The sequence below is a fragment of the Simochromis diagramma genome, unplaced genomic scaffold (assembly GCF_900408965.1).
Source record: "Simochromis diagramma unplaced genomic scaffold, fSimDia1.1 OVJJ01000302.1, whole genome shotgun sequence".
NCBI classification, from domain to species: domain Eukaryota; kingdom Metazoa; phylum Chordata; class Actinopteri; order Cichliformes; family Cichlidae; genus Simochromis; species Simochromis diagramma.
The window spans coordinates 447,383-516,030 of NW_024386792.1; the positions used below are offsets into that span (position 1 = coordinate 447,383).

General features: G+C 41.0%; 8 protein-coding genes across 14 annotated transcripts in view; 5 read left to right on the plus strand and 3 right to left on the minus strand.

Annotated features, from left to right (window-relative positions):
* Window positions 1-4,843: 4,843 nt before the first annotated feature.
* On the minus strand, window positions 4,844-10,560 carry zgc:77849 (UPF0472 protein C16orf72 homolog). The gene is made up of 4 exons (XM_040023667.1): window positions 10,133-10,560; window positions 7,065-7,145; window positions 6,669-6,944; window positions 4,844-6,565 (listed from the first exon to the last, which is right to left on the minus strand). The coding sequence occupies exons 1-4, from the start codon at window positions 10,326-10,328 to the stop codon at window positions 6,327-6,329; spliced, it is 792 nt and encodes a 263-aa protein (XP_039879601.1). The 5' UTR covers window positions 10,329-10,560; the 3' UTR covers window positions 4,844-6,326.
* A 933-nt stretch (window positions 10,561-11,493) lies between these two features.
* abcg2b (ATP-binding cassette, sub-family G (WHITE), member 2b) lies at window positions 11,494-22,633 on the plus strand. 3 transcript variants are annotated; one of them, XM_040023661.1, is made up of 16 exons: window positions 11,494-11,632; window positions 12,199-12,365; window positions 14,338-14,397; window positions 14,497-14,614; window positions 14,696-14,851; window positions 15,167-15,324; window positions 15,554-15,705; window positions 16,052-16,144; window positions 16,717-16,868; window positions 17,144-17,295; window positions 19,085-19,174; window positions 20,915-21,039; window positions 21,474-21,628; window positions 21,709-21,798; window positions 21,918-21,970; window positions 22,058-22,205. In XM_040023661.1, the coding sequence occupies exons 2-16, from the start codon at window positions 12,217-12,219 to the stop codon at window positions 22,203-22,205; spliced, it is 1,851 nt and encodes a 616-aa protein (XP_039879595.1). In that variant the 5' UTR covers window positions 11,494-11,632; window positions 12,199-12,216. The 3 variants fall into 3 exon arrangements, with proteins under 3 accessions (XP_039879595.1, XP_039879596.1, XP_039879597.1); XM_040023662.1 differs by lacking the exon at window positions 11,494-11,632 and adding an exon at window positions 11,926-12,067; XM_040023663.1 differs by lacking the exon at window positions 11,494-11,632 and having other exon boundaries at window positions 12,217-12,365; window positions 22,058-22,633.
* A 787-nt stretch (window positions 22,634-23,420) lies between these two features.
* On the minus strand, window positions 23,421-25,881 carry LOC120728635 (proline-rich protein 18-like). Its single transcript, XM_040023666.1, has one exon. The coding sequence runs from the start codon at window positions 25,842-25,844 to the stop codon at window positions 24,897-24,899; it is 948 nt and encodes a 315-aa protein (XP_039879600.1). The 5' UTR covers window positions 25,845-25,881; the 3' UTR covers window positions 23,421-24,896.
* Window positions 25,882-25,966: 85 nt separating this feature from the next.
* Window positions 25,967-27,429, minus strand: LOC120728637 (lipopolysaccharide-induced tumor necrosis factor-alpha factor homolog). Its single transcript, XM_040023668.1, has 4 exons — window positions 27,199-27,429; window positions 26,974-27,108; window positions 26,612-26,786; window positions 25,967-26,500 (listed from the first exon to the last, which is right to left on the minus strand). Exons 1-4 carry the CDS (start codon window positions 27,251-27,253, stop codon window positions 26,383-26,385), a joined length of 483 nt encoding a protein of 160 aa, XP_039879602.1. The 5' UTR covers window positions 27,254-27,429; the 3' UTR covers window positions 25,967-26,382.
* Window positions 27,430-28,317: 888 nt separating this feature from the next.
* On the plus strand, window positions 28,318-35,626 carry arpc1a (actin related protein 2/3 complex, subunit 1A). 2 transcript variants are annotated; one of them, XM_040023664.1, is made up of 11 exons: window positions 28,318-28,696; window positions 29,363-29,453; window positions 29,732-29,836; window positions 30,058-30,280; window positions 31,190-31,297; window positions 31,431-31,534; window positions 31,659-31,767; window positions 32,506-32,581; window positions 32,675-32,868; window positions 34,614-34,704; window positions 34,799-35,626. In XM_040023664.1, exons 2-11 carry the CDS (start codon window positions 29,390-29,392, stop codon window positions 34,835-34,837), a joined length of 1,113 nt encoding a protein of 370 aa, XP_039879598.1. In that variant the 5' UTR covers window positions 28,318-28,696; window positions 29,363-29,389; the 3' UTR covers window positions 34,838-35,626. The 2 variants fall into 2 exon arrangements, with proteins under 2 accessions (XP_039879598.1, XP_039879599.1); XM_040023665.1 differs by having other exon boundaries at window positions 28,695-28,807.
* A 7,441-nt stretch (window positions 35,627-43,067) lies between these two features.
* On the plus strand, window positions 43,068-48,292 carry arpc1b (actin related protein 2/3 complex, subunit 1B). The gene is made up of 10 exons (XM_040023670.1): window positions 43,068-43,302; window positions 43,815-43,948; window positions 44,713-44,817; window positions 46,070-46,292; window positions 46,387-46,494; window positions 46,665-46,901; window positions 46,993-47,068; window positions 47,309-47,508; window positions 47,695-47,785; window positions 47,871-48,292. The coding sequence occupies exons 2-10, from the start codon at window positions 43,885-43,887 to the stop codon at window positions 47,907-47,909; spliced, it is 1,143 nt and encodes a 380-aa protein (XP_039879604.1). The 5' UTR covers window positions 43,068-43,302; window positions 43,815-43,884; the 3' UTR covers window positions 47,910-48,292.
* A 2,570-nt stretch (window positions 48,293-50,862) lies between these two features.
* LOC120728642 (monocyte to macrophage differentiation factor 2-like) lies at window positions 50,863-63,112 on the plus strand. Its single transcript, XM_040023679.1, has 7 exons — window positions 50,863-52,060; window positions 56,882-56,963; window positions 57,173-57,333; window positions 57,488-57,562; window positions 59,300-59,401; window positions 59,544-59,613; window positions 59,704-63,112. The coding sequence occupies exons 1-7, from the start codon at window positions 52,047-52,049 to the stop codon at window positions 59,908-59,910; spliced, it is 711 nt and encodes a 236-aa protein (XP_039879613.1). The 5' UTR covers window positions 50,863-52,046; the 3' UTR covers window positions 59,911-63,112.
* Window positions 63,113-64,822: 1,710 nt separating this feature from the next.
* The window catches only part of radil (Ras association and DIL domains), a 32,006-nt gene continuing 28,180 nt past the window's right edge, over window positions 64,823-68,648 (plus strand). For all 4 annotated transcript variants that reach the window (XM_040023671.1, XM_040023673.1, XM_040023672.1 and 1 more), the window contains exons 1-3: window positions 64,823-65,204; window positions 67,434-67,531; window positions 68,591-68,648. The exon at window positions 68,591-68,648 is cut by the window's right edge and continues 57 nt beyond it. In XM_040023671.1, the coding sequence (XP_039879605.1) occupies window positions 68,622-68,648 (27 nt within the window). In that variant the 5' untranslated portion in view covers window positions 64,823-65,204; window positions 67,434-67,531; window positions 68,591-68,621. The remainder of the gene's footprint in view (window positions 65,205-67,433; window positions 67,532-68,590) is intronic.

The following is a 68,648-nucleotide window of genomic DNA, read 5'->3' on the forward strand; positions in this document are numbered from 1 at the left end:
ATCTTCGAGGGGTTTTTCTGGAACATTCAGGCACTTGTTGCTTCTCGTCATGTCTTTTTCTTTCACTCTCTCGTTCCCTTTCCTTCTCTCTCTCACACACACAAACACGCGCACATAAAGAGGGCTTCTTTTGAAGCGTGAAACAGCTTGCGGTCAGCTCTGCTTCTCCTCCATGGTTCCATCAAATTGCAGCCTTTAGAGCTTTCAGATACACGATGAAACAAAAACAACCGTGTCGTGTCAGCGCAGGAAAGGAGGAACAGATATCCCAGCCGGATGCAGTGTAAGGCAGCGCCGGTGTCTATCGCGCATCTCTGTGGCGGTTGGAGTGGCAGAACGGATCAGACTTTGGTGTTTAATTGGCTGAGTCTAAAAAAGTGGGAGGTCAAGTGTTCGCTATTAATCTGGCAACTCTTTCTTTGGGACATCTGAGTCCTCCTGTTCATTCTTTGGCAGTGAATTAGTGGAGGGAGGTGGCAGGACTCAGTTTTGCAGAACAATTTTACATGTGTGCTCAGGTCAAATAAAACTGCTGTCAGATCAGCAGACACAAGGAATGGAATACACAAATACAAAAACTATTTGCCTGCAGCTTTCACACGCATATGAACTTGAGTGACATCCCATTCTTAATCCATAGTTTTTAATATGATGTAATAATTAATATGAACAGCTTTAAAAAGTCTTTCCACAAGGTATAAGAGGATGTTTATGGGAATTTTTCACCATTCTTTCAAAAGTGTATTTGTGAGGTCAGACACAATGTTGGATGAGAAGGTCTGGCTTGCAGTCTGATTCATCCCAAAGGTGTTCTGTTGGGGTGAGGTCAGGACTGTGCAGGCCAGTCAAGTTCTTCCATACCAAACTCACTCATCCACGTCTCCTTAGGCCTTGCTTTGTGCACTGGTGCACAGTCATGTTGGAACAGGAACCTGAATTCAAGGATTTGGGTGTATGAATGAATACTTTTGGCAATATAATGTATCTGAAGATTAATGCTATAAAATGGGGAATCACTTTTACCTTTGTTATTTTAGCAGAGTAGCTGGGTTTCTCTGTTATGGGGAAGAATTCTACCCTAAATGTGCATAAAATCCATGGTGCGCCTCAAAGTTATCGATGATCGAATCAGGAGAGAGTTTACTTATTTTAGGAAAACAATGTGGGGTTTTTGTTTAAAGCAGCAGACAGTTCACCCCCTGCCTCTGCCCAGTACTAAAAATCCCTTATAAATATAAAGTTACTTTCCATCAGTCTGCATCGGGATCAATGTTCCCTCTAATTTTTCATGTGTCTGAGTGAACACACAAACTCCCTGAGCGGTCGCTTGGACCACTGTGAGCAACAGCAGACACGCCAGCATCAAATCCATCCTAGTTACATGGTTTATCAAAATAATCAAATTACAGCATTTATGTTAGACTACTTTTAATTAACTGCTTTAGCCCACTTACAATGAAAATTAAAAAAAAATCTTGTTCATGACCTGTGTAGTATGTTAACACTATTGGAAGTAAAAAAAATAACTTGAGCTCCAATTTTGAAAACACAACTTTTTTTTTCTTTTTTTTAATATAAAGCTCTGACTTGTATTGTGAGTATGAGTCTGTGGTCTGTCATGTAACTCTCTGTCTGCAAAATACAGTATAATGACCAATGTTGGGCAATTAATTATATAGTTACTTCTTCAAAAAAGTTACTGAGTTATGCAAACAAGAAAGTTTTTTGCAGCTGTTTACCTAAAAATGCAGTTAAAGGGTTTTTTTTTAAATAATAATAATAATAAATAAACATTTCAAACTATTTACAGAACAATCAGCTGTTCTGCATCAAATTTGATGCCACACAAATCATTTGTGCCACTCCAAAAAATAATTTCTGTCCACTATGAGATAAAGGAGAACAACAGCCTGACACCTGCAGGCCTGACAGCAGGAGATGTATCACTGCTGTAACACCTGTAACATTCAGCAGTCGTCTCATTGTTCTGACACACACAACAAAACTATTGACTGCACTACACACTAACTACACAAGATTTGCGCTAAACGTGGCAAGTCTCTCACATCTCAAAACACCGCGTCACTCCTAAAACTTCCCCCTTCCTAAACATCTAAATAAATGCCATGTTGCCATCTCATTTGATTGGTCGACATGGTACATTTTTCGACCAATAGGAAAGAGTAGTGGTGGTGGTGAGAGGGAGGCCAGGGGTTGGTTTTGCTTACAGGGAGAGCGCTTTCGAGCGTTTTCCTTATAAAACGCCGTTTTTACCGTTTCTTCCCGCAGTAAATATAAACAACGACAGTATTCATGAAGAAAACCAAACATTGCAAATATTTTTATCATAACTCTGGTTTTACGTGGCCTATCAACACAATTTAAAAACTGGTATAAAGTCCACACTTTTCTGTCAATTGTTTCTGTCCTGCTCACATCTTCAGTAGTTGTACACATTGTCATTAACGTGGCTTCACTCCACATCAGCCTCGCCGCTTTGCTAGCTAAAACACCGCTGTCTGCACATAAGGATGCTGTCATAGCCTGTGAATCGCATTATTGGCTGGACTATGGGATAAGGTGGCATCGTTCTAATCCCATACGGGAGCAGGCAGTCACTCACTGACTCACCCTGCAAAACTGGATTGTTAAAGTTTTAATTTTAATTTCAATTCAGGTTAGATTTTTTTGTGTGTGTGCAACACAGATTTTCTGTGCGCACAGACCGTGCCAGCAGTTTAGAGGGAACATTGATCGGGATCCACGTACGCATATAAATAATAGTGTATTAACAGACAAGCTTATGTGGCTTGTTATGAGTCAGTGGCCCTCATAACTGGGGATTTCTTATCTGTACCTGTCTCACCTGTGCTTTGCAAAGGTGAAATGCTGTCAGATTTGGTATGAATGCTGCTTGTGGGTATAAAAGTACAAAAGAAAAATAGAAAAAGTTAAGTGAAAATGGCAAAAAAAACAAAAAAAACAACCAAAAGTATAAGCACTGAGTGTTTAATGGAGATGGAACGTAAACTGTACAGAGAGAAGAGTTTGTGTGTTGATTGAAATGATGGTGGAGGGAAGCGAGGGGAGAAGAATGTTTCATGGTTTCGGTGCTGTTTATCTTGGCTGCACGAAACACAAAAAAGGCTGAAAAAAGACACACAAAACTGTATCTCTGTAAAGCGGTCCCATCCTCCATTTCGTTGGATCCACAGACTAATGTGATCATCTAGATACGCAGTCATCCAGTCTGCAATGTCGGGTACCAGCTCACTCATATTGCTGTCAACTTTAAAAAGTGTCAGATATTCATGACAGTCTGTCCGTGACAATAAGAGGAGGGTATCGATAAGGTTTTATTGATATTAATGTCTTCATCAATACTGTTTAAAGGTCTGATTCTTTATCAGCTCACTTATTGATTCTTTATACAGTGTGTGTGTGTGTGTGTGCCAGTGTTTTACTATCTCCCAGTCTGTAAACACACAAAAAGCAAGACGCATGAGTGACTCAGGTTTCCGAAAGCTTTGCTGAGCCTGACATCATTAGTTTGCAGTGTGCAGCTGTCATGAAAACATGCCAGCACTGATAAAAGGAAATGATAAGCTTGGAAGTACTGGTGCCAGTGGATGGGACGATTTGGCACCGGTTCTTGATTCCCTTCCGTTGCCCTAATCTCATTTTTCCCTCGTGTTAAATGATGCCACTGTCTCAATGAACTAAGTGCATTACTACTTCTGCTCATCAGCTATGTGCAGCAGTCTGTCAGCTGCAGACTAACACAGTGAGTCACCACTAATGGCATCTTAACTGCTATAAGAGAAATAGGTTAGCCTTTGTGGTTTGTGTGTCTTTTGGTCGATTCAAAAGTGGATCAAACTTATGTCCTTTGCAACTCTTGCACCTTTGATGCCAAATGTGGTTAAGTAACCAGGAAACCTCCAGTTTGTTTTGTTGCGGGTAGACAAACAATTTTTTAGTTCACGTAACCGATGAAACACTAGAACTCTTGTGTAAATGTAAATTTGTCTGTTACTGTGTACTTCACACACATGGAGAAATGCCAAACTGCCTTTCGGTATTCTTGTAACAGTGACAATAAAAAGCTATTCTATTCTAGGGTGATGTGTTTTCTGATGTTAGAGTGAGACAAAAAGCATATTCTACATTCACTGTGTGAAATGAAAAAAAAAAAAAAAAATCTAATTACCAGGTTGAGAAATATTACAAGAATAAAGTTTTAAAAAAAAAAAAAATAATATCCTGCTGTTAGCCTTTTCCTTTTATTTTTCCTGGTTCCTCATCAAATGCAGCACTAGCATTGCTCACTTGCAGCTTGTTCTTCCCCTGGTATTCATATTTGTTGTTTATTTTTGTTTGCCCTTCAACACGCCTCCCTGTGTGTAAATGCTGCCAATTTACAAATTTGCATGTAAGAATTTCTTCTAGATTAACGAGATTTGTTTTAATAAAAACAAACTCCTGTCATGGAAGTGTCTGCTTAAAACTCTTAAAGCAGTAGCATGTAGTTTGTCACCCCCATGTGGTGGCAACAATGAAATGCACAATGTTAACAAACTGAGGTAACCTGCTTCTACAGACAGAGCGCAGCATTCAGATGATCCTTTATTCTTCTGCTCTTGGTATCAAATGAAAAAAGGCATGAGTTAACAGAGAAGCACTGCAACAGCTAACACCTGAAAGGCTCAGGTTTTCCCACTTCGTCCTACGCTTTAGTGTTCTTTTATGACCAACAACTGAGGCATTTTATTAAAATATCACAGAAACGAGAAAAACTCATCCTGCACTAAACACAATGAACATAACTGTGAGAAAACTCAAACAAGTTGAACACTTGTACTGTTCTTTAATGTCAGAATTGTTATTGTACATGGACATCCCAATGGATTTGCACTCCTTTTTACAATAATGTACCACATATAACAGCACCTACATGTTATGTACACACATTACACAAGATTGTATCACAAAGCAGTGTGAAATCAGCAAAAACAAGTGCCTTGTTGACTCAACACACCCAATAGTCCATGAGCGGGCTAAAGTAAAATATCACAGCCATCGGCCCTCCACTAGCTCACAGGCAGCTGCCCCCTGTAATTTTCTAGATTTAAAGCTGAAGTCACAGGTGTGAAAGGGTTGTAAAACAAGAGACGAGTAATTGGCAACAGTCTCCAAGTTACTGTTGGGTCATATGCAAACAAAGATGCAGCCTTTGAAACACTGTTACTGCTCATAATGCAAAAAATTTGAGAGCCTGTGTTGTATCGAGTTCTCCTGGACGCTGATATGGAAACTGTGCGTAGCGCATTTGTATTATTTGTAACGTTACAACAGGTAACAGCATGGTTAGAAAAAGAAAATGCAGAGATAAAAGACATAAGATGCATCTCACTTTCCCCACCCCATCACCCCACTTATCTGTGTGGATATGAATGACCTGCTTCGTGATAAAACCCTGGCTTGGACTGTAAAGAGCAACTGAAGAAAAATAAAATGGGATGAATTTCATAAAAGAGAAAATTGTGAAGTGGAAACTGGATTTGCCAGAACCCTGCGTCCACAAGCGTACACACACACGCATGCGTGCACACACACGCACACACACACACACTCTTTGTTGCACAAAAATCAGAGATACTGTAGCAGCTTTCTCAAAGGCGAAGACAAGTACGACACAGTAAGTGGCAGTTCTGCTGTCAGATACACAAACACAGAGCAGCAGAATGAGATGCACACGCTGAAAAGCGTTTTGAGTTGAGCCACGCGGCAGGGAGGCAGTTTGGCCTCCCAAGGAGCCCGAATTCAGTCTGGTTTGGCCAGCACTCAAAAGAGGAGGAAGTATGCCTGAGGAAAGAGGGGAAGATAACCGCAAACTGCAGGCAACAGTCTGGTCCATCTGATCACTGAATGTGAAGCACAAAGGAGCCCGGCCAGAACCCCCCCCCCCCAAAATAAACAACAACCACTATCTCAACTGAACATTCTGCACGTCGAGAACTTCAAGTGTAACGTGTGCTTGCCTCGGTATCAGATCGACAGAGGGCTAACAAACAGGAAAGTAAATCTGCTAAAAGGAACAGAACTCTACCACTGAGAGGACGTGTGAGACAACACCAAATTTCCTGCTGAGAAAATGAGTGGGTTAAAGGAGGGGCTAAATATGTACGCTGAGAACAGTTTTTTCTTTATTTGTAGCATTGCGACTAAGGAAGATTTCAGTGGTTGGCCAAGGCGCGAGTCCCCATCGGCTGTCCAGTTGGCCACTGAGGAGCAGACAGAGGAGGGATCAGTGGTGTGGGAAGAGTTCAGAGCATCCGGTTACGTTTATGCGTGGGTGAGTCTGTGATGACATCACTACAGGGGGCAGGGCCTCGTTTACGATTGGTGGTGGAATCTAAATGGAGTGCCATCTCCTCAGCTATGAAGGTGTTGAGGTCCACATCATGAAGCCCGTTCCTACGACGACTGAGAGACTGTGCAGGGTGAGTTGGGGAACCAGGAGGACCAGAACGCACAGAGATGCTGGCCATGGCACCACTAAGGCCTGGAAAAGAAGAGATGGGGGGAAAAAAGAAAAAAAGGAATAAGACAACTTATATGAATTCGAGCCTTGCAACTTCATAAAGCGTTCAGGTGCTTTGGCTAACCATGCAGTGCGATGGCCTCTCTAAAGGGTTGCAGGTCGGTCTCCACTGAGCTGCCAGTCTCCGAAGGTGACGGTCTGCTCGCAGATACCATGGAAACTCTGGGTGGGGCGCGAGCTGTACGAGGAGGTGGAACTTTGCCACACAGGAAGCTAATGAGTTCTTCTCGTCTGATAGTTCTTCTGCGTTTTTTCGCCCATGCAATCACCTCTTTATTCCTGCGCTGATAGCCTAAGTGGATGCCCAGGTCATAGCTCCGCTGGCGGGCCTCCATACTCTCTGATGACATACAAGGATGCCTAATTTCAGTATCTCTGGACACAACAATCGCAACTTGTACATATAAAATGCTATAAAAAGGCTGAACCACATAATGGTTAACAGTATCATTTTACTTGCCTTTATACAGATTAGTGACAGCTGTGGCTGCATTTTGGAAGGGCACCCAGAGGGAGAGTCCTTGCTGTTGACATACTCGATCTGTGAATTACAAAATTATTCTTTAGCAACAAGAACAAAAGGCAGACAAACAAAAAGAAATGAGAGCTAAAAGGCAGACAAACAAAAAGAAATGAGAGCTAAAAACCAAGTGAACAAACAGAAAATTAACTGAGCAATACATAAATATCTACTCTATAAACAGATGCATAACGTGTAGGAAAGGCCAAATTGCAGCACCGGGTTCGGTTTGTGGTCTGCTGGTATTTTGATTTTTATCTGAGACTTTATGTAGTCCCATGGAAAAGTGTTTGTCCCCTCTTTTTAAAATAAAATAAAATAAAAAAAATGTTAAAACACCTCTCTGACAAAATGAAGTAGGCTTCAAAAGATATCAAAAAGCAACAAATGATGCCATGACTAAGGAAACTCAATAGCAAAGATATCAATGACTATGTTTCTATCAGCCTAAAAATGGTTTCAAAAGCACTTCTAAAGGCGAATCACAGTGAGATCATTATACACAAATGGAGAAAACACAGTGGTGAACCTCGCCAGGAGTGGCCGGCCTACCAATATTACTCCAGGAACTCAGACTCACCCAGGAGGTCACAAAACTACCAAGATCATCATCTAAACAATTTGGCCTAATTTGGTTCAGTTCAGGCCAGAGTTCATAATATAAACAATAAGAAAGAGACTGGGCAAAATTGACACCCATGGGAGAGTTGAGGGGAAAACCACTACCTTGTGTCACATTTACCAAAAAACATCTTCATGATCCCCAAGACTTCTGAGAAAATGTTCTGTAGACTGATGAGACAATAGCTGAAACCAGCACAGAATGCCATAAAAAGAAGAGCACTGCAACAGTAAAACATGGTTGTGGTACTGTGATGTTCTGGGGCTGCTTTGATGCTTGAGGCCAATTTTGCTGTAATTGATGGAACGATGAATTTGGTTCTCTACCAGAAAATCCTGAAGGAGAATGGATGGCAATGAGTTAATGCACTGAAGTTCAAAAAAGGAGGAAAATCTGCACTCCCAGAAATCAATGGGAGATGCGACAGATGGCTGCTGTCCCATTGTCAAACAGCCAAAACAAGAAAAATATTACTTAATAATGCAGTTCTGACACCTGTGCACATTAAGGTTCATAACTGCTTTAACTGTGTAACTGGAACTTTTCTGCATCTGTGCTACAATGACTAAAGTATACTTTACTCCTTTTCTATAATGGGACGCTTTTATACCCTATTTACGGTGAAGATGCTAAACTTTTGTAACGGTTTTTACTGTCTTAACTAATGTTCCACTGACGACTGAAATTGAGGCTATGGTTCTCTTCCTACTTGTACAGATGGGGACTGAAACTAAAAATCTGCTACAAGATGGCCACCGAGTTGCTTCTAAAATGATTTTACTTTTAGTTCGGCAGGGCTGTGGTGCCATGGAGCTAAAGAATAGATACCATTTAATCTTCAAGAAACCATGGACTTTGTCACCTTTTAACATGTATGTGTCTTTGCAAACACTGACTGACGCACACAACAGGAAGTCATGATCCACATATCCATTAATAGCTTTCTGGCTACAATGGAAGACACCCTAAAGACTGAGTCAGCAGACTGGCTGATTGACCTCAGATTTGAGAAATACTGTTTGAGCATTTTCAAATTCAGTATCCACCACAATAAGTCTCAAGGCTAAAACTAAAACTCTCAAAACTATGCATATGCTTAGGATGCTTAAGTAAAATTATGTGAATATCAACAACTTGTGCGATGTTTACCTCCAGTTTTTTTTGTTTTGTTTTTTTTAAAGAAATGCAATGACAGCATTTTCATGACCCAAAAAATAAATGCAGTTTTCCTGACTAGAAACTCTTACATTTTTTCTGCACTGGCTGCTCATAAGTGTATTCATGTACAGGTGTGTTCCTGATTTTAGGACACATGGTGAGGAGGGTCTTGTAAACAGAAGTACCTGACCAAGCAGGATTTCTAGACAGTGGTGGACAAACATCGTAATTGTACTGGTGAAATAGAGCTCCATAAATATTGAGGATAGGACATCAAATAAATCCCATATACTGGTGATCAAGGCAATTCGAGGCAACTAAAGCATTTAACACACAAAAAACCCTGCAGGACAAATCTGAACTACTAAGGGATCACAATTTACAGCGAGTTTCTGGTCCTGATGAGAGGCTGTCAGAGCAAAAAAAAAAAAAAAAAAAAAAAAAACCATATCTGGGCAGGACAAATTTTCAACAAGAACAACATTTATGGTAATCCTTTCGCCATTTTGTTCTGGTAATGAAAATCATTGCACCCAGAAAGAGGAAACTGAACTGCGTCTTGGTATAAAACGTCTTTTGTGTCGTTAACTTCTGGACGTCCACAACACCGCTATAATAAAAAATTACGACTAAGCGTCAACAAATGTCTTGTTTTCAGTCTACCATCTCCTCCCTGTGTTTCGCCATTTTGACTAGCTGTATAACTGATAACCGGCAGACAAAACACTTTTTGTGTAAGCCATATCGTGTACATAACCGACGAACAACTGTAATAAACCTGTGACGCCCGCACCGGCAAGTTAACCCGGTATTTCGGGGACATTTTAGCGTGTCTTCTTTTCAATCCCTTAAACCAGTGAGACCTCTGACAGCTAAGGCCACCGTGAGCTACATTCAGCCTTGTTGTCCGACGCTCTGACACGGTGACCGGCTGTTAGCGGCTGCTAGCGTTAGCATGTGGTATAGTTAGCTAGCAAAAGGAACAGGGTCACGATAATCAAGACGAGAAGCGACGAAGACTCGATTTTAAACTCTGTTTAAAAGAATACACCTCCCAGTCCAACTGCAAACTACAACGGTGACAAACAACGCCGGTTGTACTTTAGAGAAAAAGCTGTGAATAGTGAGCAGAATGAGTTTGAATAGTGCCCTTTGTGTCTCTCCGCCCAGCGATAATGTTAGCTCAGGCGGCTAGCTTAGCTTGAATTCCGGCATCTTCTGTACATACCTTTGTAGAGCTGTGCTACCGCCGTGGCTGAGTTCTGAAAGAGGTGCCACAGCTTTTGCTGGCTTTGCTCGGACTCCTCTTCGTTTGGCGCATCCTGTTCCGCCTCAGCTAAGCACTGCCGTTCCCATTTCGAGAACCAGTGCTCGGGGCCGTGCTCTTGGATCTCCGCTTCTCCCTCCTCTTTCCTCTCCTCCATAGCTAACGTTAGGCGTTAGCTAATAGCTTATAAGCTAACCTTCGTGTAAAATACAGGATCTTTAATTTCCCGGCTGTGCTATACTTTTCTGTGCTATACCGGAACAATACGTCAAAGTACACAAAATAAAAACCAGAACTGCTGTTATAGCCACATTGTAGATATTTAACACCCCACCCGTACACCCAGTACTAAACACACAAAACTGAGGAACGCAATGACAACACCTCGGAATTTCTGGAGCTTGCCCCTCCCATTATCTCACTGTGCTGAAAATAGATTGGTAGAAACAATTTTCTAGGCGGTACTTGATGCTGAACACGAAGCCTGATTGGACGGTGACAAAAAGACAAATAGTCGGAGAAAAACAATGTTGATCCCACCCAGAAGATTTTCTATAGCCTGTTACAGTGGATTCCGTGCGTTAGGGGGCAGCCCGACCATGGAAATGTCGTACATGTAATCAGTGTGGTCAAAGGTCTAAGGACACCCTGTTTGTGCTCATACTTTTTCTTTGTTTTCGTTTTAAATTCAAGACCAGTATCAGTAGACTGAACAGTAGTCACTGAGACCAAGTAACAATCATGGTACACAAATACTCCTAAATACTCAAACTTTCTCAAACAGTAGCTCACAAAGTGTGAAGTCAGAAAACAGTAGTTTTCCTAATGCTGCATTATTTATTATTTATTCATTAGCCACAATAAACAACAAGTCATATCAGAGTATAGCACTAAATCCCTGAAGCAAATGGCTGCTTTTTAATGTGACTGTTTATTTGTAAGAGTAACAATAAGCTATTTCTTCTTTCAAAATCTGTGGATTAAGCACCTTCTTAATGTGCATTCAACTTTGTGGCTTCATTTTTATTGCAAAGGGCATTTACTGCTGGGGCAGCAGTCGTGTGGTGGAATGAATGAGGACCCAAGATGCAGATGGCAGAGGAGATGCAGGTGGAGATTTATTTACAGTGAAAAAACCCAAGGTGAGGGCAGAACTGAACATAAACCTAAACTGGGAAAACTAACACAAACAGAGGACACGAGGCAAGGAACAGAGAGACACAGCGATATCCCGAAATGCAGAAGGTTCACAGAGAAACACAGACAACGCGAGGAGGAGGACAGGCAGATACAGACTATAAATACACACACCAGGTAATCAGGAAATGGCACACAGGAGGGGACACAGCTGGAACTAATGGGCATAACGAGACACAGACCTACAAAGTAAAACAGGAAACACACAGACTGTTTTACAACACAAAACTCGGGGACCCGAACAGAGCACAGAGGGAGACACAGGTAGGGATAATAAACACGACAACCAAACCCAAAGAACTAATACAAAATCAGAATAAACTAGAAAAAAATAATAATAAACTCAAAGCGCTGGGTCACCGACCCAGGACCATGACAGAATTTGTGCTTGCTGGCATTAATACTGCTGTCGCCTTCATGAATATGAATAATCGTACTGTGTATAAATTACCTGTATAAATAAACATGTATTAATTTATAGGTATGGTAGAATGGCTGACATCTGCAATACTTTCATAGGGGTAATCAGCATTATACTACACGCATATCACCAGCTGCCATCAAATTACTTGCATAGATTGTAATGCTCATGGGTGGAATTACTGCTGTGCTTGTGATTTTGAATGGGAGAGTTCAGTGCCACATGATCACAGTAAGCCACAACTCTTTAAGGATTGAGAGAGTCCAAAGTTCCGATGGGTAATAAAAGATATCTTTTGGTTACATTTTCACTCACCTGTATCTCCTTCAGCCTGCACAGGTCTCTATGCCAGACTGCTTCTCTCTTTTGAACCCAGCTTCCAGACTCCGTTTTCCTCTCTTTCTGCTAGCAACTCCATTCTTTGAACATGACTAAGGGGGAGAATAGTATCCCTGTTGATGACTACTTTCAGGACCGGGGTCCAACTGTCACATTCAGCAACCTCCTCTACTGTGTTCAAGAAACAAAGTTCTGCCGCAAGATAGGGCCCGAAAAGATCATCCTCCATGATGTGAGGTAGGACATGCTGGTTACCCGGGAGAATGTGAATGTATCTACATATACTTTTATGTGATATAACAGCTTTATTACTGTATGGTGACTGATAACATGCTGGAACTATAGCATGTGACAGTCAACGTTTTTACACTGGTCTCATAGAAATACGCTATGCACTTTCCACGTTGTTATTTTTGAGCTTATACGTTGTTCTGTTGTTAATCAGGAAAAAGAGTCAAAGATGTTCTGGCAGGTTAAAAACCTGAGCTAGACTGGGTTCACTCTCATTACACCTAAACATATGAGTAACAAATTCAAAAAAACAAAAAACAAAACTATAGGTGGTTTCTTTTATGCTCCTTGACTTGGATCCACTTGAGTTCATATTTATTAAGCAGTGTCACTGAATGGCTTGATGATTATGAAAATATCAATAAAATATGGCAGTTGCAATCACCAGATCCCAACTACCTAAACGCCTATGGTAGACTTTGGGTCACATTGGTCAGTATCTTTGAAAAGAATGGGGTTTACCCCTCAAGTAGATTTCTAGAGACCTAATGTGCCATGACCAGTGTTGGTCAAGTTACTTGAAAAAAGTAATCAGTAACTAATTACTGATTACTTCCCCAAAAAAGTAATCCCGTTACTTTACTGATTACTTATTTTCAAAAGTAATTAATTACTTAGTTAGTTACTTTTTTAAAAACATTTTACAACATTTACTACATTTACAACCTGAAGAGGTGATAAAGCGATAGATCTTTCAGCCCAATTCTACTTTTTCTACATAATCCATCATACAAAATGTAATCAAATGGAAAAGTCTCTTTTTTTTTTCAACTTGTTTTATTAGTTTTAATCTTTTAACTTTATGCATCAAGCAAAAATTTAATTATATGCAACATTCCCTGACTTGAATAAATTAGTTTAACATTTAAACCTATTTTCTACACATTCCAGCACATAAAATAAAATATTTTTTGTGTTTACACTCACTCTTTCAAATAGATGCAAGTAAAACACAGCAGAAAATAAATAAAGTCAAAGACTCAGCGGTCCTGTTGCTCTATTTTCACCTGTAAAGCAGGACTGCGGTAGGCGGAGGTTTACCCTGGTGCAGGTGTGCCGCGGTCAGTGGAAGAATCCGCGAGTTTCTCTGTGAATTTCTAATTACGTCGTTGCGCACTTGGTGCTTGCTTGGAAGTTTAGGGGTTTTTTTCGCTGTAAAAAGAAGTTTTCTTCCCACCCACGATGGACGCTAATGTTTTTGTCACTTTTTATGGAATCAAACTCAAAGTAAGGTCAGTACTTCCACGCTTTAAACACTGCACGCTCATACGCTCTCCCACAATCGATATGTGATCCATTGTTGATCTGCACACAGCTGTTGTCACTAACTGCGCACTCGCTTAAGTCACTGTCCAGACATTCTTGCAAAAAATCATGGTTTTAGTAACGCAGTAACGCAGCGTTACTACGAGAAAGTAACGGTAATCTAATTACCGTTTTTGCAATAGTAATCCCTTACTTTACTCGTTACTTGAAAAAAGTAATCAGAATACAGTAACGCGTTACAAGTAACGCGTTACTGCCCATCTCTGGCCATGACTAAGGAATACTGAGGTGCAGTGAGTCTGTTCTAGTGACATGTTTTGGTCTATCACCTTGCTAAGTCACTTTGTGTTGATTTTTCCTTTAATTCTTTAATGTGTACAGGTCAATCAGGCAATAAAAGTGTAAATAACATTAGTTTTCAGTTGCAGCTCTACTTTTTCAATATGCTGTAACTTAGCATGCTAAAAGTACACATGTATGTGTTTGGCCGTGGCGTTTTATTTTCATAGCATTGTAATCTTATTTTATTTTCTGCATTTTGCAGAAAGCATTGAAAGAAATGAACAGTATAACCTCCAATGATTGAGTAGAAAGAATGTATCTTGTGGATTATGTATTAAGGATCACTAAAGCATTGCATGACTTGCTGCAGTGGGATCATAAGACCGGGGATGAATGCCATCATGGGTGCCACAGGAAGCGGTAAAACATCGTAAGACATTTCCCTGCAAATACACAGTCAGTAGTTTATAAGCATGAACAGGCCACCCAATGATGTGTTTTTTTTTGTTTTTTTTTATCCTGATCGCAGACTCCTGGATGTACTTGCAGGGAGGAAAAATCCAGCTGGACTGCGTCAGGGAAATGTATTGGTGAACGGCAAAGTTGTCACGTCTGACCTGAGGCTCAGCTCTGCCTACGTGGTTCAGGTACACAGATGCAAACAGATGCATATTTTTTAACATCACACACTGGTGAGTGGTTTATCTACATCGCCCTTTTGGTTCCAGGATGATATTCTGATGGGGACTCTGAGCGTGAGAGAGAACCTGCTTTTCAGTGCCAACTTGCGTCTGAACCCTAAGGATCACTCCACAGCAGATAAACACCAGCAAGTAAACACCATCATAGAAGACTTGGGCCTTACAGACTGTGCTGACACTAAGGTACAGAGCACCATGCACAAACTACTTTTTTTAAACTGTAGAGGAAATATCAAAAAATGTTACAGTATTTTATGCAAAATAACTTATCATTAGTGCTTTTTAAATCCTATTACTATAAGACCACAGTTCCAACTAAACTGTATATAATTGCTACCAAAATACATTGAAGTTTGGTGTTTTGGTGTAACTTACATACAAGAAAAGTTACTCTCCCATTTTATTTTGAAAAATCAAACTTTATAACAGAAGTATCACTCTAGTTTGTCCTTTTTGCACATTTTAGATGCAAAGTAAGTTTTGCGTGTGTGTATTCAGATAGGCACGGAGTTTCTGCGTGGTGTATCAGGAGGGGAGAGGAAGCGGTGCAGCATTGGGATGGAGCTCATCACGTCTCCCTCGCTGCTGTTTCTGGATGAGCCGACCACTGGCTTGGATTCTAACACTGCAAACTGCATCATCGGTCTACTACACAAGTACAGCGCAGCTACTTAACTATCACTCATTAGACACATACACAAAAGACACAAATAACACAAAACCGAAGCACGCTGTATAAAATTAGGTAGAGTCAAACAGCAGCGTGCTGTTCATTGCTATCTTTAGTTCACATTTACACTATGCTGGTGTTTCTGGTGTAAATGATCTCTTTATGTCACCATCTACTGCCGTCTGTGTAATAAAAATGTCCAAAAATGTATCAAGGTTGTCCAGAAGAGGCAAGACTGTGATCTTCTCCATCCACCAACCCCGATACTCCATCTTCAAACAGTTTGACCACCTCACACTGATGCATAAAGGGGAGGTGGTGTATGCAGGAGCAGCAGAACATGTCCTGATGTACTTCACAGACCTTGGTATGTAATGCATGAGTTTGTATATTTACTGTAAAAGTTGGAAGACTCTGACTGAGAATCCTATAAAAAATGATGAGCAGTTGAATACCAAAGGGAAATATACAGTATGTGAGCTGCTGAATGAGGTCAGAAGTCAGGGCACGACTTAAGTCCTGTTTTATATTTTACATGTTCATACTTAACTTTGTTCTACAGTGTGAAAATGATCTGAGATTATTTAGATAATCCAGCCCTGAACTTGGTTCTTGGATTCATGAATGGATGTAGCACTTCCTCAAATCCAGATTTTGTATGCTTTTAAAGTTGAATGAGGTTTTATCAGTATGTCTGTGTGTGCTTTGCACAGGCTATCAGATTGAGCCTTTCAACAATCCAGCTGACTTCTTCATGGACATCACAAATGGAGAAACAAAATCAACAGTACAATGGGACATGGCAGGTAAGTAATAATTCAGTTAAAAAAAAAAGTTCTCCAACCACCAAGCTTCGCTTCTCCAACCACCAACTACTTTTTGCTGAGAGACACACACAAAGACAACCTTCTAAAATAGACAAATCACTCTTTGTAACACCAGTTAAATATCCAAGCATGGTTTGGTGCTTCGTGAGTAAGAAAAAAAAAAATCAATGTTGGATAAAGTTATTGGTGAAGTTACAGTTTTAGACATGTCGGTCACAGATTGCTCCAACAGCATTTCAAAAACTATATTCTACAATGTTTTTGCTTCATAACACAACCTGCCGCATACTGGGCGGCTATAAAAGCCTCACTTATTACAAACCAAGCTCGTGTTTGTGCAGCATGTTTGAACTTTGAGTTGGGAGGCAGCTAGGTTTACTTAACGTGACGTAAAGGAAGGTTTGTGTTACGTAACTAAGCACTTCTGGGGTAATTGCTCAGTTTTATATCTCCAAACCAATCTCACTTAGATTTCTTGGGTGGCTGTTATAAATCAATGTTTTTATTATGCTGTCCTTAACTTGACACTGTGATTTCCTCTCTCACCCAAGAGAATTGCAAAAACCCCTTAACAATAAAGTATCAGCAGTCCCAGCTGTACCAGAATATGATGGAGGAGCTGGACCATGTGAACCAGAGCATTGTTGACGGGGTCACAGGTGAAGACAAGCCGGCCAACTACACCACCTCTTTCTTCTATCAGGTGAGCAAATCGTCAGTTGCAGAGAACATTTTTTAATTTTAAAATGATAGATTATTTTCTGGTTGTTGGAAATCTCAGGTCTCATTAGTTTAATGATTAACAGAAGCAGACGTGAGTTTATTAGGTTATGTCACAGAGTTTACGAGCCAGCTGTTATCTCAGTGTGCTTGGCTGTGTGCTGATCCGACTCAGTTTTACTGTCTACTCATAAAAAATGTTGATAATTATCCTCTTTGTGTCTGTGTGTGTGGTGCATCTGTGTGTGCGTGAGCTAGATGCGTGTGGTGTGTGGCAGGACAGTGTTGAACACTCTGAGGAACCCTCAGACCTCCTACGCCCAACTGGCTCTCAACATCTTCTTTGCCATTCTCGTGGGACTCATTTATTACCAAATGCCCCTGACACTGCCCGAGGCTTTACAGAACAGGTACACAACAGTCTGCTTTGTTTAATTCAGGGTATCTGCTCCATTTTCACCTCTGTATTCCACATAATATAATTTAAAATGTTTTTAACCGTATATTGTTGTAGGGAATTATTGCAGGGCCGCTACTGTGAAGGCCACTTGGTTCCAGATAGTCAAATAGTATTTGCCCACCTCCTGATTTTCATATTTATTTGCATATTTGTCACACTTATGTTTCCGATCGTCAAACAAATTTTAATGTTAGATGAAGATAACCCGAGTAAACACAAAATGCAGTTTTCAAATGATGATTTTATTTATTAAGGGAATAATCTATCCAAACCTACATGGCCCTGTGTGAAACAGTGATTCCCCCCTAAAACTAATAACTGGTTGTGCCACCCTTGGCAGCAAGACATGCAATCAAGCATTTGCAATAACTTCTAATGGGTTTTTTTTTTTACAGTGCTATGAAGAAATTTTGGCCCACTCTTCTGCACAGAATTGTTTTAATTCAGCCACGTTGGAGCATTTTACACCGTGAGTTGTTTGAGGTTTATGGTCATGCCAAAGCATATCAATCTGATTTAAGTCCAGACTTTGACTAGACCATGCCAAAACCTTTTTTTTTGGCCATTCAGAGGTGGACTTTGTGGTGTGTTCTTAGTCATTGTCCTTCTGTATAACTCAAGTGTGCTCGTGAGATTCGGGGCATGAACTGATGGTGACACATTCTCCTTCAGGATGTTTCTGGTAGAGAGCAGAATTCATGTTTCCATCAATTACAGCAAGCTGCCCTGAAACAGAAAAACAGCCCCAGACCGTCACACTACCACCACCATGTTTGACTGTCAGTATAATGTTCTTGTCATGAAATACTGGGTCACTTTTATGCAGATGCAACTGGACTCAAACCTTCCAAAGAGTTCAGCGTTTGTCTCATCAATCCACAGAGTATTTTTGTGGTTAGGGTTTTGTGGATAATCAAGATGTTTTTTGGTAAATGTGACACAAGCATTTGTGTTCTTTGTGGTCGCTGTTTTTTTCCACTTGACTCCCCCATGGATGCCATTTTTTTTCCCAGTCTCTTTCTTATTGAATCATGAAGACTGACCTTAACTGAGACGAGTGAGACCTGCAGTTTTTTGGATGTTCTGAGGGGCAAATCATTTTCACACAGTGTCAGGGAGGTTTAGATAGTTTATTTCCCTCTTAATAAATGAAATCCTGAATAAATGAACGAGATCGCGAATACAAGCGGCGGAAATGGGTTTCCTCCGAAGGGTGGCTGGCCTCTCTCTTAGAGGGTGAGAAGTTCGGCCATTCAGAAGGGGCTCAGAGTAGAGCCGCTGCTCCTCCACATCGAAAGGAGCCAGCTGAGGTGGTTCGGGCATCTGACAAGGATGCCTCCTGGGCGCCTCCTGGGTGAGGTGTTCCGGGCATGTACCCCCGGGAGGAGGCCCCAGGGCAGACCCAGGACACGCTGGAGAGATTATATCTCTCAGCTGGCCTGGGAACGCCTTGGTGTTCCCCCAGATATGCTGGAGGAGGTGGCTGGGGAGAGGGAGGTCTGGGCTTCTCTGCTTGGGCTGTTGCCCTGGCGACCTGGCCCCGGATAAGCGGAAGAAAATGTATGGATGGATGGATAAATGAAATCCTGCATTTTACATTTACTCTGGTTATATTTGTCTAATGTTAACATTTGTTTGATGACACATGTAGGTGTGACAAATACTTTTCACAGTAATGTATCATGGCTGACATGTTCTTAACTTTTTAAACCATTGTCTCTTTTGTCTTTTAATGGCAGGAGTGGAGCGTTCTTCTTCCTTATCATCAACATGGTGTTTGGGAATCTTTCTGCTGTTGAACTCTTTATAAATGAAAGGGCGATCTTCATGTGAGTGAGACATTAAGCTTATGTGTGCCCTTTAGAAGTGTGGCTTGTGCTATTCTGTATTTTTCTTCAGTCAAAGCCAAAGCTGCTATATTCTTAAATCCACCATAGTTACAGAGATGATAAATCATAAAAACAAGGCATGTAGTTTTGTTTTCATAGAGGTTACACGACATTCCAAAAACAACTGGACATTGCGATTTTTATTCATTATTACTCAAGTCAGAGAAAATAGTTCATTTGTTATACAGTGTTTTCAGCTGTGGTTCACTACACATGTCTAACTATTGCACAGGGACCCCTTAAAAGAAAGAGCCTTTTACAAGAACCCAATCAGATTCCTACAACCAATACAGCACTCTTGTGTCAGTCCAAAAGGGTCGCTGGCACCATATGTACTCTAAAACTTCTCAACATATAATTCAGACCAGTTGCATAGCAATAAACAGAAACATACTTTGGGAAAGTTGGGTGATCCCTGCAGTTGTCTGGAAAATGCAGGGATCACCAGGAAAATGCAACAGTACTCTGAAAAGACAGAAGGGACTAGAGCAAAGGGTCTTTAATTTTTCCAGCAGAGCCAGTCATGCTCTGTTGGCTATATTTCATTTACAGTAATGCATTCACAAAGGACTACAAATAAATCCGGAGCTCTAACCCTACCTAACTCTAACATTGACCCTGAAACTGAGTCTTAGCCCTCAGACAGGCTTTTAAAGAGGTGTGAAATAAAACAAGCTGGCCTCTCACTGATTGTAATGGAGAAAACTCTCACAAGAATAGCTGTACAAGTAAACAGAATAATTTTGTTTATGTGTTTTTCCATCTTAAAGGTGACAAATGATTTCTATCGATTGCTCATATTGTTGGGAAGAGCCACTGGTGAGAAAGGTGTTACCCACCATCTGCCTGCAACACACACATTTAATTAGTGTGTCTGTTTTGTAGTCCTAAGGCTTTATGACTGCCTGCATGAGACATATTTTTTTGGACATTTGTAAATTGTAACTATGACAAAGTAATCTGGGTTACGCTCTCTCTGCAAGGACTCTGGACTAGAGCCCCGTTAAGAGAGGCAACATAACCTCATTAATACTCATCAGCTAATTCATCTTGGCTGCTGTTCGCAAGAAAACCAAACTCACATGGCAGTCATCTCAGGGACTGGAAAAAAACCAGCCAAAATGCCAAAACTGCAGTTCCTCTAGCTGCCACTTGGGGCTCTTTTCAAAAGCAAGTCATTCCCTGTAGATGTTGCTGTTAAAATAGACTTCACAGCAGTAATTAACATGTTTATAGTCTTGTGAAAATTTAAAAAAAAATGTTTTCGAGTTTATAGATAATTGACCTCCTCATGATATCTGTACTGGGAGTAATTGTTTTGTATAACACACACATTTAAATTGCACTGAGGCTTTTCATTATTAAAAGCATAGCTGGGTGTCAGCAAGTGATAGGTGGCTGCCTGTTGTAGTCGATAGCTAACTGGACTTATAGCCAGGATGTCCTGACCAAGTGTGTGGTGTTGCTGCCTTTTAAAGCATTTTTTTTTAAATGCAATCATCAATGAATTAGCGTGAGCTTAATTTTAGAAGAGGTGCATGCTTATGAGTTGCATCACACGTTGATATAAAATATAGCTAAAAAAAGTCTGTTTTTCAAATTGTCAGTGAATCTAACCCTTTTCACCCTCTCACATTGTTTTTGAGTTTATGTTTTTTTCCCTGTTAATGTTTGTTGCAGTCATGAGAACTCTAGCGGCTATTACCGTACCTCCGTCTACTTCCTGTCCAAGATCTTTGCTGATCTCATCCCCAATCGCATGATTCCCATCATTGTGTTTTCAGCAATTGCCTACTACATGATGGGTAACATCATCCTTGCATGCAAGCAGACATACACATACAAAACACACATTGCGTCGTATCATGAAAGACGTTCTGATACACTCAGTTACCAAGTACAGAGAGGAGCTGCTGCTGTTTCATTCACATCCATGAAATTTCTTATTTAGGGTTAACTCCAAATCCACAGAGTGGTTTTGCAGTATGTGTGAGAGTTTTAAATTAGTGAATAAGGAAACAGCCCAGTTCCTTCTGCACAGGCTGAGCCTCATCTCAAGGGTGTTCCAGTTTTGATGAATAAAATCTGGATTCCCCATAATATACTTCCTAATTAATTGAGCCGCTGTTGATTACTTTTCATTTGGAAGCTTCCATTTGATCTCACTGCCACTGTGCCAGGAGCAGCCCGCTCAATAATTTCCTGTCTTCCTGTGTGCACGTGTCCACCATTCCTTCAGGGTTGAAGCCTGCCTTTGAGACGTTCGTCTGTTTCACTCTGACCATATCTCTGGTCAGTCTGGCAGGAGTTGGTCTGGCCTTCCTCGTCTCAGCGAGTGTTTCTACATTTGCGATGGCAAACATCCTCATTGCTTTGCCCTTCGTCTTCATGATGGTGAGATGCTAAGACTCATATATGACATGTACAAGAGAGGAATGGGCACTTAAGAGTTTCATTCCCTCTTTATGTTTCAGGTCTTTGGTGGTTTTCTCGTCAATCTCAACGCCATGCTGAGCTGGCTCTCTTGGGTGAAATGGATCAGTATCTTCAAATATGGATTGGATGTAAGACACAAAGCAAGGGAGGAGGATTTGTGTGTGAGAATGAGGCCACTGGGGCTGAATGTGCCTTTATGTGAAGTGAGGAGGTTGTTCAGCCTGATCTCTTTGTCTCTCTTTCTTAGGCTCTATACATTAACGAGCTGAAAGGACTGTTTTTGTACAGCAACAACACAGTGTGAGTGAAATAACGTAGCTACTGTTTAAAACTTATGCACACACATGCACACACAGATTAAATGTGTCTTTGTGTCTTGTGCTTCAGCATCTCAGGGGAAAATTTCCTGGAAGAGCAAGGTATCGACTACTCCGTGTGGGGCTTCTGGAGGAACGTGGTGGCCTTGCTGGGAATCATATTTGTCTGCATGTGCCTGGCCTACGTCCAGTTGCGACGAATCAATCGCTGGAAATGATGCCCATTCATGTGTCCATAAGCAGCAAAGTATATTTCTTAGTAATTTAACAACAACAAAAAAAGCAACACTGGAGAGTTGTTTTATATAGTTCCACCAGACTGAGCTTTCTTTTACTATTATTTAATTTATTATTTCAGATCAATTTATACTGTAAAACATTACATTTAAAATCCTTTTACTCACTTAAGCTCTAAAGTAGGGATGTCAGACTCATTTTACATCCCGGGTCACATGCTGCCCACATTGATGTTAAGTGGACCACACTAGTGAAATTCCTCTTTCTGTCATTGTAAAGACGTCTAACTGTCCATTTAAAGTCCCTTGGAATATCATAGAAGAAAAACAAGTGCAATTTCAATAGTATCTCAAAGTTTTTTGCATGATAAAGAAATGTTGTCAGAGTAGATGGAAGAAACCTGTCAGCACAAATAAAAAAAAAAAAATGTGTTAAATTAAAGAAAAATTTGGTTTAGCTCATTGCTCAGACTCTCCTGTAATTACAAAACTGAAAGTTTTTGTTAATTCTCAGAAAATATCCTATTTGTTTATTTTTTACATTATAAAAAACTGAAACATTCATTTTTTTTTCTGTCATTTAATTCCAGGATGTTCTGTTCATCTGGACTTTGAGTTTTCAGTGGGAGAAACATTTTGTCATTTCTTAAGAAGTCACTTGGATGAGTGAGGAAATATTTCTCCCACTGGAAACATAACCTCCAGATAAACAACTTTCTGGGATTTGCTTACCTTGATGATTGAGCTTGCATCAAGACTTTCATTTAATTGTTATATCTTATGTAATGACTTCAGTGTAAAAGTCCAAAACTACGCCCCCCTTTATGGGCTCAAATTGTGGTCATAAATATTTTGTACTTGTAAATCAGGATTTTTGTGTGTGTGTGTGTGTGTGTGTGTGAGAAAAAGATCTGTATGTGGACTTAGCCAAAAAAACTACGTGTCAAACTCTACAAGTTACAAGTACGAATTTTGACCCTATTTTTCTTCCTTTCATCTGATTGGCCAATGTCATGTCAATCACAAATGTAACTATCCAATCAGAGAACAGATGGGTTTGGCTGTCGGAGGGGTGCTTTTTTTTTTTTTTAACTGCAGGTCCTTGAAGGGTAATACAGTTTGAAGCTGGAGGATCTCTATATAAATTTCTGATAGCGGCTAGGTCCCCTAACTTTCAGTAGCTGTTGAAAGGATAAAGTTGTGGTCAGTGGTTAGAAATACCATTATTACTTTAGGGTTAGTTTAACACAAAGTCAGGGCTGACCCGGGAACATTGCTGTGAGTCACAGTGCTCAGCATAAAGGTACTTTCACATGAGACGCAGGATGTGCTGCTAATGCTAACTAAAAGCAAAGGATCCAGAATTTGTTGCGCTGGCTGCTGAGCTCTGTAGGTATGCTATGCCACGCCACATGTATGCTAATTCATAACGAAGAAAGCTTTGTAACTATCTCAGTGAAGACTGTAATTTCCAAAACACTGCAAACAATTTTTCTTTTTTTTTTTTTTTTTTTTTTTTTTTACACACACACACACACACACACACAAATTCTTTTTACACATAAATCCTGATTTACAAGTACAAAATATTTATGACCTGAATTTGAGCCCATACTCCTTCACATCTTCCTCAACCGTCCTGTGGACTGGAGTCGAGTCTTTGCCCAGCCAATGCTGGCCCTTGGCCTTATGATTAAGGGCCCTGCTCTATAGCATTAACCATCACACGTGTTGTAACATTTGACTCTCAGGTGGATAAGCTGATATACTGTGCGCACTTGGTGTGTGCACGAGGAACTGTCTGACAACTGCCAAGCCAAGATCTTAAATCCGTAGAAAGCTACTTAGCGCTTTCTTAGACAGTGTTGGTTACAAAAACAAAAGTACAAATGATTTATCTTTAAAAAGTTTTAAAAGTTTCCCTGTTTTTAACTTATTAATTTCTTTCTTCTTTTTTTCTTTTTTTTTTTAAATTGACTGCAAGTCTTACAAAACGTGATACTGATCAAATGACGGTAAAGGTGCAAACTGCTTAGCTGTGAAATTTAAAGTGAGGGCACAGAAGACGAAGGAAAAGCATTAAAAATCAAAGTAAACGCTGACTTTCCCTTTAATTGTATAATAATAATAATCCATCGGATTATCCATCGGATGGATAATAATCCATCGGTTACTCTTCTGACATTGCATAACTGCGGATAAAGTATCATCTTGTGCGAGATCTTTATCAAAGCCATTAGAGACGATCCTGTGACGTGCAAATCCTCCTGAGGCTCGTGCATCACTCTACAGATTACACATTGCAGCAGCTGTGTTTCTCTGTGCACTGCACCTCACAGCGCATGCTCGGGCAGTCAGTGAACAGTTGTCTTCTCGTCCTTGCACATTTGCACCTTGTTAGAAAGCCATGTGTCGATGAAAATATATATTCCACAAAATATTTCAGTGGATCTTAACACCCAAGGCTCAAAAACACAAAATAAAAATAAATATTTTTTTTCTGCATACAGCCCTTGTAGTTGTAATCCAATAGTATAAAGGGATAGCCACGACACCATCATGCTGAAAGACATCACATCACAGTTTTTATCCTAGAAATATGTATGAGGGAAACTTGACAGTTACCATGACAACGCGCATTTAATCCGGGCGCTCGCTCATTTCCAGTCACCTTCAGAAACTTTTCACGCTGCTCGCGCTCCGACTCAGCCTGTTCCCCGCAGTCATTGGTGCGTTTTCCAGCCCACGTAGCCACTCTGTACATTTGAGCATCACGCGCTCATCCACGCCGTAGTTCTCCTCTTCCTCGTACTCCACGTCGTCGTACTTGTGCCGCTCATTCAAAAGGGAGATTTTCAGAATTGAGTTTATGTCTCCGAGCTCAGCGTCAGTGCTGTTTTTAGCGGGGACTCTGCCGCTGTGAGAGCCGTTTCTCTGCCTTTTGGGCACGTTTTCCCTCCTGCGTCGGGATTCCGTGGCTCCTCCGGGAGCCAAGGTGGATCCACTCGCGGGATTTCTGGCGACTGAACGTTGCCGGTGTCTCTCGCTGTTTCTCCGCTGCAGCAGGAGGACAGCCTCGGGTGTGAGAGTCAGAGTGAAACGGACCTCCTGCTGATCCTTGGTTCTCACAGGCTTCACCTGTGAGTCACTCTTTACAGAAGTGTGACCGGAGTGTTTGTGCTGCTGTCTTTTAGACAGACTCTCTGAGCTGGTGACAGGAGAGCTGCCTGTCTGGGATGAAGGCAGCGAGCCTTCCCTTCTGTTTGCCCCTGACACTCCTTTAATTGTTGGCAGATTACTCCTGGGCTGACTCTTCTTCCCCAGCTGTTTCAAGTTCAAAGCCAGCCTCTCCTTCACTGAGCCGCCTTTGTCTTCTTTCAAAGCTTTGGTCACAGCAGATACAGATGAAGTGTTGTTGGTGGGTCTCTCCTTCCCAGCGAGTCCTGACACGGAGCGTGCGATGGACACTGGCGGTATGAAGGGCATTTTGGCAGCGCACAGCATCAAGTAGGAGAGGAGTTCACGTTTGCTTGTGAAGTGTTGAAAGAAAAAAGAAGAGTGGACTAGGGAGGAAAGTGATTTCCAGACAGAGTTGAGATACTCTGATGCATCTTCAGCCATGCAAGGGTCAGCTGGCTGCAAGTGCGTCACTGCCTCGCGGATCCACCAGTGCTCTACACAGGAATAACATTTCCTGATGCCTTATACCTGAGCTGTGAGTGGGAGGTTGTTGGCATGCTTTAAAAAAAAAAGAAAAAAAAAGAAAAAGAAAAGGCTTGTATGATGCTCATTACCCTGAGGCTCAAACATCTAAAATAAACCTACACCTCTAATCCTCCAGAGTGATTAGTGAGGGCACGTTTACTATGCACAGTACAGGTGCACATGCAGGCCTAATCCTCGCTGGATGTTTGGATGTCTGTAGATGTGCAGTGAACAAACTATGCAAACAAAGGTCACTTGAAACATTAAGCTTTTCTCCCTGCTCTGCATTTTAAATAAAACAAAGAAATAAAGCTTGAAGGATTGGCACAGAACACATTTATTTAATAGGATTCTTTCACAATTTGATTAAAACATTTAAAATATCGAATTTTACACAACAGGAACTCGTGTGCTCTTATGTCTAAACGTGCATTTGACTCCAGCAATTGTGTGTTCACTCGCAGCACCACTTCTTGTGCACGTGAAGAACCAGTCGACAGCGTGGACAACTGTGGTAGGCGTCCTTGAAGTGGTTTACAAAAAATGGAATCAGGCAGCAGCCGAGCACCAACCTGTGAGGTGGAAAGAACCACACGCTGATCTCTGACTTTTTAGAAATCGAATGTGTGATCGATGCTGGGGTACAAAAAACAACCAGACTGAAGTGTTTAAATGACTCTCACCCGCATAACACAAACACAAGACACATGAGCCACGCAAAAGTCCCGGCTTTAAAGGTGACCTCTGTAGTGACCCGAGTCCTGCAGGAGGGGCAGGTTGCCAGACCTGGAGAGCATCGCAGCTCAGCTTCATAGCTCACAAACTTTGCTCTGGGTGTACGTAAAGGGGCATCATACACTGTTGAGAAGAGGTTAAAAATGAATGCTGACATGCAACCTGAAGGGGATTGCTGCTATTTTTTTTTAAAATGGAAAACTAAAGTAAGTAAACTAAAGTAATAAATTATTAAGCTATGTTTAAACTTAGCGGTGAGCAAAGAAAATGTGACATTACATATTCAAAATGGAGGTAGAAGAGCCTGTACCTGGTACAGCTGAGAGAATATTGTTGGGCAAGCAAACTCCTGAAGACGAGGACGAGGAAGGTGGTGGTGGTGGTGGACGGGTGAAAGGTGAGTGGACTTTGTAGACTTTGACATCTTGATCCCATTTACAGTCCTCTGGAAAAAATGGATACACAGTGAGGTTTTTGTTATTTCAACCACAGGAAAACAGACTAAGCAATGCTTGAGATGAGAGGTTATTTTTACCTGGTAAGAAGTATGGCGTAGGTGCAGGAAACAGCTTATCCACATTTGATTCCATTTAAAAGGCCTAAGGGAGCGTGAGAGGAAAAACAAGGGAAAACTCCTAAAATGTGCCTCCTGTGTTTGCGTCCAGCAGGGATTCATCAGCAGATGTACCAGGTGCTGTTAATTGAATTTGCCTCTGATTGGTTCAAGAAGGTATTACCCATTGTTCAATAGCGCCATGAGCATGTTAAGCAGGTAGAAAGGTCTTTCAGCGCTGGGGCAAACCTTCCCCCCCCAAACAGCCATCTTGCTTAGTTTTATTCCACTGGAAATTGGTAAAAAAAAAATCAAATTTTGTTTGTTTAACACCAAAGATAATCTGTTCTTTATGAGTAAGACCAGATGTGCTCTATTATGCAAAATAGAGCTCCTCATTTCTTTGGATGCTTATCCTTATCAGGGTTGCAGGGAGGAGCCAATCTATGCTTTTACTGCATTAACAGTGTATTTGTGATCATTGTCATGCTGAAAAATGAAGCCTGAAAAATGCCAATCAGATACTTAACAGACTCTACTGACTTCCAACATATTAATGAGGATTTGGCCAAAAGCTTCACATTTGGGACTCATCACTCCAATAAGACCTGGTGCCACTGATTTTCTGTCCAGTTCTTGTATAATTTGGCATACTTCAACCTTTTCTCTTCCTTAAGAATGACATCTTGATCAGATACTGTTTATCTGTTATAGATGGTTTTTAGGCCTACTTCTTCTTTTGTCCTTCACTTGTCCAGTTTCCTCAAACATTTTAAGAACACACTGCCTATCATGCAAAGATATGCCAATTTTTCAGCCAAGAGCTCTTTGTTAATCCTTTCTTTGGTGGAAAAATACTGAAAAAAGCCTGGAGCACTATTGCTCAAGACCACTTTAAAAAGATGACATGAAAAGCTAAATACAGAGAAACTAGGGGTGGGTCAAGAATTTTACAGTACCATAAATATTTAAAACCTGGTTTTAAAATTCCGAGTCGGTGATTCTGTGTTTTGGCACATTCACACATTATCAGACAAAACACACCATCTAAGCCTGATGAAGTCCTCTAGTCGTGTTTAATACAACACTGATAGAACGGCCACAAGTCTGTGCTGTTTTGTAACCGTTTATAGCACTCTGGGTAAAGCACTAGTGGAGCTCTTCTCGGGCTAGGAGTAACGTGAGATCTAGCGACGTGAACGAGGTTATTCACTTGAATGTAACAGCTAGCGTAATGATGCTAAGCTAGCTGTCAGCCTGGCATCCACGGGTTTTGCTGCAGAGTTTTAGCTACCGGATGCTCCCGGTCGTGTCCTGCTGGCCGTCTTGACATTCCCCTCATCATTCCTGGACGAATTCGTGTCGACTGACCAGAGTCCGCGAATTCAGGTCCACTCCTAATCTAACCTTTCCCCCCGCTAGCGTGATTTAGCTCACCGGCTAACAAGAGTTCAACACTCGGGAGAACCGGACTGACGAGGTAAGTTAGCATACGGAGGCTAGTGGGATGGACAGGCTAATGGTCTAGCTGTCACCGGGAGTATAGGCTTCTTGTACGAGGAAAAAATAATCTTAGAAAGGAGGCCTTCTGGTAAGCGTGTGGACACAGTCGTTGTCATTATATCCCTCAAAATTCCCCATCTTGCTATTAGGCCTGTGTAACACCGGCGAAATGTGAGCTAGCAATTTGATTGACTTGCTAGAAACGTTTTGCTAATGTTAATTTACCGAGGGAAGCAGCTGACCTAGTAATGGTAATATTACCGGAGCTAGCTTAGCAAGTCCGTACTGGTTTAGAAGAATGTTGTACGTCTGTTTGGGGCGAAAAAGGACTTAAGTGAAAGTCAGCTTTCTAACGTTAATTTGCCAAGAGAAACTAGTAAGGAAAGCTTCTCGGTGACAGGGTTTATCTAAAGAATCCAAGCTAGCGGCTAACACGTACATTACGAGTTAGGGTGCTTTAAAAGTTAACAGTTAACTAGCTGTCCTATGTGAGCAGTGAACCAGCAGCTTCCATTATGTATGCTGTAATTTGTTTAGTTTTTAAGTCTACCGAGACATCGTTCTGGTCTCCTGCTGGCTGGGAGTGTGTTTGCCGTGTTTTGCTTTGCTTTGTGAGTTTTTGCTGTGTGTTTTTGCTTCGCAGAGTTCAACTTGAGGACCACACCCAAACATGTCCCTTCATCAGTTTCTGTTGGAACCCATCACCTGCCACGCGTGGAACCGCGACAGGACACGTAAGGCTCTGAGACTGTAGCTATGAGAAATGCTCACTTTAACACAACACATTTCAAGGTTAAGGTCTTAAAGTCTTTGTCTTCATTGGGTGGTCAGATCACAACTACAAAGAATGCTGTCAGAGCAATTTCATCTGAACAGAGATAAGATTGACTCAGTTTATTTTGGGTAACACAGGTTGGAATTTGGCATGTATCAGAAAACTGGTCTAACTTGTTTGTTATCTGTGTGCTCATCCTGTTAACCAGCTGGTTTCTTCTGTTTTGTTTTCCTTCAGAAATTGCCATTAGTCCCAATAACCATGAAGTTCATATCTACAAGAAGAGTGGCAACCAGTGGGTTAAGACCCATGAACTGAAGGAACACAATGGCCATATAACAGGTGGTTAATCAGATGCTTTTAAGACTGATTGTTTGTTTTACTTATTTAACGTGACGTTTCAGTCCACGTCTCACCCAACATGTCAGTAAAATTAATGTTTCTGAAGAATTCTTTAATAAGTAAAACCACAGCTAAGGTGGGATTGTGTGATCCTAAAGGGGTTTCTTTTTGTCTAAGCTATTAGTAGAGTTGTTAGTGACTGCTTATTGGCTGTTTTATAGGCATTGACTGGGCTCCCAAAAGTGACCGCATAGTGACATGTGGAGCAGACCGTAATGCCTATGTGTGGTCCCAGAAGGAGGGGGTATGGAAGCCCACACTGGTCATTCTCAGGATCAACAGAGCGGCCACCTTCGTCAAGTGGTCTCCATTGGAGAACAAGTTTGCAGTGGGCAGCGGTGCTCGACTCATCTCTGTCTGCTACTTTGAGTCCGAGAACGATTGGTGAGACTATTAATCCAGCAGTGGCATGATTTAAATGCATTGATGTTCTGGTGAATGTTGTGAATAATGTCTTTCTTTTAAAGTGCAGCATTTAAGTTCAGTCTTGCCATTTATTTGAATTATTAGTGCATTATTTTGAGCCTATACGTCCAGACCAAACTGCTTTACCTCAATTTTCACACCTGCTTTAACAGGTCAGAGCAGCCACACAGCCTGTGTGAAACGCTTATCTGAGGTGTGGCTTGAACTTTCATACAGAAGTGCGTCATCAAGAGTTGGGAGGCATGTCTTTCTCAGCAGTTATAGACTGTGGAAAAATTCTGTTGGTAGCTACATTGACTTGCTACCAATATCATTACAGAAATGATACTTATCATTATAGTTATAATAAGGCTACACCTGTAAATGTAATCAACACAAAAGTAGAGTTGATTTTCTTTCGTTGGCATGTTCTGATAGCATCTAAAGAAGAATGAGGGTGATACATGTGTGGTAAGCAATCACAGCACAAACCCAGTGAAGGCTATAATTATGTGAGGATGTTAACAGAGCATTAGGTGAAGGGCAGCCTTTCTCTGGTGCTCTCTACTTATCTCTCTGGCGCAGAGAGAGTGCAGTGCTGCAAGGAAGTCGTCATGCAAATGTAGAGGTAGGGGGTGTGGTCCAGTTTAAAACAAACTGGGAATTGAATGTCTTCACCTAGTGTAAGAGCAAAGTGTTGCATTCCAACCAGCTGATGAAGATGCACTCCCAGGATTAAAGGACTTGTTTTTTTTCCTCCACCCTGTACTTATTACTTCCCTTCTATTTTTGCTGTGCCTCATAATTGATGAGTCGTTTTTTGTTTTTAAGGGGTTTAAATATTTACATGTCCTGCTATAAAAACTTTGCTTCTTCATGTGGTTTTAGGTGGGTTAGCAAGCACATCAAAAAGCCAGTTCGCTCCACCATCCTCAGTCTGGACTGGCATCCAAACAATGTCCTGCTGGCTGCTGGCTCATGTGACTTCAAGTGCAGGTAAAAGATGGTTCAGGAGATGAAGATTAGAGTATTGAAAACTAGCTAGGCGGCTTTGTCCGGTTTCAATTTCTGTTTTTCATGCTGTCTTCCCGCCCGCTTCCTTGCTCATCTCTCCCTCTCTGGTCTCTAGGGTGTTCTCAGCCTACATTAAAGAGGTGGAGGAGAAACCAGGCCCCACACCCTGGGGCAGCAAGATGCCATTTGGGGCTGTGCTAGCAGAATTTGGAGGAGCAGGTCTGACACCCCCCTCCCCCCCTTTTTTTTATTATTATTTATTTATTTATTTTTAGCCTTGTCGATATTATTTTACAGTTGCTCTTTGAACTTACCAATTTGTGTGTGTTTTGTCCCTTCTTAGGTGGAGGGGGTTGGGTCCACTCTGTCTCTTTTTCAGCTTCTGGTAACCGTCTGGCCTGGGTCAGCCATGACAGTACTGTCACAGTGGTGGACAGCTCTAAGACTGCCAGGTATGTTTAGTTACCTGTATTCTTCTAAAATACACATGGTTTACTCATTCTTTATATAAGAAGTCAGAATTAAAGCTGACTTCTTATATAAATATATATAATTATATACACAATTTATATATATATATATATATATATATATATATATATATATATATATATATAAAAAAAATGGTGTCGCCTGATAGATGTTGGGTCTGAATGTCAGCACATCTCGTGAAATTAGAGTTGTCTCCGCACCTGATTGTGGGATTTGACAGATTCACTAACAGCGATTATGCAAAAAATGCAAATGTAAAAAAACAACAACAATCATCTCAAGTGAGTAAGTTACAGAAAATAATGCAGGGGGTAAAAACACAATTTGCACTTTGAATTCTTAACATTGACCACAAAAGGGCAAATGTTGTGGCCTTTAAAGCAAACTGAGTAATGCCATAAAGAGATTACCCTTGTTGCATAATCATAAAGCAGTTAGTGAAGAGAATCCATCCCAATCTCATCTGAAACAAAACCCTTTTCATTCATTTAAAATTATCCCACACTCATTGTGTTGCCAAAGGTACCCATCCCATATTTTTCCTTAATATATATGATTTTTTTTTTTCTTTAGCTACAATTAATTTTGGGGTGTTTAAACTATAGTATTCAGTAGCCTGTGCCTGTGTTCTCTTTATCTTTTTAAGTGCAATCGAATCAGCCACTCGGACCATATTAATTTATTTTGTTTGTGTTTAGTCCTTCACAGCTGAAGACGGAGTTCCTTCCTCTGCTCAGTGTCATTTTTATTTCAGAGAACAGTCTAGTAGCTGCGGTAAGAATAAAGCATATGGTGGCTGCATATTCCTTTGCACAGATTTCTAGTGATCCAGGAGCGCTGTAGTAACTCTGCTGTCTCCCTCCTCAGGGTCACGACTGTTGCCCGATGCTGTTCCGTTGCGACGACGGTGGAGCGCTGACGTTTGTGACAAAGCTCGACCTCCCCAAGCAGAGCATCCAGAGGAACATCTCTGCCATGGAGCGCTTCAGGAACATGGACAAGAGAGCCACCACTGAGGACCGCAACACTGCCCTGGACACACTGCACCAGAACAGCATCACGTAGGTCACCCAGAAAACTAATGCACGCATGGGTAATGCAAACATTTTAATGGTAATTTTGGAGACTATATCCTATGGTGCAGTTGTATTATATTATGAATCATATTAATTTTAACCAACACCCCATCTCCAAACTTTAGCCTGTACAAAACACAGATGGGTTTTAATGTTGGGCTCTAGTATTTTAGTTCATCAATACTAGCTTGCTGGTAAATGAGCACTTAAAGTGTTGAATCAATGCTGTTAGGCATCACATGTTTGAGAGAACAGATGATTTTAGGAGCTTTCCATTGTTCTGCATCCACTTCTATTATTATTATTATTTCTATTCTTCATACATAAAAACAGGTTTTGCAACAACCTTACATACTCTGTTTGAAAAGTATATAGTCTGTGGTAATGTGCACACTTCATGTGGTTCTAGTGAGCAATCAGACATTGTGCAGACAAAATTTGGATGAGCAGTAGACACATGACTCATCACTCAAAGTAAAATGCAGAGCCATAAGCAGCTGATTTGAATTAATTCTCAGGTGATCTCTGGTGTCAGATCTGCTTAGCTTTACGTGTTTTCAAACAGGAAGCGTTTCAATCTCTAGGTCACAGGTCAGAAGTTTTATTTATGTAGTGCTTTTATTGTTTTAAGGTGTAGTTTGGCATTGCAACACTAGAATGTGACCAAGAGGACCGGCAGTAATTAGCTGATATTTTGCAATATATTCTGGGAAACAAGTTTGTTTACTTTCTTCAGTGTGATAAGATTATTCATGTTACTTTGGAAGTACAGTAAGAGCTCCAGACTTCAGAGTTTTGTTTTTGTTTTCCTTTAAAGAGTTTACTGCTGCAAAACTTGTAGGTCAAGTCAAAGATCAGCATCTTGAATGCTGTCGTAGCAATGTTTGCACAGAATGGAATCTACTCAGTCGTAATTTGCTAACACGCCTCAGCCTGTTAGCAGGGAGTGAATGTGGTGAAAGCAGGGACTCAAAGAAAAACAGGGAAACAAGAGACACGCAAAAATATGTGCGAAGAAAGGCAGGTCCGATTTCCATCCATCCATCTTCATCCGCTTATCCGAGGTCGGGTCGCGGGGGTAGCAGCCTAAGCAAAGAGGTCCAGACCTCCCTCTCCCCAGCCACCTCCTCCAGCTTGTCCGGGGGAATACCAAGGCGTTCCCAGGCCAGCCGAGAGATATAATCTCTCCAGCGTGTCCTGGGTCTGCCCCGGGGCCTCCTCCCGGTGGGACATGCCTGGAACACCTCGCCCAGGAGGCGCCCAGGGGGCATCCTTGCCAGATGCCCGAACCACCTCAGCTGGCTCCTTTCGATGTGGAGCAGCAGCTGCTCTACTCTGAGCCCCTCCCGGATGGCCGAACTTCTCACCCTATCTCTAAGGGAGAGGCCAGCCACCCTTCGGAGGAAGCTCATTTCCGCCGCTTGTATCCGCGATCTCGTTCTTTCGGTCACTACCCACAGCTCGTGGCCATAGGTGAGGGTAGGGACGTAGATCGACCGGTAAATTGAGAGCTTCGCTTTTACACTCAGCTCCCTCTTCACCACGACTGACCGGTGCAGCGTCCGCATTACTGCAGCCGCAGCCCCAATCCGTCTGTCGACGGTCCGATTTATATTTGAATATTGCACACAGTGTGAAATTGTGTCTGGTAAAGAGGTGTAAAACAACCAGGAAAAAATGATTAAAAGCACCTACTTGTCAATATCATCACCTGTGTGTTTGTTTCTTAGCCAAGTGTCTATCTATGAGGGAGACAAAAGGGATTGTCGCAAGTTCTGCACCACAGGTATCGATGGAGCAATGACCATTTGGGACTTCAAGGTAAAAATGCACAGAAACGGTGTTCTGTTTTTTGTGAGTTAACTTTTTCTGAGTCTTCCATCACTAACTCTCTGTCATGTGTTTTCCTCCTCAGAGTCTAGAAGCTTCTATCCAGGGTCTCCGCATTATGTGAAGAAACCTTTTGAATGAACGGAGAGACGCTGCGGCCTCACTTCTCCCCCTTTTCCTCCCCTGCCCTCACCCCTCTTGCCCCTTTTCCGTCTCACCCCAGCCCTCCCTCCACTCCCACCACGCAGCCAGTAACATACATACTTTATCGAGTGTCTGCTGAAGCACTGATCAGACCATAACACACTCTTGTGTGTGCTTACACTCACTCACACACATACACACTCACTACACACCCTGAGCTGACGTGTGACTTCACTGTTGATTTTTTTTTTTTCCCCCATTTTGTTTGTTTTTAAACGAAGGTTAACCAGGTGTCAAAGTGGGAAGGTCCTCTGACACGTATTAGACGTGACGTGAAATGTGTGTTTTTATGTTCTCTAACCTCCTGTACCAAAAGTTGAACACTAAAAGGTGCATTTTATCCAAAATCAGACTGTATTCCACCTCAGGCTAACCTTAACATGCTCTCGGAATATCAACATTTAGTAGACCAAAAGTAGACGTTTTACTGGAGGATAGTTCGTATTCTTCAGCGGGTGAATTTGTTATCACTAGGACCCGGGGTTACTGATATTCTGAGTACATGTTGCGTGTTGGCTTTTGGGAGTTGTACAGAATCTGATGGTGGAGAGAGAAAGCAGCTGTCTGAACTCTGTGTGGAGTGACAGCTGGCCAACACTAGGCTCTGTAGCTCCTACACTAAAACCACACAAGATGGAGGATTTCTATGTAACTGATCATGAGTAGACATGAAATAAAGATGAAATACATTTACAGTACTCAACTCAAATGACTGTGCTCTTCCTTTGTGTATGTGGACAGATGGTAGTTTGTGTGTCAAATTACAATATATAAGCCATATTTCTGCTTGTCATAGGTTAGTGAAGGCCCAGCTAAATGCAAATCTTGGAGTTTCTGAAAAATTCTGGAACATTGTTTCTCTGTGCGGATTTTTAGTAAACAAGGTTATATCTTCTTTCTGTGTCGGCGTCACCGCAATGATCTTTAGCTCATTTAGCCGAAGGACGGACGAACAAGTTGGGCATCCCTCTACAGTTCACTAAGATTGCTACTCCTAGAGTATTGTTCAGGTTTTACTGAAAAGTGTACGCATCGATCGCCTATTGGGTCTTTACTTAAACTGTGCTGAAGGTTTATATTTGGTCCTTTCACCAGTTTCACAGGAATCAACTTCTCATCCTAGTATTTTAGTGAAACAGGATTGAGTTGTCCTGGATATGACTGTTTTCAAGACTCCTTGAATCCTGTGTGGATTTTTAATTCTCATTATTGTATTCAGTGCAACAATACAATCAAACCAACCAATACAATCAAATTTATCGCTTTCTTCCCCCATACTTTACCTGTTACAGTGAGCTGCAAATTGTGAAGAATCATGAGTGGGATGACGTAGACGCTGACATTCTGGGATGTGAACGCACTGAATAGTGGGTGTTATAGTGGGTCATCTTTTTCATTGTCTTTGTTGGCACTTCAAGATGAGCTAGAAATGAAAACCTACAGCTTCCCGAAGCTGGTGCAAAAGTAAATAATGCTTCTAAGATTTCAAAAAAATCAAAGAAATATCTTTAACCTCAAAGGACATTTTGGGTTGTCTAGACCACAATGCTAAATATTGCTCTACAAGGGCCTGATATCCACTTACGAGTAATGTTCCCTCTAATTTTTCACGTGTCTGAGCAAACTCCCTGAGCGGTCCCTTGGACCACTGTGAGCGACAGCAGACGTGTGGTCACGCCAGCATCGAATCCATCCAAGTTACATGGTTTATTAAAATAATCAAATTACAGCGTTTACATTTATGTTAGACTACTTTTAATTAACTTACAATGAAAATTAAAAAAAAAAAAAAAAAATCTTGTTCATGACCTGTGTAGTATGTTAACACTATTGGAAGTAAAAATAACTTGAGCTCCAATTTTGAAAACACAGCTTTCTTTTTTTTATATGTATATATAAAGCTCTGACTTGTGTTGTGAATCTGTGGTCTGGGAGAGAGTCCTGTAACTCTCTCTCTGCAAAATACAGTATATAATGACCAATGTTGGGCAATTAATTATATAGTTCTTCAAAAAAGTAACTGAGTTTTGCAAACAACGTTTTTTGCAGCTGTTTACCTAAAAATGCAGCCATGGCGTTTTTTTTTAAATAAACATTTCAAACTATTTACAGAACAATCAGCTGTTCTGCATCAAATTTGATGCCACACAAATTATTTGTGCCACTCCAAAAAACAATTTCTGTCCACTATGAGATAAAGGAGAACAACAGCCTGATACCTGCAGGCCTGACAGCAGGAGATGTATCACTGCTGTAACACCTGTAACATTCAGCAGTCGCCTCATTGTTCTGACACACACAACAAAACTATTGACTGCACTACACACTAACTACACAAGATTTGCGCTAAACGTGGCAAATCTCTCACATCTCAAAACACCGCCATCACTCCTAAAACTTTTTTTTTTGTCACTCCTGAAACTTTTGAAACTCCTGAAACAACACACAATAATAACATGGACTGAACCACCACTCACAACCACTCACTTATCTTAACTGCACTACTGTATAGCTCTGTGTAAATAATCATTCTGTACATTCGATAATTTTTAATCCTACAACTGTTTACAACTTGCATAGTTCCCATTTCTGTATAGCTGTATATCTCAGATTTCTGTAAAGTTATTTATTTCATATTCTGTATAGTTTTTCATATTTATATCCTGTTCATAGCCTGTACATAGCTTGTACTCACTACAGCCTGTACATACTTATAGTTATAGAATATTCACAACATACTTCATACCGTGTACATTATAACATACCATAATAGACCCATTTCTGTAATATACTCACATATCTATATTATTGCTAATATATATTGTAATATATCTATATCACTAAAGCACTTCTGGATGGATGCAAACTGCATTTCGTTGCCCTGTACCTGTGCATGTGCAATGACAATAAAGTTGAATTCTATTCTATTCTATTCTAACTTCCCCCCTCCCTAAACAACAAATGCCATGTTTTGATTGGTCGACATGGTACATTTTTCCACCAATAGGAAAGGCTGGGGGGGGGGGTTGGTATTGTTTTTGCTCACAGGTGGAGAGCGCTTTCGAGCGTTTTCCTTATAAAACGCCGTTTTTACCGTTTCTTCCCGCAGTAAATATAAACAACGACAGTATTCAGGAAGAAAACCAAACATTGCAAATATTTTTTATCATAACTCTGGTTTTCGTGGCCTATCAACACAATTTAAAAACTGGTATAAAGTCCACACTTTTCTGTCCTGCTCACATCTCCAATGGTTGTACACGTTGTCATTAACGTGGCTTCACTCCACATCAACCACGCCGCTTTGCTAGCTAAAACACCGGTGTCGGGGGTGGACGCTGCCTGTCAACGACGTTGATTAGCTGCGTATATACGAATGTGAATCGCATTATTGGCTGGACTATGGGATAAGGTGGCATCGTTCTAATCCCATACTGGAGCAGCCAGTCACTCACTGACTAACACTGCAAAACAGAGTTGTTAAAGTTTTAATTTTAATTTCAATTCAGGTTAGATTTTTTTTGTGCGCAACGCAGATTTTTCTGCGCAGAGACCGTGCCAGCAGTGCGCAATTGCGCACGCGCGCAGTTTAGAGGGAACATTGCTTACGAGGACATTATACTCCCACTCTTCTATTGAAATTTAAAACTAATGTCGTCACATGTGGATATCAGGACCTTCTAGAGTAAAATCAGGTAAAAAGATAATTCTTTGTTTTTACATTTATCAGGTCCCAATCAGTCCAAATAGCAAAGAGAAATTAAAAATGCATGCCATGAAAGAGTTCAGGTCTTAGGAGGTTAAAGAAGGCTTCAGCTGCTTCCTCATTCGCAAGGGGTCAACACGTTTTCGTTTTGTTTTTTTGAAACCCTTGAAAGTCTCAACCATGAAATAATTTCCAGAAAATGGACATTTTTGAGCCTGCTGACAATTTAAATTGTAAACCATTCAGTACATGTGAGTCACACTGATAATATAGAGGTCTGTGCCAAATATGATGTGCTTGGTGTTAACAAGGAATTTGTGTCTCCTTCCAAGATCATGTTAATGGGTGTTTCACTCGTTAGGTGAAACTACTACCACTGTGGATCTTTAAAATATCCTTTTTACTTTCCACACATAGGGGAGAGCGGGGTAAGTTGTCACACTGTTCATAACTCCAACACTAGAGGCTCTATCTCAAAAATGAAATAGCCACTTTGTGTGACTTCTTCTTCTATAGTCAACCTCCTGTTCACATGTGGTCAAGACTGCTCTAATCTGAGGTGAGCACATCTTTTTTATTTTTTTGACCTAAAAGGAAAAATAAATCACTTTAAATTTTCTTCAGTACAACTTTGTTAGGTATAGATGTTACAAATTATTATTTTACACAAAATAGAGGAGACATTAACGTGTCTTTTGATACTTCAGCTGATGTGCTATGTTGAGCTAACCCTGACATTTAGCCAAAATTAGCATAAATGTCAGTTTGGGGCAAGTTGTCTCATTAACTTTGGGGCAAGTCGTCACATGTGACAACTTGCCCCAGTACAAATAAATGCTCCAAAAAATTGTGATATTGTAATTCATTTGTATTTGTAATAAGGTTTTTGAAGAAAGGAAGGAGAGGCAGGAATTAAGGAAGGAAGGAAGAAAGTAAGATGGTTCGAAATTATCAACGAAAGACAGAGCGTGGCAGAACACCACCTGACATTATGTTAAAGGCAGTCAGACAGGTAAAGATGCAGAACAAATCAATCAGAAGTACAGCAAAGGATTTTGACATAAATTACCGTACTCTAACTCGGTATTGTCAAAAGATTACCAGAGAAGAAATTGAAAGTCAGACAGCCATGCCAACAACAATGGTTGGTTATACAACGCCAAGGAAGATTTTTTCCCCTGATTTGGAAAAGCAGCTTGTTGAGTATATTACTAGGTCAGCTGACATTTATTTTGGTCTGTCACCAAGTGAGGTCAGAAAGCTTGCCTACCAGTTTGCTGTGGCACACGAACTGAAGTTTGTGCCTTTGTGGGCAGAAAAAGAAAAGGCCAGCAAAGAGTGGTTTACAGGCTTTTTAAAGCGGCATACAACATTGTCACTGAGAAAGAAAGCCAGAGGCAACTAGCCTTGCCAGGGCAAGTACCTTCAACAGAGAGAATGTCAATGCTTTCTTTGACAACTTAGAGAAAGTGTTATGCAAATATGAGTTTGGACCAGGAGACATTTGGAATGTTGATGAAACTGGGGTCACCACTGTACATAAACCAGACAAAGTGTTGGCCAGACGTGGATTCAAACAAGTAGGGTCATTGACCTCTGCTGAAAGGGGAACCCTTGTCACACTGGCCTGTGCTGTCTCAGCCATAGGGAATAGTTTACCTCCATACTTTATTTTCCCGCGTGTCCACTTCCGTCACCATTTCCTGATCAATGGGCCACCCGGCAGCAAAGGAGGGGCAAATTCCTCTGGATGGATGAAAGACACACACTTTGTTGACTTCCTGCAACATTTCAATGAACATACAAAGTGTTCAAAGGAGAAGCCCTGTTTACTCCTTTTGGACAACCACGAGTCTCATCTGTCCATTGATGGACTCAATTATGCCAAAGAAAATGGCATAATCATGCTGTCATTCCCACCCCACTGCTCACATCGGCTCCAACCATTAGACAGGTCTGTCTATGGGCCACTAAAGAGGCACATCAACAGCACGTGTGATGCCTGGATGAGGAACAACCCTGGGAAGACAATGTCTATTTATGACATTCCTGGGATTGTGGCAATTGCATATCCTCTGGCTGCAACCCCATTGAACATTCAGGCTGGTTTTAGGGTGGCTGGGATTCAACCTTACAACAGAAATGTATTTCTGGAAGCCGAGTTTGCACCATCCTACGTCACAGGTCGCCCTATTCCGGACCCTGCCCTGCCAGGCCCCAGCACTACCTCTGCCCTGCCAGGCCCCAGCACTGCTAGGCCCCAGCACCATCTCTATCACGAGCTCACCCTTACCCAGCACTGCAATTACTGACAGCGGACTACCAACTCCAGAGGACATCCGGCCATATCCAAAAGCTGGCCGCCGAAAACCATCCAGCAAAGGAAGAAAACGACGCAAATCAGCAATTCTAACCGACACGCCAGTGAAGCAGCAACTAGAAAAAGAAAAGAATAAGGCTGAATCTAGCAAAAAGCTGTTTCAAAAGAGAGGGACGCGAGGGGGGAAAACATCTGGACCTATGAAGAACAACACAGCTAAAAGAAGAAAAATAATTCAAGAGTCATCATCAGATGATGAAGAGTGCTTCTGCCTTGTCTGTGTGGAGCCATTTTTCAAACAGTCGTCCAAAAGAGACCTGGGTAAAATGCGTAAAATGCAACAAATGGGCCCATGATGCTTGCACCTCAGGCCAGGCAATTTATGTGTGCCAGAATTGTGACTCTGAAGTTGAGTCTGATTAATCAGAAATAGGGCATCTGTTTTGTTCAGAGGATAAACATGTTAAGTAAAGCAAGTTATTTGCAGCATTCCATTCAGTTATGATGGATTTATGTGAAAGCCAGAGAACATTTGAGTTTAAAGTTCAAACTAAACTTTTCTTTCTACTTAATGTTTTGATTAAAATGTGTATTGGATTGAAATAATTGTTTTTTCCCCAAATTCTCTTGGCATAATTGTTCAAATTTCCAGTTTTGGTTTGAATTTAACAATTAAAATCAATAATCACAATTAAGTATTTGTGTTCTTATTTTAAGATAATCTAGTGTGACAACTTACCTGCCGATGGGGCAAATTGTCACAAGTGCACATTCTCCATTCAACAGTCTACAACTCTGGAATGAGATAAGATATGAAAATGTAATGAATACATCATATGTGCCCGAGACTTACTTCTTTCATTTGGTGAAACATTTATTACGTTGTGATGTATGGTGCTCAGTAAAAGTTAGTCAGTGTGAAAAGTGTGACAGCTTACCCCGCTCTCCCCTACTCACACATAATCAGTCTAACTGTAATTGTACAAGCAATTTGTTAAACGAGTTGACAGTATTTTGGCAGTATTTGAAGTCATTAAAGTCCCCAAATTAAAAAGAAAAATAATACACTGTCTCCCAATAAAGGTTGGGAAATTAAATGAAGTGTCTTATGAGTGTGTGTGAGATTTAGGCCCATTTGAAGTTCCTTAACTCCAAATTGGAAACAAAAGTACCTGTGAACAGAGCAGCTCACCCGTATAAAACAAGTAAGCAGCACGGCATGAAACTCAGTCTTAACCTTAGCTTCAAGGCTCTCACTGACTGCCAGTTTTATGCTTTTCCTTTTAATCCCAAATGGAAATTATGAGGAGTAAGGAAAATCTGCTGCTGCCAAGAAAAAAGTGATTAAGGCAACGTGCTTCTTTAAAAGCTTGAAAGAAACGCTTTGACATAGCAGTTAAAGTCTAATGAATAGACGAAGTAGTAGTCCAGTCAGTGTTCAAAGAAACATTGACTGGACTTACAGTAAAAAAAGATTTCAGATCTATAAACGCAACAACAAGAGCTCCAGTGGTTTCCACACACACTGTTTGCAAGTGATTGTGCAATAAAAAGCAAATTAACTTGTTTTCATAGCTAAATGTTTGAGGTTGCACTGCAGTGATGCAACGGGGTAAAACTAGTTGGCGTGCGATCATAACAAGAAGATAAATGAAGAACAGGACACATAATGTAACTGGTAGACAAATAATAGCAAATCCAGTGTAGAGCCAACCCCTTTCTCCTCCTGATGCCACCCTCTCCTCCCTGCAGATTCCTCCCTCTTCTTTCACTTCCTCCTTTTTCTTTATGCAGACAGCCCCGTACGCCCCTCCCCCTTCTTTTCCGTGTCTTTCATGCTTTTCTTTTCCTTTTTTTTTTTTTTGCTTCCCCCCCTCAGATTCAGCCTCCTCCTTTGTGCATAACATTGTATTGTGTTTATGCCCCTCCCTCTTTTACTACTTTTAACACTTTTTTTCTGTTCCTGTTTAATAATGTTAAAGTTCAATTAAAGAAAAAGTACAGTTTTGGTCCCCCTTCTCTCACATTTCTCACGCCACGCCCATGATTTATTTATTTCCACCCTCAGAACTGAAAAACCTGCAGAAACTTCCTGCCTGTCTCCCCTCTCTGAGCTTCACTGTACCCTCCTCCACTTCCCCCTCTGACCTCTCCTCCCCTCTCTCCCTTCAGCTCAGCTTCTCTCTCTTCCTGCACTCACTCTGTCGTTGGCGTTCGCGTTGACTGGCCAGAGTCCGCGAGCTGAACACCCTCCACTTTATTTGATCCGCTACTTTCCTCTGCTTTCTCTGCTCTCTTTTTTTTTAAACTCTCTCCCATCTCTTCAGCTCACCCATTCATCTCTGTCCTGCCCTCGGGGGTAAGTAGCCTAGAAAATATTTAACAGTTGACTGAGTGTGCTTAGGCACTCACTCACACACCCACCCACCCACACACACATATTTGAGTATAATGCATTTTCTGCAAAGAAATATCCAAAGCGTGCTACAGGCAATCGTGCTTCCCACACATTTGTGTTTTAGTGTTTGTAAAGTATCTGATAGAAATGAGAGAAATTTGATTTTTTTCCCCTGGTTGCTTCCTTCAATGGTTGAGTGTCTTTTTCTCTTTTTTTGTGGGGATGTCCGTTACCTTGGACCTGCATAGTTTCTGTCATTCCTCTGAAAGTCTGGATTTCATTAACATGCTCTGAGTGAGATAAGTTTAGCGTGTTTCACCCACAAACGGAGTTTAAGTCAGTTCATTACGTATCAAACACTTTGGATCGTTTCACGGTTTCATTCAATAAAAAGACTTTTACATTTCTTCGTGTACTTCAACACTTCCTGCTTTCAACATGAAATGCAACTTCTGTTTTTTTTTTTTTTAAAGACTTGACAGCCCACCAGCCTCTGGTTCCTCTCCTACTACTTCCTGATCTCCTTCTAACATCTGATTGGTCATGGCGTACCACAGCTTCCTGCTGGAACCAATTAGCTGCCATGCCTGGAACAAAGATCGATCCCGTAAGTCTGCCCGCCCTCTCTGATTGGTCACTCTTTTGCTCTTCAGTGACTTCCAGTGGTCTCATCTTTGAGCTGAGCACAACATCATGGGTGCATATTGCTCTGACTACAGTCTGTGACAGAGTGGTGTAATAGCCCAAGGTTTACGACTGGCTCCCAGGTGGGAGAAGGTATTTCCTGTTTCCTGTAACAGTGGCGGCGGCGTCTGGAGGCCTCTCTGAGTGGTTCTTACACTCCGTTAGCTGGAGGAAACCAGAGCCTTATATGGATGTTTTTCATCAGTGCTTTGGTTTCTGGGCAAAGCGGATGTAAGAGACGCTTTAACCAGGCTGTTCGAGTTTCACTCAGGTTTGCAAAAGGAACAGTTTAGTCATTCTGTGAAAAAAAAAAAAAAATGCACACCGAAGTAAGCCACACTGCTGTTCTAGGACAAACACTGCTTCACTGACTCATCTGCTGACTAAAACATGCAGCCTTTGCTACAACGTTACAAAAAACAAAGGTCGCAGGTCTTGTGCGCCTTCTATTTAAAGATGCTGTGTGTCTGTGTGCTGCCTCCAGGCTCATACATACAGTGTTTTTTTTTATTTCTCTCTTCTCATGTGCCCACTCAGCTCTTCTGTGTTACTCCCCACTGAGCAGCCCGCTGTAAAGCTTCTCGTGTCAGTTACGCTGTACTTTGTCCATGATGAATATTGTGTTCGTACGGTTGGCCATCTGTGCTGATATGGTTTGAAACACAAACTTCTTTGTTTCCGCTACAGAGATTGCCCTGTGTCCCAACAACCACGAGGTCCACATCTATAAGAAAGATGGGACCAAGTGGACCAAAATCCATGAGCTAAAGGAACACAACGGGCAGGTGACAGGTGAGACACAGCAACACTAAAACTAGTTAGGGACTTTCTGACATTGCCTTGTTTCCCAAAGGGTCGGATCCGCATGTTTGTTTGGTCTTGGAAGCAGCACTGGCTTGAGACCAACTGAAGTTTGGTTTGCATGTAAGACGAACGTGTTAACCCCTAAACCTCAGAGCCACTACTCAAGTTCACCAATTCTGAAAGTGAAAATACAAGATTTTGTAGAATACTTTAGGTTTTTCTGTGACATCGAGCACAAGTTTCCATCATTTTTTGGGATCTGCCTAAATCGATATCAAGGAAACAGCCATCCAGCTTTCCAGTATTGCTAAATCTGTGGTTGCCTTATCCAGTGGTACAAAATAAATCAAGCTGTAGGAACATTTCCCCACCTCTATGTGATTATTAATGTTCATATTGCTTAATGTCAAGCATCAGATCAGCCATTCCCAAAGTCAAGAGTGCTGCAGCCTCCTTAAAAACCAGGAAATACCACAATCTTTAATCTTTAGTCTAATCAAAATACAAGAGGAAGTGATGTACTTCCTTGAAAATTTTATTCAAAAAACACAAAGAACACAGGCTGTTGTCTATAAATCGCTAATGCTACCCAGTCATATAGAAAGCATTTAGGCTAATGTGTGACCCACCTGCTACTGGGACACAAACTTCAAAACAAGAGCAGATAAATATATATAAATGTACATACTTGTGAGTAATTTTTACGTGAATTTCTGGTGTAACTGCAGCCCACCTGCAGTACCTTCACACTCCACCAAGGGCAACTTAGATTAGCAGAGGTGACAGCTAGCACATAGCTACCAGCTAACACCTGCCCCTATCAAAGTGCCCATGCCCATAATAATGCATTACTTTAAGCTTTAACACAAACTAAGTAAGTGAGTTAAATGAAAGGTGCGGCTCAATACTTTTGTTGTAGTGTATGCTCCTTCTACTGAGACTTCACTGGTTTCACAATTTCCTGTCATTGTCTTAAGCTACTCTAATCAGCTGCTGGCTATGTAGATTGCCAGTAAGTATAAAGACATCAAAGTAGATCCCAGTCACTGCACAGTTACTTTTATCTCTTTGAAGATAAAGAAAAAAGACTCTCTATAGATTTTTAGCCAATTATTTATTTTGGATGCATTTGAGACGTTGATAATAGCAGAGCTCTTCTTCCTTTTCTGCCTATTTGATGTAATATAGAGAAGTGAGTGGAAATGTGTTCCTGAGAGTTTTTTAAAAAAAAATCTCGCAGGTATCGATTGGGCTCCGGAAAGTAACCGCATAGTTACCTGTGGAGCGGACCGTAACGCCTACGTGTGGACCTTGAAAGAGGGAACATGGAAGCCCACCCTGGTCATCCTCAGGATCAACCGTGCCGCTCGCTGTGTGAAATGGTCACCCAAAGAGAACAAATTTGCTGTTGGCAGCGGCTCTCGTCTCATCTCCGTCTGCTATTTTGAGCAGGAAAACGACTGGTGAGCGAATTCACTAATATACGCAGAAAGCTTTATTTGAATACTAAGAAGCGCCATTGGAGAGAGTTTAGCAACCATCTCTTGTTATCTGCAGGTGGGTGTGTAAGCACATTAAGAAGCCGATCCGCTCTACAATCCTGAGTTTGGACTGGCACCCCAACAACGCCCTGCTGGCTGCTGGATCCTGCGATTTCAAATGCAGGTATGTCACAGACAGGCTTAGCTTTCAGCTTTATTAAAATTAAAGCTTCGTGTACAGCCCAACACTGACGCTACTCCTAGATATATAAAAAAGGAAAGTCCTCATACAGTCCATGATATATGGCATGTGGGTTTCAAAATAACAATATATCTCCACCCTCACTCTCACAGAGTGTTTTCAGCCTACATAAAGGAGGTGGAGGAGAAGCCTGGGCCCACTCCCTGGGGTAGCAAGATGCCCTTTGGGGAGTTGCTCTTTGAGTCCGGAGGGTCTCCAGCAGCAGCTCAGACTTCAGGAGGAAGCGGCGGCTGGGTGCACAGCGTGTGCTTCTCGCACTCTGGCAACCGCCTGGCCTGGACCTCCCATGACTCAACTCTTTGTGTGTCTGAGGGCGGCAAGAACGGCACGTAAGTGAAGGCAGAGCAGTGTAGCTGGGCGTGTTGTGTGTTTACATTGCTTTGTGTGCTCCACTCTGACTTTTTGCTACAACTTCCACAGGTTGACCAGTCTCAGCTCGGAGACACTTCCTTTGCTGTGTGTCACCTTCATTACTGAGAACAGCTTGGTAGCAGCTGTGAGTATTCATTTATTCAGCACACACAACAGTTCCTTTAATTTAATTTAAAGTAATTTTATAATTTTATATCCCAAACTTTTCTGGCCCAGTGTCTCCATATAAATAATGTAAATAAATGAATAAATAGCGCTTTCTGGCTGTATGTATTATAGCATCCAGAATAACAAACAAGAGTCTAGTCTCTCATATTTCCAACCTGATATTGTAATATCTCCTTTTGTATGTCTTTTCCTCCAGGGCCATGATTGTTACCCGGTGCTGTTTGTGTATGACGGTGCCAAAGGCAGCTTGACATTTGGTGGAAAACTGGATGTTCCTAAGCAGGCGGCCCAAAAGGGCATCAGCGCCAGGGAGCGTTTTCAGAACCTGGACCGTCGAGCCTCGGAGACCCAGAACACCGACAAGGACCTGAACACTCTCCACAAGAACAGCATCAGGTCAGGAGAAAACAAATGCTTCATATCCATGAAAATTAAAACCCCCAAAAGCCGAGTGGTGATGTGTGGTTGGGTATGAGAGGGGATTTGGTTAAAGTGATTTTTTTTTAAAAATACAGCTATGAAAACCCTAAAACAAATGATATGTTACTAATTGGCTTTCTCACATCTCAAACAATATTTCAGCCAAATCTCTGTGCTGGAAGGAGGAAGAAACCAGTGCACCAAATTCTGCACCACTGGTATGGATGGAGGAATGGGCATTTGGGATGTCAAGGTAACACACAGACAGACACAGACATGCAGGATTGCCAGGTATTGACTACCACAGTGATTTCACGTGTCTGTCAATGTCTTTTCAGTCTCTGGAGTCTGCCATGAAGGACTTGAAGATAGTCTAAACTGAAGTTTACATTTCTCCGACCAAAGTTGCTCCCGGAGTTATGGAGAAAAACTGCTGCCTTATTACCCAAAGCTTCTTGGCCTTATTTTAATCAGGTATATTTTTTATATATGCAGGTTCAACGAGCAGACTTCAGTTCAAACAGTGTTTGCGATCTTTCTGAAGCTTTATGCTGAGCTTGTTACATTCAGTGCTGTATACAGAGGGACTGACCACATGTCTGCAAACGGTACTTAATGACTTAGATTAGAGCTCAGCCTGAGCTGACTGCTTAAAGCAGGCATTTTCTATTAATCAGAATGAAATGCTGCAATAATTGTTAAACGCTTATGCTGGTCATAATATGCATTTAATAAAAGATTACTGTTAAAGTGCTCAGTAGAATCTGGTTCGTGTGTGTGTGTGTGTGTGTTTACGTCTGTTTAAATCTGGATTAAGGACTTTGAACCTTTCAGCTCATTGTTTATTTGTCTATACAGATGGACAACTTAAGTTCAAAGTTCGAACACTTACAGTTTTAACTGAGAAAAGTTGCTGTCTCGTGTGACGCAGATGAGATTATTTTTTTCTAACCTGGGGAAAAGCTAATATTTTGTATAAAAACAATGTTGTAATGTAATATATTATTCCATTTTTATAAAATTTACATCATCCTAAAACGTACTGGTTAGATAACATAATGCTTAAAATTAACGAACACAAGTTTGAAAAACCCGCCATGAGTGCAAAACAACAATTTAACAACTTCTTGGTGTTATATATCAGACAGTTTGGCGATGCCCTGCTATACTCACGTTTCATTAAAGCAATCAATTCGTTAACCTCTTCAGACCAAATGTCTGGCACATTTTCATGGCATCGCTTTCTCCTGAATAAAAACTATCTCACCGAGTCTTTCAGTTAAAGCGAACAGCAAGAATTCCTGTTGCTGCTGTCGTGCCTGTAAACTGTAGGTCGAATCAGGTGGACAGAAACGTGGGATTATTACATCTGTAATGTTGAGTTTACCCATCCCTACTACTTTCAAACCCCACTGCCTAAGAGTAATGAACATTTGTATGTGAGACACAGGATCAACATGACTCCACATATTCATGTATTCAGTCCCGGTTCTTTAAAAGCACTGATGGGTTTTCAGCCAAATGCACATCTCCTCATCCACTGCAGTGTCTCACGTGATAGATCGATGCTATTAGATTGTTAATACAGGTACAATACTGTCTAAGCTGTTGCCATTGTAGCTGCTCATCGATTGATGGGAAAACATCCTGCTGCACAAACTTACAAGTGTGTTTTGGTCTTGTTGATGTTTTAAAAAAATCTAATCAAATACTTTTTTATCTTCCTCTATACAGGGAGTGCAGAATTATTAGGCAAATGAGTATTTTGTCCACATCATCCTCTTCATGGATGTTGTCTTACTCCAAGCTGTATAGGCTCGAAAGCCTACTACCAATTAAGCTTATTAGGTGATGTGCATCTCTGTAATGAGAAGGGGTGTGGTCTAATGACATCAACACCCTATATCAGGTGTGCATAATTATTAGGCAACGTCCTTTCCTTTGGCAAAATGGGTCAAAAGAAGGACTTGACAGGCTCAGAAAAGTCAAAAATAGTGAGATATCTTGCAGAGGGATGCAGCAGTCTCAAAATCGCAAAGCTTCTGAAGCGTGATCATCGAACAATCAAGCGTTTCATTCAAAATAGTCAACAGGGTCGCAAGAAGCGTGTGGAAAAACCAAGGCACAAAATAACTGCCCATGAACTGAGAAAAGTCAAGCGTGCAGCTGCCAAGATGCCACTTGCCACCAGTTTGGCCATATTTCAGAGCTGCAACATCACTGGAGTGCCCAAAAGCACAAGGTGTGCAATACTCAGAGACATGGCCAAGGTAAGAAAGGCTGAAAGACGACCACCACTGAACAAGACACACAAGCTGAAACGTCAAGACTGGGCCAAGAAATATCTCAAGACTGGTTTTTCTAAGGTTTTATGGACTGATGAAATGAGAGTGAGTCTTGATGGGCCAGATGGATGGGCCCGTGGCTGGATTGGTAAAGGGCAGAGAGCTCCAGTCCGACTCAGACGCCAGCAAGGTGGAGGTGGAGTACTGGTTTGGGCTGGTATCATCAAAGATGAGCTTGTGGGGCCTTTTCGGGTTGAGGATGGAGTCAAGCTCAACTCCCAGTCCTACTGCCAGTTTCTGGAAGACACCTTCTTCAAGCAGTGGTACAGGAAGAAGTCTGCATCCTTCAAGAAAAACATGATTTTCATGCAGGACAATGCTCCATCACACGCGTCCAAGTACTCCACAGCGTGGCTGGCAAGAAAGGGTATAAAAGAAGAAAAACTAATGACATGGCCTCCTTGTTCACCTGATCTGAACCCCATTGAGAACCTGTGGTCCATCATCAAATGTGAGATTTACAAGGAGGGAAAACAGTACACCTCTCTGAACAGTGTCTGGGAGGCTGTGGTTGCTGCTGCACGCAATGTTGATGGTGAACAGATCAAAACACTGACAGAATCCATGGATGGCAGGCTTTTGAGTGTCCTTGCAAAGAAAGGTGGCTATATTGGTCGCTGATTTGTTTTTGTTTTGTTTTTGAATGTCAGAAATGTATATTTGTGAATGTGGAGATGTTATATTGGTTTCACTGGTAAAAATAAATAATTGAAATGGGTATATTTGTTTTTTGTTAAGTTACCTAATAATTATGCACAGTAATAGTCACCTGCACACACAGATATCCCCCTAAAATAGCTAAAACTAAAAACAAACTAAAAACTACTTCCAAAAACATTCAGCTTTGATATTAATGAGTTTTTTGGGTTCATTGAGAACATGGTTGTTGTTCAATAATAAAATTATTCCTCAAAAATGCAACTTGCCTAATAATTCTGCACTCCCTGTAGTGCTCAAACTCTTAATTTTTTTTAAATTAACTGTGACATGAAACTCCCAGGTGTCAGCAGTGAATATTTAGCAATTAACCATACAATATATATTTATAATTAATAGTTTTCCAATAGATCAGGTGGAGCAAAAAGTATCCCTCTGAGTAAAATAAAAAAAGCCAAAAACAGAGCACACCTATCAGCGATCAGACCTCCTGCCTCTTCCTAAGTTCAAGCGACCTGCCAAGGTCAGGTTTGAAATGATAAAATAGTCAAGACTGAAGCATCAAAGGGGGAGATATTCTGACCTGTAATGTATGTAAGGGGCTGCCAGTAAATAAATAGATAACTGAAAAACGTGTCAGTGTGAGGAGCTATTTCTGCCCATCTTGGTTCCTGTAGCATATCTCATTAATTCCCCCACAGAAACAGAAAATTACATAAATGAGATATTTTTATAATTACATTCAGATTCAGTAATTAAAATTCTTGCATATTCAAGATATCTGGTTCTTTATTAAAAAGCGACAGTCCACATATTAGCAGCAAAAGTCTCTATGTGTCTTAAGGAACACTGAAGACCCAGCCAGATGACATCACAGTGACGTCACGGGGTTATATTGTTCATACCTGGTAAAACGCAGCGCAGACTAGGAGCCGTAGCTGAGTGTCGCTTTAAATAATCCTTCTCTGACTCGATAATTAGATGCGTTAACGTCGTCGCCTTATTACATAATACCAGTCCCTGAGAGCGCGCCTGCGCCTCCACCTAGAGACCAAAGCAGGAACTGCAGGCACGACTTGCCTCTGAATCAGCCCCTCATCACAGAATGATGTGGCAGCCTTCAGTGATGAAGAACAGCCCCCCTCACCGAGTCGTGATGAGGTGAACCGGCGGGGAGAGAGAGGGAGAAAGAGAGAGAAAGAGCGAGCAAGCATCAGCACCGACTGAGACTCATCCCCTCGTCCCCCCACTGACGCCCACACTTCCGGACTGGACCCTCTGGAGGCGGCTGGGTCGGGATGCATGCGTCTCCCAGTGCTGCTTGAGATGTGGATAAGACGACGACGGTGAAAAGGCGACGTGCTCGTTACCTTCCATTAAACCTCCTCGCTGCAGATCTGAACGCTGAACTAATCAATTATCGGCGGCCAACTCGCCCATCGCTCACAGGGGGGATTCAGGCTTTGGCCACACTGTCTGTCTGCCGTCAACTGTTGCCTATTTCCTCTGTAAATGAATCTTGTAAGGTGGGTGAGCTCATTCAATATACGGTTAGAGACTGGAGATGAACAGAAAGGCTGCTTTTTGGTAGTGATGATGATGATGAGGTCCAGGATGCTCATTGGGAACCAGCTGTAAATAACTCATATGTATTTCCTGCATGTCTCATAATTAGTGATGTATCTTTTTCAAATTTCTTTTTCAAAAGCTCAGGATTTCTTTTATTTCTTATTTTATTTTAAGCAAACACACAACCTGCCACTTCCCCCTCCTCTTCATCTTGCTACTTCTTCCTTTTTCCTCTTTCCCTGTGATCTTTGTGACACAGAGGAAAGGCCACCCCCTCCTCTTCCTCAGCCTTTTCAACTTTATTTAATATCTGTCACACAGAAGCCAACTGGATCTAGGCTGAGGCTGTCCCGAGGACAAACGAAGTAGACCAATGTTGCAACTCAGAATTATTTTCATTCTCAGCTCATGCTCTGCTAATCTGCTGACTGCTTTTATGCTATGAATCAGCTGATCATCTGTTCTGTTCACTGTCCATTACAACTTCCACACTCTGAGTTATATGTTTAGTGGTCTTGTTTTTAGCTCCAAACCCAACCAAACTGAATTGATGTTAAAAAAAATGCTTCCAAAATAGAGTCATAGGTATATATAGAGAGATACTTTATTATTATTATTATTTGCTTCAAAAAATAGGCCAACTGAGGCAATTGTGGGAGTAGTATTTGTTCCATCTCGCGAGCAGAGACTGTAATTCCCACAGCTCACACATGAAGTCATGTGTGCCACATTATGGGCTGAGGCGAAATTATCATGCTGCTTCTTTTAATCAGATATGATGTCAGTTGTCTTTTATGAGTACATCACAGCTAAATATATTTTTAGCTGCTTCACAATGCAGGGCACTTTAAGGAAGCGTGTGGTGGTTACTTTTGTTATGTAACATTTCTAGATTCATTTATTCATTCAAGCGCTGTCTAACATGTACCCGTCACAACTTCCTGCCACAGGACCCGGGCTGGCTTTTTCTAAGGAAACACCAAAACGATTAAATGATTCAATCAAGACGTCAGAGGAGCCTTAACAAACAAAAAACAGAATGAAATTTCCAGTGGTTTATCTTCACAGCTGTGACTAACTGCAGCTTCTCTATGTTGTGTATCAGTTTAAAAAAGAAATGTTTTTGGCCTTTGGATGTATTAGCGTGACAAGACGGGGGGTAATCTCAAAAGTTTTGATATAGCTGATAGATCAGATTTTCCCAGCCTCTTGCAGTTAGGTTTACTAGGATATATAGCTTAAATTATCAGATTTTAATCACCATTGTGGTTCTTTAATCTATATACTGTCTAATTTAATCCAAGACCTGTGTGATTTACAGTGCTATAACAAAGAAAAACAGTTATATGGCAACTATTTTCAGCAGTGTGTGGATGTTAACTTTATTATAGACATACATGATAGCACAAAGACCCATGAAGTAAAGCAGTGTTAATTCATGTCCGGTGTTAACTGGACCGAGGTCTTCACGGTTCATTTAGACCACAGAGACGCAGAGATGTCACGGGGTTTCCACAGCTCTGCTCTGCCCCATGAGTGAGTCCCTCTGCCTGGCCTCTGGCCTGCTAATTATCAGCCAGCTTGATAAAGTCATTAATGACCTGACCAGGCCTGCTGGGCCTGGCACTGACACACACTTGTATGTGTGCGCACTACAGAGAGTAAGCCAGACAGTGTGAGGCCAGTGTTGGATACAGGGTGGGGAAGTCTTTTATTTGGGACAAGACGGTGTTTCTGGGCTGGGCCGGTTAGTATTAATAGCTCCTAATGAGTGTCACTCTGAAAAACAAAGCAGCAAACGGAGGAGAAAGGGAAGAGAAAGGTGCTGCCATCCTTTTTATATCATCTTTCTTTAGTTCTCCTTCTGTATATATGTTCATGAAGGATCATGAATGTCTTATCAGCATTTTGACAACAACCACGCATATACCCACAGCTGTGATATTCCTCTTTTTAGATTATTTAGAAGTATTGTTTCTGCAGCCGCATGCATGCACAGCTCCTCAGATAGACAGCATAATTAGCTGTTGGGGGCATTTCATAAAAACAAATGGATTCTTTGATGTTCTGAGCGGTATTCCCTTTCCTTCTTTTTCATGTCTTACAACTTACAACATGTGGATGTGCACATGCTTACATTTTGTGTGTCTGCAAAGACGTCATTTGCCTTCCCTGCATGTTAATTTCATCATTGGGAAGCAGAGAGGAGCCATGGTGGGGGAACGGGAGAGGGAGGAGGAAAGAGAGGCGAAGAAAGAAAGATGAAAGCAGCGAGGAGTTTTCTGTTGTAGGGAAGAGGGGAGGACAATCCCTGCCTGTGGTTTCCATGACAACAGTGACATCACTGTCAGGGTGCTACCTCCTGAACTGTTTGAGTTTCTGTACTGAGTGTTCGCAATCAAACGAACAGATCGGAGTGTGCGTGTGTATGTGAGAAAATGTGGGCATGGCTGTATGTGTGAGCCGTTTCTGAAAGAGATCAAACCTCTGCTTCAGTCGCTCTGTGGTTACCCACTGTTGCCAGGCAACGGCAGTCATGGCAACAAGTTGAAGCATGTAGTAGCGTTGCTAAGCGAAACAAGAAGGTGGGGTGGATTGTTAGCATTGAGATACAAGTGGGTTTAAATATCATACACAGTAAATATGGTCTGCAGCTTAATTCTACAAAGTCCTATTAAAGTGGACCCATTACTCTTGTTATATAAATTCTGTTGCAATGCCAGATGCTCATTACAAACATGGACAAAGCCTCAAATAATTACATTAGTGTATGTACAACAAATGTTGGCCAATAGCTCAGGCTTCAGACTGACTTTTTTTTACCCTTGATTCTGTATCATGTCAGTGAGAGTAGATAACCTAATCTGATCATCCTGATGCACTCCCAGGCTTGGCTGTTAGACTCAAAGCCCCGCCCACCTGTTGTTCAAACCTTGTGAGGAGCAGTCAATTAGAAAACAGTTGGCGTAAAGCGAGAACAGCTTGTTTCAGTCAAAGGATGAGTTAAGTGTAAGGAAAAAAAGGAACATATTGAAATATAGATTATGCAAAGAGTCCAATTTTTTTTTTTTTTTTATTAAAAACTGACCTTTAAGCAAGCAACATGTGCTCCATAAACCCCAGTAACATCCGAGGTATATTCAAAACAACACCTAACAGCTTAAACTGAAATACCCATTTCTATAGAATACATATTTCATTAAATATTGCCATAAATTCAGAATTTTTTGGTGTGTGTGTGTGAGATTTTTTTAATGCCAAATTACATGTACTGTTTCTGTTATATTTACTTATAAAGGAAAGAGTAAAGTTAATGAGTAAATAATTACAAAACAGCAATATTGCTTAAAATTCAAATTTTGCATATTTGCATAAATGACCACTAAGTCTGAACAGATCCATTGGTATGATAGAGACCTTTGGCTTCGGTTAATGAGCGACCCAGTTTGTATGTATTTTTAAGTGTAGATGTTAAGATGATGAAGCATTTAAAATAGCAAATGTGAAATGTGTCATTTACATAAATGCTGCTGCCTGTAATAAAAAGAAAGGTAGCACTTTATAGTACAGCTCAGTAATAACATGATAATAGTGGTGTAATAATCAAAAATTTGTAACGCACAGTTAAAAAAACTGTCCAAAGAGCTGCACAAAACAATAAAAACTTCAAAAATAAAGATCACAAATTTAAAGATCACAAAAATAAACAAGATCGCAAATTTAAATGTGCCCACAATACAAAATAACCACCACCAGTTTCAGATTATGAACCCAAGAATACCATGAAATACAGCTAGGTTTTCAGATTTAAAGACGGCAATAATTGGAGCACTTGCAATGAACACAGGAAGCTGGTTCCGCGATGATGGATGCAACTGAGAAAGTCCTTCCATCTGTTTGAGCCCAGAACAGAGAACACGAAGTCAGAGCTTGTCACTATATCTAAGAAAAGAGGGATTGTGTGAAGGTGAATAAGAGAAATCATATAGGTGAGTGCCTGACCAGTGAGAGCTTTAAAAACGATTTATACATCTTGAATTTAATTCTTAAATGGAAAGGGACAAAATGTAGTGAAGCCATTATGGGAACGATATGATCTAATTTCTTAGCACCAGTTAAGTCTAGATGCAGCATTTTGAAGTAACTGGAGACAAGATAGAAACTTCTAAAGGAGACCACAGCAAATTATAACAACAGGCAACAGGCTTGAATTACTTTTTCTGTGTAAGGATTAAATAGAAAATATTTGAAATATTTGACGATAAAGCTCTGTTTTGACAACAGATGACAATTTGTTTGTTAAAACGTAGCTCAGGATCCAGATTCTTCACATGAGACTTAACACAGAGAGAGAGAGGGGACCCAGTTTATAAGGAAGAGAAAAAAGAACCTCCCAATTTATAGGAACTAAGAATGAATGAATTAGCTCTTGATTTCCATTAAGGATTCAAGAAGAGGAGTTATAGAGCCAGGAAAAGTGAACCCAAAACAGACACTTGGGGGACTCCGTAAAGAATAGGAGTGAACTCAGGAGACAGGAAAGGAAGGCTCTGTGTTTAAGATGGGAATTAAATTGTTTCAAAGCTATAACTTTAATACCTGACCTATTGATGAGCAATGGGAAATTATCATTTTAATACACACAGGTTATCAAACTGTTAACAAAATTTTACTGTGTTGTCACTAACTGGAATTATCACCACATCATTACCACCCTAGTTATTACACTATTATATAAATTTCACAGTAAAATTGTTAATAAATGTGATCATTTGCAGGTATATGAACAATCGTGTTCCTCCTAACAAGAGATACCAGCCCACCGAATATGAGCATGCTGCCAATTGTGCCACGCATGCGGTAAATGTGCATACACACACACACACACACACACACACACACACACACACACACACACACACACACAGAGAAAGTGATCATTAAACCCAGTGAAAATAAGAAAAATCATCATTACATAACATCAGCAGCATCATGCTCGTGTTTACAGTCAGTCCTGCCTGCCTGCCTCTTTGTGCCTCATGTTTCATTTATGCTATGAATTCATTTAGTTGTGGATAATCCCCAGCCTGCTGGGAAGCTCAGTGTTGCACTTCCAGTCAGAGGACCAATGGGAGCGGCTGTCAGCCTGGGTGTATGGGGCGGGGCTCAGCTCACTCTTCATCATCTCCACCCTCTTCCACACTGTGGCCTGGAAGAAGAGCCACTTACGGTATATACTTATATACACACACCCACATATATACATTGTAGCACAATATCGTTGATGCATTGGATTATTTTAAATATATCATTTTTAATAATGATGTTTCATATCTAAACAGTGTCACTGAGTCGTTTCTGAGCTGTTTCTGCTCCCTCTTCAGGTCTGTGGAGCAGTGTTTTCACATGTGTGACAGGATGGTGATCTATTTCTTCATCGCTGCCTCCTACGCCCCTTGGTAAACAAACTAGCCTGCTAGGCGTGTGTGGGTGTGTGTAAACTGTATATATAAGTAAGTACATTATTCAAATTTTATTTATATAGCTCATTTCAACACTTGTGGTACAAGGGGCTCTATGAATAAACACACAAAAGATGATTAAAATCAACATAACAGCAACAGACATAACACAGAACCCCCAACAACCACCACCACCAGCACATATTACAGATAGCAAATAGTGTTTCCAATAACTGGCACTCAGAGAGTGTTTGTTGAGCTAACTGCAAGGAAACTAATCCTCAGTCTGGGTCCGTTGTGAGAAAACCTATGCACCCTCCTGTTGTCAGTCATGATTAAGTTACATAGACTGTAAATAAAAGATGGCATTCTCCCCCCCCTTCTTTTCTTTTTAATCAAATGTGACAAGCAAGTGGATCTGACTTAAAATTGGTGTTAACGGTGAAAACTGCTCTACGCGGTTTACAAAGCGTCCATTAGTTCTGATTGGATTTCATGTCATCAGAAGATTTTCATTTTCATCTCATTTTTATTTGGAGGCAAAAGTGTCAATACGTTTTAGCCTGGTTTTTGTCCTGTTTTGTGTTTCTGTTTTGTTTAGTTATTATCTTGTTTTTATAAGGGTGGCTGTAGCTCAGGCGGTAGAGCAGGTCATCTACTGGTCGGAAGGTTGGTGGTTCGATTCCTGGCTTCCCCTAGTCTGCATGCCAAATATCCTTGGGCAAGATACTAACCCCAAATTGCTCTCCGATGCATCCATCGGAGTATGTGTGTGTGAATGCTACTTAGAAAGCACTAAGAACAATGTGCTTGTGTGAATGGGTGAATGCACAAGTCGTGTAAAGCGCTTTGAGTGCTCAGAAGAGTAGAAAAGCGCTATATAAGATCCATTTACCATAAGAAAAAAAAAAAGGGTGGTGAAAGTTATTGGTCAGCGAAATTAAAACTGCTGAAAACACTGCAAACTTAGGATCTTATCAGTGACAAGTTAGCCAAAGCATATCCTGTTTTATGAGCTGATTGGAATAATAGTTTAAAAAATAAACATCATGCTGTATTTTAAAAGATCTGCAATTAGAAGATGAATCCATGAGATTTCGTCATGCATTGTCAAAGGTATGTGCCTTTTTTGACGTGACGCTGTGCGCCACGTTATTGTTTACATGACATTAATTTCCAAAATAGCGGATATAGACAAACTACCATTGCTGTTACTCTGACTATCTGCAGTTTTACTGCAGTTTTACGTGTGTATATGTAAGTATACACACGTAAAACAGCAATTACTGTCCCTCCATTTAGAAAGACAGAGGCGTTCGAAGTTCACTCGGGCGCCTCTACATTCAACACAGACGCTGTCACAACCCAAATCCCAACGTCGGTTTTGAATAAATTTACTTTTTTGAAAAATTTTAATTTATGTACGCTATATGCATTTTGTTCATTCCTAAGTTGTGATTCTATACCAATCAAAATACTGTCTTTAGTAATTAACATTTGAAATGCTGAAGGTGTTTCAAAATTAGCTGCTTTTCCAGCAAAACAAAAACTTTACAGAAGTACTTAAGGTTTTGTAAGGGTACAAAACCCTGTTTAGTCTTTCCCTCCCTTTTATTTTTAGCGTTTACATGTGGACAGAGATATTTTTTCAAAACTGCACGTGTAGATGGCATTTCTTTTGATTGATTGATTGATTGATTGATTGATTGATTGATTGATTGATTTTTTCAACAGGCTAAACCTGCGAGAGCTGGGTCCCTGGGCGTGTCACATGCGCTGGTTAGTTTGGGTCATGGCGTCTTTTGGAACCACCTACGTCTTCTTCTTCCATGAGAGGTCTGCTCACATATTTATTTTCTTAGTATGTCAAATATTTAAACTTCTTTTAAAATTGATTAAGCTTTTTCCAAGCTGTTATTAAGATTGCCTAACTTTACGCTCAGTAACACCCGTGCTCAGTAACCCATTGCTGTCGTAGGTATAAGCTCATGGAGTTGATCTGCTACACAGTGATGGGAGTTTTTCCTGCCCTGGTCATCCTCTCAATGGTGAGGCCACTCACATTTTCTGCTGCTTGATTGGGTTTAAAATGACCCATTAAACAGTTTAAAAATAATAAACTTAATGCCTCTTCTCAGCCGGAGCAGTCCGGGTTGTGTGAGCTGCTGGTCGGCGGGGCCTGCTACTGTTTGGGGATAGTCTTCTTCAAAAGTGACGGCATTGTCCCATTCGCTCACGCTATTTGGCACATGTTTGTAGCTATGGGAGCGGCCATACATTACTACGCCATCTGGAAGTACCTCTACGCCCAGCCACCCAACCACCAGGTCCACACCTCCAGATGACATCAGCACTGACCTCACAGGAAGTAACTCCTGTTTTTGAGCGGATACGAGGGGCTGTCCACATTCAGGGGCTGCCTCATGTTGAAGGTGGGGGGATGGGGGGTGGGGGGGTAAACATGCACTTTTCAGTGTGACAGAAACCAAAACTAATGGTGCATTCAGGTCCCTCTCATCAGTTCGAAATGTGTAACATTTCCATGTTTATCACCAAAAAGTTGCCTTCAAGCAGCCAGTGAATGAATGGGTAAAACGGGTCCAAATCCAAATTAAATCTTTTGCATCGTCTTCACACTCCTACTTTTCTAAAAATAGCACCTTTAAAAAGCAATTTAAACTACTTTACTTTTTCTTTGAGGATAAAATAAAATCACATCAGTGTGCTGAAATAGCATAAAATAATGTAATGGAATACAGCACAGTGTGAAACACAAAGAAATACTTTAAGCCCTGTTTTAAGACAACAGTTAATTCATGCAGGTCTTGCAATTTTGCTTTGTTTTGCAGGTACTTCTCCTTGTTTAGCTTTGAATCTGGGACAGGAAGTACAGCTGGCCTAGATAATGACTGATGGAGTCAAAGATGTGAGACCTTAATGTGACAGCTTTGATTCAGTCTGAGAGGCAAAGCCCAGGGTGGAAAGTATTCATGAAACACTTCCCCGCTTCTTGGAAAACTCAGAAAAAAACTCATGTGTCTGTATCAGTATTTTATTCATTCAGATCTTCTGCCGTCTGAATTTTAGACAGGAAGTTAATCAACCCTTTTTAATTTAATTCTTACTAACCGATGACCAACTGAATCCAGTTACCTCCAGTGATGCAATACCTCCTGACGTTCTGAGCTGAGAGGGCAATCAAATGCACCATTTAATGGTTAATTATCACGTTTGGTATACATGAAGGATAAATATGTTGAATCTGAACTTCAAGGCTGGCAGCTCCTGAACTGGGACCCCCCCCCCAAACATTTTAGTTTTACACTTCTAACAGTATTTTGCAGATTACTATTCTCGGAGATTTCTCTCTGTGCCGTGCGCACCCAGATTTAGTGTGCAGAAGCGGAATTGAGGGCATTGTCTATTTGTCAAGAGGAAGATCACTATTAAAATTGGCAGACTCGACTCATGAGATTAATTTTAGTGTTTTTAGTTTGATTACACTAAGCAGACTGCAACATCAGTAATTTACTATTCCCAATTCAGAGCTCTAGATAGTATTATTACTGCTATTGTTATTAGATGTGCTATCTACACCATAGTACTCTGTATGATTTTAACAATAGTTGCTTAAGTCGGTGACTTCCTGTGAAGTTTTTTAAACATGATCGTAGAGGTTTTTTTTTTTTTTTTAAGTTGAACACTCAGATATTTGTAGTTTTAGTCTTGGAGACTTTTACTCGTGTGCTTCCACATATACCAGGCGCCACACTTTCGATACAGTATTTATCAGAGACATACAGTACATGCCGACTTCATCTATATTTTCTTCTGATCTTCTCGTTGTGTTACTCGATCATCTTCTCAGTCTTCATCTTAAACGAATGGAAAACAGCTGATAGCTACAACATGGTTGGAGCTCAAACCACTGTCTGATTCAGCACTGCCAGAAGACTTACTGCCGTTAACCGATAGCACACTACTACCATATATGTATGTTTCACACTTGAAAGGAAACTGAAGCTATAGTATTGTTGAACAATCTGGCCCGATAATAAAGGCATCTCAGGTGCGTGCGTGTGTGTGTGTGTGTGTGTGTGTGTGTGTGTGCTCGCGCGTGTGCTCGCGCGTGTGCTCGCGCGTGTGCTCGCGCGTGTGCTCGTGTGTGTGTGTGTTTGCCCAAGTGTTTGTGCCTGTGTGTATCCTATACTATCTGACTACCATGAATCCAAAGCCTCTAACTGGCTGAGTCTATGTTTACACGTGAATGCATGTACCTTGAACACATCAAAATATATCTGAAACATGTATGTATTCTTAGCGTCGAGTTGTACGTGCTGCTTCGTGGTTTAAAGGACGAAGCAGAGTGTGATTAATGTGGCGAGAGGATTTTAAAAGGTCGAAGCAGCTGGTATTTAAGGGTTGTCAAAAAAAACTTTTTCAATATAGTTTCACTGCAGTATGTCGGATCATCTGGGCTTAAAAGTCCAAGGAAGCCACATTAAAAAGGACCACTGCAGCTGCTATGGTTGTTTGCAGCTCTAAGCAAATAAATGCAAAGCTGTTTTTATTTATTTATTTATTTATTTATATGCTGGCACCTCCCCATACAGCTTCACCTGCTCACTCACAGCTGCCCCAGAAGTTTTCTGCAAGTTTTACATATATGGATTTACATAATGGATAGAAAAGATTTCAAATCTTTACACCTGGACTCTTTACCCCTTGAAAGCCCGCTAGCAGTAACAATTAAAGCTCTTTTCTGTCATGTTTCAGGGCTGCTTATAGAACAAAATGACTGGGCGTACATCAGAAGTCAGGTCGTATCTGCCTGTGTAGCTACCTGGGAAAACCTGGAAACTGCCTGTTTGAATTATGAAATAAATGCCAGAAATTTTTAATTTTTTGAAAATGTAGAGTTTATTGAACTTTTTGACAAAAGTTTTAATTTGTATCATTTGTCAAAAAAACAAAACAAAAAGCAGAAACACTGACACTGACTAAAAAAATCTCACAACAGCTGATGTATTAGATATGACACACTTAGCATTACAGGGCTAGTAGTCGTCAGAAGGTGTGAAAACTGGTCATTAAGGGCAGAGGGGAGGTCGTTAAATCGTAACTTTCTGGGGGAAAGAGTTTGTACTTCAATAACACTTTAAGCAACGCTGCACAACCCCCTAAATTTGCTGCAAAACTCTGCAAAAGTTTGCATTTGGAGTTAAATCCATCACTGTGATGAGCACTTATGAAATGCTGTTTATTTGCCCGTGCAAGTGTAGTAGGTCATGAGGTAACGCATAAGGTGAGCGTTACCTTTAAATGTTGAGGTCGACACACAAACCTGGATTCAGATCCAAACCGCAGCTCAGTTTTTCCTCTATCGCTCAACGTGTTTTAAGGATAAGCCTCTAACTAGTGGACAAAAACTGACAACCAGCACAAAACTGGACTGAAAACAAGTTATTTTATAATATCACTTTGTTTGTGTAGCCACTGTTGCCTCAAGACATCTAATAATCATTCTTCATTCTATACTGAAGGGTCCAAAAACAACACGATGACACCAAACCTTGAATAAAAGTGATAAAATAGTCTGAGGGTGACACAATACTTTATCATTTTGTACATTTGAGACCCTAGCATGAAGGGGAGTGCGTTTGTCGCACAGTGGATATCTTATTTAAAACTGAAACAGAGTTACTCTGGAGTATTCGTGCTCTCAGTGTTTACTCGAGTCTCTGGGATGAACCAAACAACTGAGAGAGTTTACAGTTTGTCTTGTATCCAAGCCAGGTCTGGCTGCGGTGAGATAAAGTAAAGGATTTGATGTGTGTCTTGTCTTGATTACAGTATGTGTCTCATTCAGACATACACCCCACCTGCCTTTGTAAAGATCTTTATAACAGCGTCCGCGAAGCCTCGTGGACCCTCTGTATATTATTTATAGACGCTCTGTGATTGTGGAGCTGCTGATTCTGTTCTCAGTCCTGCTGGTGTTTCCTTTCTCGTCCTACAGGACTGATTATATTATCTCACCCTTATTCTAGTTTTCATATTGGTTATTGTGTCTGTGGTGCTTTTTGTGCTGTGATAAGCCGATATGATGCCAACAATGCTTTTATCTTTTCTATTTCTCTTGTAATAAAAAAGCTTTTTTCATGCATTTTTATGTCGTTTTTTATAGTGTTTCACCTTTTTTGTAGCTCATGTAAGAAAAAAATGTTATTTTCACAAGTAGTTTTGTTACACCAAAAACATATTACAAAATGAGCTCCAGATGTATCTAAACTACATTATAGTGACCAGTCTGTCCTTTGATCTTGTTTCATACCACTTTAATCCAATCAAGACTTCATTCTCAAGGAGACTGAAATAAATTGAGGCGGACTTATTTTATATAATTAGCCTCATATGAGGAGAGGAAATGAGACACCAGAAGAAGGGAAAAAAAGAAGGTAAACATACAGTCACAATAAAAAACAAAGTACACAAATTATGAGGTTTTACATGTCGATACATAATAAAAAACAATCTGGTCCACAGAAGGTCTTAAAACTAGGTAAATCTAACGTTAATAAGAAAATAAAATATTTACAACACTATGCAGAAGAGTGTGAAAAAGTAAGAGCACCCATACTGCTGCTACATGAATTAAGAGGGTAAGTGGGGGCAGGTGCCGCTAATCAAATGCACCAATAGGCTGAACTCTATTCTGCTCAGTAATAATTTTATCTCTTTATAATCTTATTGGTGTGGTGTGGCCCCCCACAGCAGTCCCAGTTTTCTAATGGGGTAATTTTTAAGCCCATTCCTGTACTTAACTGAACATCAGCAAGTGTGAGCATCTCTATGAAAGTAGGGGTTCTCTTACTCTGCCAGAAAGGACAGACATTACTGATAATCTTAAGAGGAAGGAACTGCTCTGGGAAGTCCATCATTCCACAGCAAGAATTTTGGCTTTTGTGTTTATTTTGTAAATAAATCATGACACTGTGCAGTATCTCATGTTGATGTTCATCTGGGGTTGTATAAGTCATTTTAAGACTTAGTAAGGATTCGATCATTTCTATTATATATTATATATAGGGTGCAATACTTTCCACGACTGCAGATCTATTATCAAGACGATTACCCTATTTTATTTTTTAAGTGGAATATATAAAACCACGCGTTAAAAGACCACGTTGTTTCCTTCTTATTCCGATCTACCGTTGTAGTTCGTGCTAGTGCCGCCTCTGTCCGCCAGGGGGAGTCGCCTCTACACACTCTGGTGCCAGAGCAGGTGTAGCGAGGTGAAGCATCGCGTGTGGCTCGGCTGTTTCCGTCACGGCTCGGCAGTGAACCGCTGTGGATGTGGGAATGCGGTTGCCGGAGGCTGTGGGCATTGCTGGACACTCGGCGGAGATGTACGCACGGGAGCAGGAGCCCACAGCGGCTGGCTGTCGTCCAAGTTAACGGGCTGTTTTGGGGATGCGGGTGGGACCCCCGGACGGCTGGGTGTCGCTCGGAGCAGGGCAGCTGGGTGTTTTCTCCCCCCCCCCATTTATAGAGCCTGTGATTTTTCTGCACGGTAGGGGAATAAGAGAGACACCAGGAAGGATTCCCCAGCACTATGGAGCCACGCACTGCAGACAGCGTGAGTACAAACGCACAGACACCGGCAGAGCCCCCGGGGGACTGGGCTCGCCTCTGCTGGAACCACTCATCAACTTTTCCGCGACCTATTTTATTGACAGGCAGACGCGTCACTGCTTTCTGCTCCCCGATATGTAAAAAACAGGTTTTCTTTCTCTCTCTCTTTGTTGAGCGTTGCGCAGATGTCCAAACAACATTGAGATAAATTGATAATTAATTGTGTGTAACGACCTCGCGCAGTAACACAGACGCACCTGCTGCCGTCAGAGATCGGCTGCTGTGAGTTTTCCGCGCCGCGCCTGACGGCTCATCAGCGGATTAATTTCTGAGGATCTTCTCCTGCCTTTTGTTGCCACGGCGGTTGCTACTGACGACCAGTGAATCCAAAGTCGTAAACAGACGGACCGGCTGTAAATAACGGGCTGTCACAAGTTCAGTCCTATATTATAATGTAGGCGTGGGCTTTTTCCTTAACGCACTGCTTAAATCTGACCTTCTGCTGGTAAAGACAAGGACAACCACAAGTCTGTGTGACATGGTTACTAAATGTAACACGACCTCCTGGGTTACTAAACGCAACCCAATTTACCAGTGCGAAAAGGTATCCCCTCCCTCTGTGTGTGTTTCTTTCTGCGTGTAGGATTGAGTTAACTGCAGCCAAGTAGCCAGATTACCATGGATTAGCTGGCATTTAAAATAGTCGCGTTATCCCACCAGTCCCTGCACAGTCAGCTACAACAACACCTTTTAGGTTGCCTGCCAAATGTTTCTGCAGTAAAGGAACTTAGGGTTGTAAATGGGATGCAGTTAAAACGGGTTGGATGAGGTTCTGCTTTCACCTGATGCAGCTGATTCCTGATGAGACCCTCACTACAGGTCTATCGGTCAAAAGAGTTCATGCAAAGATACGAATGAAGCTGACCCACCTTAGGGGCATAGATGGGAAACAGACTTTTTAGGATGTAGGGTATTTTAAAAAGATTTGGTTGTTTGGTTGGTTGGTAGGGTAGGGGTTAATTGAAGGTCCTGAGCCACCGCTCATTTCTTTATATTTGGCTTGGAAAGGTGCAACGATTTACTGAAACGTGTTGAACAAACGTGGAAATACAGTTAGTGAAGCAAAAACACCCAGCTTTAAAGTCAATATTTGGTATGATCACCTTTATTCGTCACACAACCTGAACTCTCTTAGTTAAGCTTTCTTGTCATTTCTTCTTCAGCAATATTTCTCCAGGCTTCCTGAACGACATTCAAAGCTCTTCTTTGGAGGTTGGCTGCTTTTTGTTCTGTTTTCTGTCAAGATGATCCCCACACTGCTTCAATAATGTTGAGGTCCGGGTTCTGGGGAGGCCAATCCATGACTGAAAGTGTTCCACTGCGTGTTTTTCTATCCAAGTATGACTTTACTGCACTGATGGTGTGTTTGGGATCATTGTCATGGTATTACATGATGGATCAAAATCTGATGGTACTTTTCTGTTTTCATAATTGCATCAATTAAGACCACTTTTAAGAAAAACTGCAAAATATAAACAAAAGAGGGTTGGCTCAAGATTTTTGCACAATACTGTATATATACAAATTAAATATAAAAATAAAGAAAATCCATTTGAATAATTTAGCAGTGTTTTTAAGTGCGGGTTTTAGGCTTTCAATGTGGTGATTTGCTGCTTTACTCTGTTCTTTGTAAATTAAAAATAAATAAATAAATAAATAAATGTGCTTCCAAGTAGTCAGCCTTAGGTCATTTATGTTCTGTGATTGTTTTATTTAGTTTTATTTAAAAAAAAATTTAAATGCACAAAAAAGCATTATTCTAATATACTAAAAAAAACAAGTAGTTGCAGAGAGAAAACTCTGTGTGCCATATGGGTCTGTTTGCTGTCCACACTATATAATCTACACAAAAATAATCTATTAAGTGTTTATTCGTTTATTTTGTTAAACATAACAACCACTGCAGACACTGCTTGATTTTCAAAAAGGCAGTTTCATTGCAGTATTCAGTGTTCCCCTTCAGCACAGAGCCAGAGTCCTGGTCGGCTTTTTTTTTTTTTCAACCAAGCCAAAGTCAAGAGTCTGGCGTGAAAACAGCTTAGTGCTTTCAATGAAATCATTAAAAAGCTAAAAGCAGACGGTATTATTTAATCCCAGAGGACGTAGACGGGCTGTTAATGATGAATGGGATCCTTCAGCTTTGACCTGAACATCATCTGTTTTATTTTTCCAGCGTGAAAGGTGACAGTGAAATGAATTGCAGAGCATATGACAGTCAGCTGTACACACTGTGCTGCTGCACATAGAGGCAAAAATACTAACTGCATCAAGGTACTCACCACACACACACACACACACACACACACACACACACACACACACACACACACACACACACACACACACACACACAGAGTTTTGTGTTTGTTTTTGTCTTCATGGTCTGTTTACAGTGGATACATTTAGATTTTCTTTATCGTCACCAGCTACAGATATTATGTGTTTGATGTAGTTGTATGTCCAGTGTTACTGCATGTTTTTCTCATGTTTGTGTGCATTTAATTTGGAAATTAGGCATGCACTGATCCAGCTATTTCCATTTCAGATATTATATTGTTATCTTCCCTTCTGGTATCTTCGGATACAGTTGCTACAGATACAGATCTAATTTAGTACCAGTGTTAGATTAATAAGCTGTGTTCCTCACTGTGAGGAAGACACCGGGAGCCATTCTTTTAAATGTAGGCAACCTCAAGCTCAAACAGTTTTAAGAAGTTAATAAAATGAAGAATATAAAAAAAGGGTTTTATTATTTGCACTAGTAGCTCAGTGTGAGAGTCTTTACTGTGTACTGGTGTTATTTATGGTTACTCTAGTTTCTGCTTTTCCTGCTCCCAGTCTCACTGTGACTGCATCTCCTTCACAAGTGTGTGTGGAGCTGGTTGGTGTCAGGTGAAGTGGAACAATAGCAATCAAGTTGACAGCAATATGTCATGTTGACTGTAAGTGCAATACAAGTTTCACAGCAAGAGTTAAACTGCACTTAATGAGAGTGAGAAGTTTACTGGGAAATCTTCATGTCTGAGGCTTTTCATAAGTCACATGACCACAGTTTGCTAAAGTCAGAAACTGTAGCAAACATGCAAAGAAAACTTTGAAATGACTTTAAATTGATGCACTACTGCTGACTCGTTCCAGGATAGAATTAAAAAGAATAGACTGGCTCCTTAGAACGGGCCAGTGAACTGATATCTAGTCCAGGTTTTTGAGTCAAGATCGGCTGGATATTCGATCCAAATATCGGATCGGTGCATCCCAACGTAAAACATCTAATTCCTGTGCATCAAATTAGGAACAAAGCATCTAAAAGTGTGTGTTCTTACTCACCAGTTGTGGAGTCTGTGAAGCAAACAGCAGCATCATGTTCTACGGTTCTTCTTCTGGGGCG

Excerpts from the sequence above, each read along its gene's own strand:
- zgc:77849 (XM_040023667.1), bottom strand. The coding sequence starts at position 10,328 with ATGGAGGAGAGGAAAGAGGAGGGAGAAGCGGAGATCCAAGAGCACGGC. Across the intron at positions 7,146-10,132 it reads GGTAGCACAGCTCTACAAAG|ATCGAGTATGTCAACAGCAA; the intron begins GTATGTACAGAA and ends TGTAATTCACAG. Across the intron at positions 6,945-7,064 it reads TGTCACTAATCTGTATAAAG|AGAGTATGGAGGCCCGCCAG; the intron begins GCAAGTAAAATG and ends GTATGTCATCAG.
- abcg2b (XM_040023661.1), top strand. The coding sequence starts at position 12,217 with ATGACTAAGGGGGAGAATAGTATCCCTGTTGATGACTACTTTCAGGAC. Across the intron at positions 14,398-14,496 it reads ACAGGAAGCGGTAAAACATC|ACTCCTGGATGTACTTGCAG; the intron begins GTAAGACATTTC and ends TCCTGATCGCAG. Across the intron at positions 14,852-15,166 it reads CAGACTGTGCTGACACTAAG|ATAGGCACGGAGTTTCTGCG; the intron begins GTACAGAGCACC and ends GTGTGTATTCAG.
- LOC120728635 (XM_040023666.1), bottom strand. The coding sequence starts at position 25,844 with ATGGCTGAAGATGCATCAGAGTATCTCAACTCTGTCTGGAAATCACTT.
- LOC120728637 (XM_040023668.1), bottom strand. The coding sequence starts at position 27,253 with ATGGAATCAAATGTGGATAAGCTGTTTCCTGCACCTACGCCATACTTC. Across the intron at positions 27,109-27,198 it reads TACGCCATACTTCTTACCAG|AGGACTGTAAATGGGATCAA; the intron begins GTAAAAATAACC and ends CATTTTTTCCAG. Across the intron at positions 26,501-26,611 it reads CTTGTGTTTGTGTTATGCGG|GTTGGTGCTCGGCTGCTGCC; the intron begins GTGAGAGTCATT and ends TCCACCTCACAG.
- arpc1a (XM_040023664.1), top strand. The coding sequence starts at position 29,390 with ATGTCCCTTCATCAGTTTCTGTTGGAACCCATCACCTGCCACGCGTGG. Across the intron at positions 30,281-31,189 it reads TTTGAGTCCGAGAACGATTG|GTGGGTTAGCAAGCACATCA; the intron begins GTGAGACTATTA and ends ATGTGGTTTTAG. Across the intron at positions 34,705-34,798 it reads TGACCATTTGGGACTTCAAG|AGTCTAGAAGCTTCTATCCA; the intron begins GTAAAAATGCAC and ends TTTCCTCCTCAG.
- arpc1b (XM_040023670.1), top strand. The coding sequence starts at position 43,885 with ATGGCGTACCACAGCTTCCTGCTGGAACCAATTAGCTGCCATGCCTGG. Across the intron at positions 44,818-46,069 it reads ACACAACGGGCAGGTGACAG|GTATCGATTGGGCTCCGGAA; the intron begins GTGAGACACAGC and ends AAAATCTCGCAG. Across the intron at positions 47,786-47,870 it reads TGGGCATTTGGGATGTCAAG|TCTCTGGAGTCTGCCATGAA; the intron begins GTAACACACAGA and ends ATGTCTTTTCAG.
- LOC120728642 (XM_040023679.1), top strand. Across the intron at positions 56,964-57,172 it reads CCAATTGTGCCACGCATGCG|TTGTGGATAATCCCCAGCCT; the intron begins GTAAATGTGCAT and ends GAATTCATTTAG. Across the intron at positions 59,402-59,543 it reads GTCTTCTTCTTCCATGAGAG|GTATAAGCTCATGGAGTTGA; the intron begins GTCTGCTCACAT and ends TTGCTGTCGTAG.